The sequence below is a fragment of the Equus asinus genome, chromosome 21, assembly GCF_041296235.1.
Source record: "Equus asinus isolate D_3611 breed Donkey chromosome 21, EquAss-T2T_v2, whole genome shotgun sequence".
NCBI classification, from domain to species: domain Eukaryota; kingdom Metazoa; phylum Chordata; class Mammalia; order Perissodactyla; family Equidae; genus Equus; species Equus asinus.
This window is the reverse complement of record NC_091810.1, coordinates 87,535,705-87,607,793: the sequence shown is the minus strand read 5'-3', so window position 1 is coordinate 87,607,793 and position 72,089 is coordinate 87,535,705. Positions and strand designations below refer to the sequence as shown.

The 72,089-nt window shown below is 44.1% G+C and overlaps 1 protein-coding gene across 1 annotated transcript; it reads right to left on the bottom strand.

The window, feature by feature from the left end:
* Window positions 1-34,966: 34,966 nt before the first annotated feature.
* On the bottom strand, window positions 34,967-65,702 carry GRK7 (G protein-coupled receptor kinase 7). The gene is made up of 4 exons (XM_014852074.3): window positions 65,091-65,702; window positions 63,400-63,837; window positions 43,069-43,343; window positions 34,967-35,725 (listed from the first exon to the last, which is right to left on the bottom strand). Exons 1-4 carry the CDS (start codon window positions 65,700-65,702, stop codon window positions 35,389-35,391), a joined length of 1,662 nt encoding a protein of 553 aa, XP_014707560.1. The 3' UTR covers window positions 34,967-35,388.
* Between the last annotated feature and the right edge of the window lie 6,387 nt (window positions 65,703-72,089).

The window sequence follows — 72,089 nt, the reverse complement described above, 5'->3', positions numbered from 1 at the left end:
TCAAAGAAAAGTGGCTTATACAGCAAGAACATATTGTTCTCCTGTAGGAGTTCCCAGAGTTAGTTCAGCGCTCAACAACATCGTAGAGAATCGGAGCTCTTGCAGTTTCATTCTCAGTGGGTCAGCCATGTGTTCCCTCAGGGTTGCAAGATGGCTGCAGGAGATCCACAGGGTCATGTCCCCAAAAAGGGAGGGAGGAGGAGCGTCTCCTCACCATCCCTCTCTTTTTATTAGAGAAGAAAACCTTTTCCCAAGGCATATACCCTACTCTCCCTCTTCTTTCATCTCATTGACCCAAACCTGGTCATACAGTATCTTTAGCTGAAAAGTGATCATCTGCTGTTGGTGAGCTTTCTACCTTTTACTAAGCCATTGGGACATTTTGTAACTGAAAGTTCGGTCTCTGAACCCGATGCCAATCCAAATAACAAGAACAGAGTCTTGAGTGGAAGAGGAAAGGTTTTTACTATGCCAGGCACAGGGAGCAAAGCAAGGGCTCATGCCTCAAAAACTGCTAGCTCCCCAATGAGGAATGGGTAGGGACTTTTATTTGGGGTTTTGGGTAGGGGAGGGGGCGCATGTAGCTGTGCAGGCTAGCGTTTTCCCACCAGCCTGCGTTTGGCCTTGAGAGGCTGCTTGCAGCAAGGCGTGGGGGATGGTGAGATAGGAGGATGGCAGGTGGGCTTCCTCCGCGCCGTTGTCTCGTCTTGTTGTTTGAGGCGGGTTCATGCGCAGGGAGTCGAGGAGTTGAGGTCTGGGAAGCCTCCGCTCCTTGATACTCTTGAGACAGCGGCTTTCCTGGCAAACTCAAGGACACATGATTAGCTAAACTTTAGTGTGCCTCCAACTCCAGGCCACCTGGGCTTTTAACAATTTGTAACTCCCATTTAGTTGTAAAGCTCAAAGAGTCCAAGTTTCAAGAAACAGGTATTTACATATGAGTGGAGCTGGAGAAGCAGGAAAGGGGGTGGTGGGTTTTAGTTTTAACCCCATATACGCTGCGTTCAATGTGGGGAACTGATATCAGGGCTGATGTTAAGAGCCTGTAACAATTTCATACTTATGGAGTCTATCTCCTCCTTGAAGTCTTGGTAGTACTCAACCTTATAGGCCATGTGGACTTGTTTTCTTTTTTTGTTTTTCCTCTTCTTCTCCCTAAAGCCCCCCAGTACATAGTTGTATATTCTAGTTGTGGGTCCTTCTATCCCTGCTATGTAGGACGTTGCCTCAGCATGGCTTGACGAGCGGTGCCATGTCTGCACCCAGGATCCAAACCAGCAAACCCTGGGCTGCCAAAGCAAAGCATGAACTTAACCACTCAGCCAAGGGGTTGGTCCCTTGATTTCTTTTTTGAAGGCAGATTTTTGCACTTGTTTCTTGTGTTATAATTGGTAAGTTCAGGCTTTCTATTTCTTGAGTCAATTTTGGTAATTTATATTTTTCTAGAAAGTCATTCCCCATGGTCTGGATTTTTAAAGTAATTGAAATAAAGTTGTACATAGCATTAAAATTTTTTTAAATCTGTACATCCTGTTTTCATTCCTAATCTTATTGTGTCTTTTTGCTTTCTTTCTTTTCTGGATTGTACTTGCCAAAGAGTTTCTATGTTTTGATCTTGTCAAAACATAGAATTTAAGTCTATTGTTTTTGGTTTTCTATTTCACATTATCTATTTTATCTTTATTAATTCCTTCCTTCTACCTTCTTTGGTTTATTTGTTATTTCTTTTCTAGTTTCTGGAGTTGAAAGCCAAGTTCATTTATTTTCAACCTTTCTTGCTGTCTAACATCTGGATTTAACATTATAATTTGCTCCCTGAGAAACAGTTTTGTTATGACTCAGAGTTTGAGATGCTTTGTTCTCATTGTCACTGGTTTCTAAATAATTCTACTGCTTCACTCTGTGGGAGAATTATACTTCCTTACTCCATTGATGCTAGACTTGGCATTGCTACTTGCTTTAGCCAATAAAATATGAATGGAAATGAAGCCCACATTTTAAGAGTCACAGTGTGATTCCATCATCTTTCTTTTCTTTTTGCAACAAGACCAGCAATGTCCTAGACAGGGCTTCTCCTTCAGCCTGCATACCAGACTGAAGATGACAAGGAGTGTGGCAGCTGACCTGGGATGGTGATGTAGTGTGAGTGAGAAATAAATCTTTGTCGTTCTAAACTCCTGATACAGTCTTAAATGCTTCAGTATGCATTTCTAAAGAATATCTTCCTATATAGCCAAAAATGACTTTTCACATCTAACAAAATTAATTATGATTTCTTTTTTTAAGATTTTATTTTTCCTTTTTCTCCCCAAAGCCCCCCAGTACATAGTTGTGTGTGTACATATATATATGTATATATATATATATATTTTTTTTTTTTGAGGAAGTTTAGCCCTGAGCTAACATCTGCTGCCAATCCTTCTCTTGTTGCTGAGGAAGACTGGCCCTGAGCTCACATCTGTGCCCATCTTCCTCCACTTTATATGTGGGATGCCTACCACAGCATGGCTTGCCAAGCGGTGCCATGTCTGCACCCAGGATCCAAACCAGCGAAACCCAGGCCGCTGAAGTGGAATGTGCGCACTTAACTGCTGCACCACTTGGCTGGCCCTCCTAGTTGTGTATTTTTTAGTTGTGGGACCTTCTAGTTGTGGCATATGGGACGCCCCCTCAGCATGGCTTGATGAGCGGTGCCACGTCCATGGCCAAGATCCAAACCAGCGAAACCCTGGCTGCCGAAGCAGAGCGTGTGCGCACCTTAACCACTCAGCCACGGGGCCAGCCCCTATGATTGCTTAATATTATCTAATACTTAATATATATTCAAATTTCTTCTTTGGCCCCAAAATGTCCTTTATGGTTGGTTTGTACAAACCATGAACCAATCTAGAACCACACATTCCATTTAATTGTTATGTCTTTTAACCTGAAACAGTCCCTTTTCTTATTACACTGATTTGTTGAAGAGCCCAAGCCACTTGTCCTCAAGAATGTGCCACCTTTAAGATTTGCTTGCTTCCCCATATTGTTGTTCAGCTTGTCCCTATGTCCCCTATATTTCACGTAAATGAGTTAGAGATAAACATCTCGTTAGATTCAAGTTAAACATTTTTGGCTAGAATACAACATACACAATGTTGTCTACTTCACATTGCATCACATCAGAAGACACATCACAGCTGCTTATCTCACCATTAGCACTGCTAGTGGGATAGATGACCACTGGGTTCAGGCAGGAACAGCCTGATGTCTCCATTATGTAGCTCTATTTTTATCTCTTGTGACCAGCAAGTAACCTGCTTGGTGCCATATGAATAACCACTTCCCATCCACAGAGGTTTCAACAACAATTGCTAATCCTTGCCTGAGTCAATAATTTCGTTAAGGATTATAAAATGACTCTTTTGTAAAGTAGGCCTTTCCCTTCTCAACTGGAGCCATTTGGTTTCTGCAGGGGAGTTGCCACTGGAAAGGCAGGATAAATGCTTAATTCTTTCCTTATAGTAATCCATTTCCAAAGACTTGGTTCAAATGGTGATAAGTGAGTTTTTCCCTGTATTTCTCTTGTCATTATGAACGTCTGGATTTTCTGAGATTGGATGTGTTTTAATCAACTATTGTATTACTCTTCTTCATGTTCAAATTGTTTCTAATGCAATCCCTAATGAAATTATTAACTATAGTAGAATCCCTCACACGGGGAAACAAAGGCAAAGAAACCGAAGTCACTGGACTCAGTAAGTCAATGGAATGGTCAGAAAGCGGAAAAACACAGGACAGATAGCCAGGACAACAGCCACACGTCTCCATTTTCCTGAGAGAGATGCACGGTGCGTCCCTGTGAACAGGAGGAATCTCATTCGTCGCTTCGTGTAACAACCCAAAGAATGGAAAGCCGCCGTCACCATTAGCTCTCGGAAAGAGTCACCTTGATGGAACTGAGACTCGCCATGTTTACGGATATACCAGAATGGCCAAACTGTTTCCACAGGCTCCTGCTCCTGAGCCCAGGCAATGGGTTTCTCTCTGGAGTGCAAACAGCAAACACCAAAGGGAAAATCCATCAATTAGTCAACACATCTCCTTCAGACACACACATTGTATCGGTGAAATAAAGAACTGGTTACACGCCTCCAATGATTTACAATCCAATTGGGAAGACTCATTCAGTTAACAAATACTTATTGACAAGATAAGGTGATGGTAGCTATCAAACCGTCAGTGCTACCCAGATTCCCAAGAGGGAGGAATCTCTCCCAGCTGCAGAGCTCAGGGGAGTTTCACTGACAGAAATGGGGCTGGAATGGGGCCCTGAAGTAGCTCACGTGGGAAGCTGTGGGTCGGAGGGCAGGGAGCACAAGCTGGAGAGAGCAGACAGTTTTATACAGGATTCCAGGGAAATAAGCTTTGAATGGTGGGTTAGGGCCAGGCTACGTAGGCCTGTGAATTCCTGGCTAAAAGTTTAGATGGGATTTGGTAAGTAATAGGGAACTAATATGAGGTTTTCAGAATGACGAGGAGGAATTGATGGCCAGGTTCTTGAATTTAAGTGTTTAATGATCAGGCTCAGAAATATACCCCCCACACACACTTTATAAATTACTAATAACTAATATGCAGGGATTATCGAGAGCATAGTAAGTGGAAAAAAAAAAACCCGTGCAGAGCAGTTTTCTTCAATTTGCATCAGAAATGCAACAGCTAAGATTTTACATGTCAAGAATATGTCGGAGGATCCAGGAGCCACTGGGGGCTGCGGCTGCCGCTTAGTAGAGAAAGTGGGCGCTGGGTACTCTGAATCACTGGTTACAGTGATTCTGTAATAAAATTAGCTAGATGAGGAAGCAGCGCTTAATTTCAGTTTGGTTTAGTTTAGTTTTTAATCACAAGAGGGTGGGCATCGTGTGAGAACACAGGACGAGATATCAGAGGGCCAGTGTGATCCAGCCTCTGCTCCTTTTTTAACATCGTGTGACCTTAGGAAAGACACAATCACTCCAGGATTCAGCTCCTTCATCTGGGAAATAAGGACAAGAACACCTTCCTTACAGGGGTTTGATGATAACTTACATGAAGCACCATGTAAACGAAAATTTTGAAAAATTAGTAAGTCAAAAATGTTTCGTGTGCTCGGGGGCTGGCCCAGTGGTGCAGCGGGTAAGTTCGCACGTTCTGCTTCAACGGCCTGGGGTTCGCCGGTTGGGATCCTGGCTGCAGACATGGCACCACTTGGCAAACCATGCTGTGGTAGGTGTCCCACATAGAAAGTAGAGGAAGATGGGCACGGATGTGAGCTCAGGGCCAGTCTTCCTCAGCAAAAAGAGGAGGATTGGCAGCAGTTAGCTCAGGGCTAATCTTCCTCAAAAAAAAAAGTTTCATGTTCTGGAAATGCCTGGAACTTTTAGATTCAGTTCTGATGATTTTTAAGATTGAGACTTGCCTGTGGCTTCCTGGTGCAGACCGGTGAGGGTGGACGGGGCAGGCTGGGCAGACCTACCCACTGCTCATGGGCAGAGCCTTGGCATCCCAGACTAGGTGGAAGGAAACTCACAAAACCATCACAAAGGGTCAGATTCCCTCTCTTCCAGACCGAGCAACTGATAAGAGATTTCTAAAAAAACTATGCACAGGATGAAGCTTTCTAACCAATAGGCTGGGTTTTGCTGTTCTTAACAAGCCACAGGGGACGGAAGAATCCCTCACTTTTCCTCGCCTGCACCTTTGACCAGCTGCTGTCCCCTTTCAGCACAGTCACCTTTCACAGGAAGGTCTCCAGAACTCCTTAATTTCTGCCGTTAGGTCTGAGGAGTGATGTGTGGGATGTCCTCTCTGGAAAGCAAAGTGTAATACAGAGCACTGATTTAATTCTGATGCCAGAGGGTCTACCCAGACATCTGCTTATAGACAACGCTAATGGAGGCCATTGATTCCCTGGCCCCGCTTGGGAAATGGTACAAAAACTGGAGCCTGGGAAGGACTGCCCAACGTCCTTTTTCATTTTGCAATTTATATCCAAGTCCATATTAGGCAATAGGAAAAAAGTCTGTGCAATGTCATCAACTGTGATCTGGAAAGGGGGCACACCCTCCTCCCAGGACTTCCCTCTTCACACACAAAGCTTTTCCCTTTTGAATATGAGATTTTTATTCTATTTATAGAAGAAATGTGTGCTCTTTTCTCAAACTGTAGTCTAAGACTAAGTCAATTTCAGATCACGTCAAAGCTGACCCTTCCATACGTTTGCATGGAACTGGTGATTTTTGCTAGTGAATCATGTCCCAGAACAAAGGCAAAACAGACTGCTTTCATTTATCTGAGGGCAAGGTTGGATGAAGGGCACACAGAGAAGAGTAAAAACGAAGGGAGAAGACGTGAACTAAGGAGGAACAATGTCCTTTTAGTGCAATGTTAGGAAATTATTTTATACAGGACTTTCTACCTGATAAATACTTTATGGGTGGGGGGGGCAGCTCCGTGGCCGAGTGGTTAAGTTCGTGCGCTCCACTGCGGTGGCCCAGGGTTCGGATCCTGGGCGCGGACATGGCACCACTTGTCAGGCCACGTTGAGGCGGCGTCCCACATCCCACAACTGGAATGACGTGCAACTAAGATATACAACTGTGTACGGGGGGCGCTTTGGGGAGATAAAGCAGAGAAAAAAAAAAAAAAGATTGGCAACAGTTGTTAGCCCAGGTGCCAATCTTAAAAAAAAAAAAAAAAAAAAACTTTATGGGCATTTCAGTAGTTAATACAGCAACCCTATGAGATAAGTACAATTGTCATCCGGATTTTAAGATAAGGAAACCTCACACAGAATGCTTAAACAACTCGCCAAAGGTCCCACACTGAACCTTAGTCTCTGGTAAAGATACTGCTTCCCAGAAACCCTTTCGGGAGGAGCTTTTTTTTTTTTTAATCTCCCCTGCACACCTTGGAGCGCTGGGCCCGGCGTGGGTAGGTGTCCTCATTTCTCCTGATTGCTGTTTCAAGATGCTTGCCACTTTCTCTTCCACAGCTCATGGCTTTGACGCACGTGTTATCAGACTCTATTTCTAAATATTCCTCTTTGCTGAATCAACTGTAGACCCTGGGGGTCTTGAAGATTTTTGTTCCCTGTCACTCTTTCTAAATTCATGGTAATTTCCAAACCCATTTGGACCCTCTTGCCCACACCTTGCCTGCCAGCATCTCCACCTCGGCTCATCAGTGATCTTGTCCTTCCGCACTCCCTGCGCAGGAGGCCGGCTGCTTGCTCACCAAGTCTATTTCCCGGCCCAATTTGCAGTTGGGTGTGGCATCGGGACTGGGAGCCAAAGGACTATGGAAACCGCCCTGCAGGCCTCCGCTTGCTCGCTCTTTCTCATTATCTGCCAGCAAGATGGAGAGGATCCAGCGGAGGGTTCCGAGGCCTTAGAACGGCACCGACCAGCAGGAATGTAATGAGGGTCACGTACGTGATTTTAAATTTTCTAATAGCTGCACTAAAAAATGGAAAAAGAAACAGGTGAAATTCATTTTGATAATACATCTTATTTAACACAATATATTAAAAAATGAACATTTCAACATGCAATCAGTATAAAAATTACTCATGAGGCGTTTTATATTCTTCTTTCATCTTTATCTTTGAAATCTGGTGTGTAATTTATACTTTTAGCACTTATGAACAGGTGCTAAATTATCATAAAAAATACTTGATCTGTATTTAATTTCACAAAGTAAGTGGACACACCCAAATCATTCCATTCTTTCAAATATTTAAATTAATTTAAATAAAACGAATAAAATTTAAAATTCAGTTCTTTAGTTGCGCAAGCCACATTTCAAATGCTCAGTATCAGAAAACATGGCCCTGGAGCATGGGATGAATACTACAGAATGTAGTTTTTTTGGAAGGGAGCCTGACGTTTCATTTATCATTACGTCTGTGGGATTCACTCATTGCAAGTACAATAGTTCATTCTTTTTCGTTGCTGTGCAATATTCCATTGTAGGAGTGTACAACAATCTATTTACCTATTTTATTGATTGTGACAGACTTAAGATGGCCTCAAATTCTTCCCACTGAGAGTGGGTTCTGTGTCTTCTTGAATTGGGCTGGCCTGTGACTGCTTTGATCAACAGAATATGGTGGAAGTGAGCCTATGCTAATTCCAGGCCTAGCTTTCAAGAGGTTGGGCAGTTTCTGCTTCCTTCTTCTTGGAGCCTGGAAGTACTATTTAAGAAGACTTGCTACCCTGAAAGCAACATGCTACAAGGAAGCCCAAGCTAGCCACACAAAGAGGCTGAAGGTAGGAAAAGAGAGATGTCCTGCCAGGATTGAATGAATGAATGATTTGAAAGTTGCCCTTTTTGTAACTGTGATAGTGTTATATTACTAGCATATATCTTTTTGGTGTTTTTTGCTAGCCTATATCTTGATTAAAAGGGTGGTTTCAATCAAGACACTCTTTAGAGGATTTTTGGTCTTCAAGACCTCTCATAGCTTGGTTGATGGCCATTGTCCATCTGCAGGGTGTTTTTGCTTTAGATCAGAAATATAGGGACCAGAATATTTAAACTGGACATTATTAACTCTCATATTCTATTTTCTCATATGTAAAAGGAATGTAACTTGGAAGTTTCCATCAGTCTTGCCAAATTATCAACCTAAGACGTTGAATCTCATTTGGATACTGCCCATCAGGCAGGTGTATGCGTGTGTGTGTGTGTTTGTGTGTGCGTGTGTGTGTGTGTGTTTGGAGGGGAGAGAACCACTTGGGGTTCAATATCAAATATTTCACTCTATGGTTTGGCATAATCAATCAACCTCTTATAATTAAACGAAATCAGGAGGAAGCTCAAAGAAAGAAGAAAACCTAAAGGTCAACCAGCTGTTTCATTAAAAAGTCTGCTTTCCTTAAAAGTGGAGACCATCCAGCCTTTACAGTGAGAAGCGTATTCCTTTGTAGCCCAGAGAAGACGGAAGCTTACCAGGCTGTCATTTAGCTAGCATGGTAGCTTGCGTGTGAGTGGAAGAAATTGAGCTCTCACATCCTCTAAGGAGACCTGAGATCCTCTTAGTGAGATATTCAATATAACACAAAGATAGAAAGAATAATACAACAAATGCCCAGATACCTACCATCCCTTATTAATGCAAGTAAAATCCCTTGTGCCCCACCCCCAGTGAACAAATCATAGAATAGAACTTTCTTCCAGCGATCAGTGAGCATGGCTAATTGAAACCAAATTAACAGGGAAAAGATTCAATGCACCGTATATCCAGAAATATTAACTGGATGAGAAAGAACATCAGCTCCTTGCAGGGTATTTAGAACAGAAGATCAAGGTGAGTCATGATGGGGGGTGCAGATATCTGGAGTGCCCTTATGTGGACGAGTGAGTGCATTTCTGTATCATTCCAGAATGTCTAGCCCAGCTCTTCACAGGGCTGGATGTTGGATGCAGTCCAACACCAGCATGCTTGCCCTAACACACAGGCAACTTCTGAACTGGGTTTTTATTTCTTCATCCCCCAGTTCACTGGATTCCTTTTCTACTTAGAGCCTGGAAGCTGGCTCTCAAACCTGACCCTTGGCCCAGCCTCTGGCCTAGCAACGTTTTCCTTCGTTACGATTACATTTCTCCTCAGAATGCTGCCTCCAGCTCTCTGGGTAAATATCCTGCGGTGTTGGCCAAGACTCACCAACAGGACCTGGACTCAGAAGAGAAACTGGGTCCAGGAATTCCAGTTGCAGGTGGGGAGGTCTCAGCTCCATGACGTGAAAGAGGCTCCTTTGGAAAGCTGAGACCCTATCATTGAGCATGTGCAAGAAGTAGCTGGAGGGCCACCTCTCTGAACAGAGTGTAGGGAACTTCTGTACCGTGAAGGGGTTGAAGGTCATCACCCCAAAAGTCTCTTCCACATCTAATTTCCCAAGGGCCCCAGAACTGACGCTACAAAGTGGTCTAGGACCAGCCACGGATATAACTCTAAGTGGATGTCCATTTTGTGTTCCAGAAAACAGTGATGTTGTTCCAGATTTAACCATCTGGAGTCTGTTTCTTCAGCTCAAAAAATCAGGAAAATAAAAATACTCTACCACAGGGGTTATTGTGAGAATTAATAAACTTTCTGTTGTGTGAATTATAAAACTCTTGAAAATGTAAATAGGTTTGGGAGGAAATAAACCAAATTATTGACAATGGTTACCTCTAATGAGTGGCCTTGAATAAAGGCCTTTGAATTTTTTCAATGGGCATATATTACTTTTGCAACCAAAAAAATAAAGATTTAAAGATATTACATATAGTACATACTGATTCTGTAATTACATGTGAACCCACAGCTGTATTTCTATGAAGATATATACCCTTTCAGCCTTTTCCCTCTTTGGGTTGATACTGTGAACTATCCTTTTATAATATGAGTTAACATCATTCCATGCTCTTAAGCATTCTTTGATAACCTCTCTGTAAGGATGTACAGAGATTTACTTCATTGGTTCCTTATTGCACTGTCTGGGTTGTCTCCAGTTTTTCTTTTCATTTTATTTTATTTAATTAATTAATTTTTTTTTTTTTTTGAGGAAGTTTAGCCCTGAGCTAACATCTGCGCCAATCCTCCTCTTTTTGCCGAGGAAGACTGGCCCTGAGCTAACATCCGTGCCCATCTTCCTCCACTTTATATGTGATACACCTGCCACAGCATGGCTTGCCAAGCAGCGCCATGTCCGCAACTGGGATCCGAACTGGTGAACCCTGGGCTGCGGAAGTGGAACATGCAAACTTAACTGCTGTGCCACCGGGCCGGCTCCTCCAGTTTTTCCATAGTATAAACAATACTTAATAAATATTTTTGGGTCGATTGTCTGATTATGCTCTTAGCATGGCCTCCTAGAAGTAGAATTCCTGGGTCAAAGGCAAAGCACATTTTCCAGACTTCTGATTAGTAATGCCAAATAACCTCCAGAAAGATGGTACTGGGGGATCAGAATTTGCCACCTAAAATGTGTCTCTTTGGCTTGAATATTTTTAAGGACAAAAGACTTCAAAAGAAACTTTGACTTTTCCCCTCACTGCCTAAGAGAATTTAAGATAAAAGGCCTGTACATCGATAACTCTAGGTATGATAGACTGGGAGGATCCTTGCTAAGCCCATTTTCATCAAGGTTCTCTCTCCTACATTGTCTGTAGATAGCCCAGCAAACATTTATTTATCAAATATTTGCTTTTCCATCTCCATGTGGATTGTCTTCCTCCTCTTTGATGTCCCAAACCACTACCCCCAACATCTTCCTTTGTCTTTAGCTGAAGATGGTGTTTAAGGTGGTACCTCCAGCCACTTTGGTGAGTTACTCAGTTTTCCTGGGTTTCTCCCATGTAGATATGCTATTAAACTTTGTTTGATTTTCTCCTGTTATTCTGTCTCATGTCAATTTAATTCTTAGACTAGCCAGAAGGACCTGGAGGGTAGAGGAATAGTTCTACCTCCCCTACAATACCAATTATGCTTCTGCCAGCAGTGTATTGTCAGAAAAATGTAAGTCCAACACACTGAAACAATGGAAATCCAAAATAAACCACGGCAGCTGGATGGCTTCTCTATCCGATGACTCAGGAAACTTTGAGTTGAGGGGGGAGATTCATGGGCTGGTTCGGGCCCTGTAGGGAAATCTCACTCCACTGAAGCCATGAAATCTGTAGACTACTTCAAATCCTCTGCATTTTATCTCTCCCAGTGAGAAGCCCATCAGGTCAGATACACTCTCCTCTGGCAAAGTTCACTCGGGCACCTCTTGCCATAAGCAGGAAGGGTGACCCTCCCTCCAGCTCACCCAGGCCCACTTTCTCTGAGCCAAGTAGATAGATCGATGGCCCAGCAGAGCCCCACCTGCTTCTTGCACGGCCTGCAGCTAAAATGAGCACCTCACTGTCCTTTCCCCCCAATTATCTGAGAGTTGTCTGTGGATCGAGCCCTGCATAGGAACAGAAGCCCAGACAGCAGGGGGTGCTGCCAGCCACTTTGCCTTTCCTCTCCTCTTGTGCAGAAGTGGAACCCCTTCCGTGCCTGAGGTTTTTAAGAACCTGGGCCCAGCCTTACCAGCAATTCCAATAAGCTCAGTACTTTCTCCTCTATTTCCCCCGAAGACCTGGAGGAAATGAATAAGAATTCTTTTCGTGCTTTTAAGTACTCTTTGTTGTTGTTACTATTGTTATCAGAAGTCAAATCTGAAGCAGAAAGGAAGAGAAGCCTCTGGAAAGTCTTTGACCTCCTATTTCTTCAATAGCTTTTGGTTCTCAGCTTGTACTGTAATGTTTTGACATTTCCAAGCTAAACAGCAGATGAAGTGGTAGGGATGGGGAAGTGTGTTTTGGGGAGAAAGTATCATTTTTGGACAGTAAAGAGATAGAAAACACCTGTGGATTAGTGAAAAAAGACCATTGGACTCCATATACTGGGAGTCTCCAAAATACTGTTATTCATCATAGTTCCAAACTGGAAGGATCCTTATATCTAGTCACAGTAGAATGGATAAATAAATTGTGGTATAGGCACACAATAGAATACTATACAGCAATGAAAAAGAATAAGCTACACTCACACATAACATGGGTGGCTCTCACAAATATAACGTTGGGTGAGAAAAATCTGACCCAGAAGAATATATATGGTCTAACCCCGTTTATATGAAGTTCACTAATGGGTGAGAATGTAACTATAGTGTTTAGGGATGCTTATTAGGCAGTGCACTATAAAGAAAAGTAGAGAAGTGGTTTCTGTAAAAGTCAGGGTAGTTGTCACCTCTGGTAGAAGAGACGTGGAGGTCGTGATGGGGAAGCAGCACAAGGGGGCTTCTGAGTGCTGGTGATGAGTTGTTTCTTGACCTGGGAGGTAGTTACATGAGATTTTACTTTATGACAGTCTGTTGAGCTTGCCTTCTTCTGTTTTGTCCATTTTTAGGTATGCATGTTTGTTGTTTTTCACAGTTTAAAAACTGTGTCTGTGTCTGCTTAGAAAGATTAAGGGTGGTCCGTATGTTCTGGAGTCAGTTACTGGTTGACACAAACATTCTCTCTGTGTGATGTGTGTCTGTGATGTATATCAAGGACACCCTGAGCCTACACCCCGTTAGGACACTCTGGAGGAGGACAATCAGGACTGTGTGACAGGGCAGAGAAAGGAGACCGACCCAACTACAGAGTCACCAAGTGTTTACATCCTTACCTCTTTAACCTTCTCAAAGACAAGGGCAGCAGGAATCACAAAAGAGTCGTTCCAGTTTAAAAAGTGGAGGATAATCTACTAGAAAGAAGTTGGTTAGGGTCAGATAGCCTGAGTCAAAACTTGTCCAAGCCTGAGTGAGCTATAAAAACAAGTGGAATGACTGTCCTTCTAGGGCTTCGGGGAGGAATAAATGAGCCAATTTGTAAAGTCCCTGACACACATAGATAATAAATAGTAGAAATGTTATCCTCATTTTACTCAAGAAGACACAGAGCCCGGGTGGGGCTGGGACTTACCCAAGGTCACCCAACTAGCAAGGGAAGGACTAGAGATTGAAATCTGGGTGTTCCCCTCTGGGAGCCCACGACACCCCCTCCCCCGCTCCCCTCTGCAGCGTGTTGTAACAGAAGTTTACTGAGGCACCTCGGGGCAGGGAGCGGCTGCCTGGGTTGAACAGGAAGGCATGTCACAGAAGATGTGACTTTGAGCTAACCTTGAAGAACAGGAGAGGCATGCTAGGCAGAAAAGTGAGCACACACCAGCCTAGGAGATGTGAAAATTCTTAGAATCATGGGGGAATGGTGGGGATGGTTGAGTCTCTGAACTTCTCTAAGCATCAGGTTCTCACACATGGGAATGAGGTGTGAATAGCTGCCTTGCTTATTTCAAAGGGTTATTCCAAGGATCAAAGGAGAGTATATTTGAAAGTTCTTCATAAATTGTTCGGTATTATACAAGTGTAAGTTTGTGTGCGTGTGTATGTACCACAGGGAAAATTTTAAACTTGATTGATGTCTTGGGGTAAAAGAGGAAATCATGACCTTACCTTTTGACCTATAGAAAGACCACTCCCAAGCATAGGGCTCAGGAGAATAAAGAGAAATTCCTGGGAATACTAACCTGGAAGTTACTTAATACATCCAATTAAGCCTAGAGGCTATCTGTAATGTTAAGCCAAACTTTGGTAATTAGAGATTATTGTTAATCAGTATAGAATTGTTAACACAAACTCTAGGATGTCCAGGATCTCCTGGCAGCAAATATAAATTTAAGGAGGCAAGGATGAGCCCATCTTCTCGAAAAACTCAGTGTTCAAAGGACTGACTTTCATTAGCAAAATCATTCACATCTTCTTGGCATCTTGCGATCCGCTGAAAACATTAACAGCTAACACTTCCTCTGTGCTTACCTACTGTGTGTGAGACACTTGTATAAGCCCTTTATATGATTTCTCACTATTAAATTAATAATTATAAAACATTGCTAACTGTCACAATAACGCTATGAGATATGCCACTTCACTTATCTCCATTTTACAGGTGGGGAGAGCTCAGCTGTGTGGTCAACGTCACACAGCTGGTAGGTGGGATTTGAACTCAGGCAGGTCTGATTCTGGAGTCCACAGGCTTACCCATTTCCCTCTACTGTCTTTCAGCCTACTTAATTTATTAATGACAGTGACCATTTATAAGAAGAGACTCTCATTGATGAGGATTATTCCAGGCTGGTTAATTTTAAAACTGCAGATGAGAAGCAGGCTCCGAGGAGTGGAGTTTGCTTGCCCTTTGAGAGACATTTGCATTTGTGAAAGGAGGGAGACGACCTTGTCTCTAGAAACTCTTAATGGGGAAGGCAAGAACTTAAGTTGGTTACTGTCTGGCAATCTCATGTAACTGATTTAGGGTGGTGGCTTCTGACCTTTACTTAATCCGATTTGATTCTTATCTAAAAGTCATGAGATCACCCAATAACCAGACCCCACCTGCACTGATACCATTTTAACTTTTTTTCATATTCTTTCCTTTGTCTTGTCAAGAGATAACTCACATACCTATGCCTTAAAATTAGCCCTACACTCAGCTCATGTTTGCAGCAGAAGCGGCAGCAGCAACATGCCAGCAGCAGCTCTGCCTGCCCATGGGTCCTGTCCCCATGCCAGTGGTGGCAGCAGTAGTGGGGGTAGCAGTAGCGGCTCCTCCTGCCCGTGGGTCCTGTCCCCACGCAGCAGCCTGACTGCCCATGGGTCCTGTCTCCATGCCAGCAGCAGAAGCTCGGACTGCCCATGGGTCCTGTCCCCATGCTATTCCACACTATTCTCTAAATAAAAGAGCACTACTGCCAGATCTTGAGAGTCCAAGAAATCTTTCTTTTGACTCCTGGGCTCACCGACACCGCATCATCATTATTTACTTTATCTTTGAAATTCAGCCTAGAATCTCTATACTTCTTAGAGTCTAACTTCGGTCACGTACTTTGAATCCAATGCAATGTATGGAATGTTTGTGAGGGTCACCTGTACCTCTAGAGATGTTTCTGAATGTTTATTTACTTGTCCAAAGTTTTGAGAGTTTCAAAAAGTATAAAAATGGCTGACACAGGTTCAAGAACTTCGAGAAATTCTAATGAAACCACGGAGAAGAGAGAAAATGGGCAGGGACTGAAATGAAGCTGTGTGGTGACAGTGAAGACTGAGAGAAAAGAGTGAAGAAATAGCCTGGGAAGGATTCGGAGTCTGAGACCCATGGGCTTCACCTGACAGAAGACTCAACAAGTCCCTGTAATGCGGGATGCTGAAGGCGACATTGTGCACACTGACAGAAATAACAATTTTTAATTCATAGCCACTAAGATCTGCCAGAACAGCCCACCAGGACACACAGATAAGTAAAGACAATTTAGCTGGTTTATCCATGATACTCTCTATCCTGCTTGCTTAACATCCTTTCTTAAATTGCCTTCTGAGCTCACAACAGCCCCGTGGCGAGTGAGCTGTGGCTGGCTCTGCTGCTGACCTGCCGGAAGTCAAGGGTCTCCAGGCTCTCTGTCCCCAGCTCACCACCCCAGGTGTCACAGAACCTGTCAACCTCCGTGCCTTTCTGCTACAGATGATTAAGACATACCCACCTCAGGTGGGCTGTGCTATTGTCCGGCTTTGAGACACAAAGACAGCGGATTCACTTGAAGTGAGATTTTTCCTCAAGCAGAAAAAAAACTGGCAATCGATAGAACTAAGGAAACAAGCTGAGAAAAAGCCAAACGGAGAACAGTGGTTGGATGATTCATGAGGTGGGGTGCTCCTTTCTGGCAAAAAAATAATATTATTCTAAGATTGTAATCTGCTGGCGGCTGTCTTGTTCTGTAACGACCACGTTCTCTTTCAGAATTCTAAATGCAGGCTAGTGCCGGGAAGGGGGCAAAAGGTTGAAACGGAGGACTTTTGTTATAAGCAGGTCCATTGCTTTGCCTTCCCTTCCTGCCGGGGCTGCAGACATGACTGCATTGGCAGCCCTCCCCCGGGAACGCTGCTCATGATGCTTCGCCACATTGGAAGACGCGAGGAGGCAAGAGCTTTTAACATTCTGCCTTAGTTTGCTCCAAAAAGACCTGGGGATTATTTGCTAGTTACATTATCTCTGGGCCCAGTAATTTTTCCTCATCGCTATTGTGAGTGCTTTCATTGTTTTAAGCAAATAATAGCCTAGGAGCAGCCAGGACTCTTTTCTTCTGACAGGAAGACCCCAGGAAGAGCTGTCAATTAGCAACTGTTCACAGCATACAGTTGGTGGGTGTCTGTTGTTTCCAGTGCTTCTGAAGAGCTAAAAGTTCGGACATCCAACTCTGAGCAGATCCAGGAGAGGGAAATCGCAAACAGTGTCCCCTCAGGCTACACCCGGAAGGTTTGCTTCAAGAATAGTAGTTTCATCAATCAGAAAAGAAGTTTAAAAAACATGAAGTTAGATAAAAATCCTTCTATTAGGAGGAGGTGAGGAGTGACAGGCGTGGGGGTAGGTGGGGGTGTAGGATAGCAGGGCCAAGAGTCCAGTCACGAATGTGCTCCTGGAGAACTGAGGAGGGACCAGCCTGGCCTGGAGGGAACAGTAGATTGCAGTTCCCTTCCACCATTAAAAATAAGGGATGCGCTGATGATCTGTGGTTAAATTTGGGTTTTGGACATTGCCTGTCTGGATTTGAACCTGGGATCTTCAAAGTATTTGTTGTGTGTCCTTTATCTAGTTACTTAACCTCTTTGTGCTCCCTGAGCCTACATGTAAAATGGGGATATAATGATACCAACACCGTGGGGCTGCAGAGGGATCAGGTGATCAATTCCTGGCGAGCGTGGAGTAGGTGCTCAGCAGACGTTAGTATTACCGTCACTGGGCTACGGCATCACAATAGCCCTTCTGTAGCACAGAAATTCCAGAAAGTTTTTAATTAGCTGTGTGATCTTGGGGCTGAATTTTCTCATCTTTAAAATGAGGGAGTTGGATCAGATAAGGTCTAAATAGACCTTAAAAGCCTAGAATTACACTCCTTGCGTTTTCCTAATGGAAATACTTGGGTATACAAGTAGCACCTGTTCTGGACATGTGGCAGCCCAATGACCATCAGGCGAGGAGGTAACTGGCCACCAATCCCTAGGTGCCACTGGTTTTCTATTATCTTATCAGAAGATCACAGCCCAGGGCTCACGGGAGTGCAACCTGCCGCAACCTTGCTGGAGGTCGATGCGGCAATATTTATCAAAAGCCTTAAAATTAGGTTTCTAGGAGTTTCTAGACAATTCTATTTCTAGCAGTTTATCCTAGGAGGATGATAAATAATAATTAAGGATGTTGCAAGAAAACTACAAGGATGTTCATTATAGAATTATTCGTAATAAGAAAAACGAAAAATATTGATAATCAAAACAGAGGACTGGTTGAATTATAGTGCATCTGTGAAATGAAATGCAGTAGTAAAAAATGATTAACAAGGAATTTTTTTGACATGGTAAGATGCTTACGGTACATTGTTAAATGAAAACACAAATTATCAGACAATATATATCCTATCATCCCAGAGTGGTTAAAAACCAATATATACATCTCCACCAAATAATCCACCAAACCCCTCAAATAAATAACTAGTCCACTAAATACATCCACCCAAAACCACCAAAATACAAACAGCGCTTCTCTCAGGAAAATGGTAGGTATTTTCTTTTTTGTATTTAGTTTTTTTACTAATTTTGTCCAATGAACATGTTGTGCTTTTTTCTGAAACATAAAAAAGAGGAAAAATTGTGATAGCCCCCCCACCCCCACTGTGTACCCATCACTAAATATTAGCAATTATTAACTCATGGCAAACCTTGCTTCATCTTGTATTACTTTCTTTTTTTGGTGAGGAAGATTGGCCCTGAGCTAACATCTGTTGCCAATCTTCCTCTGTTTGCTTGAGAAAGATTGTCACTGAGCTAACATCTGTGCCAATCTTCTTCAATTTTGTATGTGGGGCACAACCACAGCATGGCTTGATGAGCAGTGTGTAGGTCTATGTCCAGGATTCGAACCTGCAAACCCTGGGCCACCAAAGCAGAGCTTGTGAACTTAACTACTACACCACCCGGCCAGACCCAATCTTGTATTACTTTTTAAAAGGAAAAAAAAAACTACTTAAAAAAATTTTCAAGACTCTAACATTAAAGGAATTATTGTTCATTTCACTCCAACTATAGGACAAATAATAAAGAAATTAGTTCAAGATTCACAGTGTTCTAGAGCATCACATTTTTAATCATATCAGGAGCAAGTTAGAGCTGTTCCGCACAGACCCAGGCCAGGTCTTCATCAGGCAAACTTCCGGTCAAGGTTAGCTTCTGGTACAAGTCACTGAGACCCACCTTTAACAGTGAATGTGGGAAGCAGTTGGCTCTTGCGATCCCACGGGAGGGCAGGCAGAGGTGAGGGTAGCTGATGGATGCAGAGGGTGCCCCGGGCCTCAAACCTACTTCTTCTCTCACGCCTCAAACCGGAGGCCCAGGAATGTCAGCTCCCTGCTCTCAGCAAAGGAGAGAGGGAGTCCCACTGCTCTCAGACACACAACTTGGAGAGGCCTCTGTCTGGTCTGTCTTGGGTCAAGTCCCTTCCCTGTCGCCAGGGGGGAGAGAGCCAGGACCACCTTGAGATGTTTAGAGGTTCTAACAATGGTAATAACAGCAACAACTTATAAATATATAGCACCTACTCTGTGCCAGGCACTGTCTGGCTACTCTGTGCCTTACAACAACCCTAAAAGGTAGGCGCTATTATTGGCATCATTATCCTATTTTAGAGATGGGGCAACTGAGACTAAAAAAAAATAAGGAGCTTGCCCAAGGTCACACAACTAGTAAGTGACAGATCCAGGATTCAAACCTAAGCCGGCTGACCCCAGGGTTGGTGCAATTAACCACTGTGATTCCATTGCTTGAGATTCTGAGCACTAAAAATATTGTGCCTCTTATCATATGTAAGCCAAATCCGAATGACACTACATTCCTAATTAGCGTAAGGGAGTTTAAAAAATTTTTCAATTTTCCCTATGAGTGCTTTGATATTTGCTATTGCATGCTTTTCTCACAGTTTGGGGGCTGGTGCCCTGGGTAACACTTTGTCTGCCACTTGGATTATTGGCCCCAGGGATTTGTGGTGAGCAGGCTGCGCACAGACATAGTTCTACCATCAAAGGTGTGTTGGATGGCCTTGTCCCGCAGGGACGCCTCCAGCCCCACTTTGGGGACTCTCACTTTGGGGACCCTGGAAGCAACTGTAGACCTGAGAGCCCACTCCTCTTTTTTTAAAGATTTCGTTTTTCCTTTTACTCCCCAAAGCCCTCTGGTACATAGTTGTGTATTTTCAGTTGTGGGTCCCTCTAGTTGTGGCATGTGGGACACCGCCTCAGCAGGGCTTGATGAGCGGTGCTATGTCCGTGCCCAGGATCCGAACTGGTGAAACCCTGGGCCGCCAAAGCGGAGCACGAAAACGTAACCACTCGGCCACTGGCCGGCGCCGAGAGCCCACTTCTGTAGGGGCTGATGTGCATCCCTCTGGCTTCCCTTCTTCCTTCTTTCCTTCCCCTTTAATTCTGTAAACTTGTTTGATAATCAGAAACCCTACTCTCAGTGCAAATCTAGACCTTTAAGAGGCCAATTATCTTCTTAGTAGCCTGAGGGTAGGAGGGTAGGTTTGACAGCTCAAATCCTCTGGTCTCAAGATGGCCGCCCCAGGACAAGGCATCACTGTCCTCTTATAACATAACTTAAACATTAGAAAAAGGAGGCAAGGGGCTGGACCAGTGGCGCAGCAGTTAAGTTCACACTTTCCACTTCTTGGCGGCCCAGAGTTCGCCGGTTTGGATCCCGGGTGCAAACATAGCACCGCTTGGCAAAAGCCATGCTGTGGCAGGCGTCCCACGTATAAAGTAGAGGAAGATGGGCATGGATGTTAGCTCAGGGCCAGTCTTCCTCAGCAAAAAGAAGAGGATTGGCAGCAGTTAGCTCAGGGCTAATCTTCCTCAAAAAAATAAAAATAAAATAAAAAAGAAAGAAAAGAAAACACACAAGCATGAATTAAAAAAAAAAAAAAAAAAGGAGGCAAAAGGACTTTGTTTCATGTAGTTCTCTCTTACATAGGCCAAAAAGTCCATCCTAACAGGCGTCTGTTTATTTCGCATTGGCCAGAGTGAGGTCACATGACCATGCCTAGACCAATCATTGGCAAAGGGGATGTTGGGCTTAGACCAATCACGATCCATCCCCTAGGCAAGGCCATGGGGCTTCCCTGAACACTATTTGCCATCTATGTGCAAGAAAGAAGGAGAGATGGGTATTATGGCAGCCTATAGGGTAGGCTGCTATATAACCCCTTTTTTCTTCCTCATGTCCTTCTTCCCAAAAGGTCTAAAAAGTAGAAAGCCTGGGGCAGGGGCAGGTCATGGTCCGGAAACGGGGGACATGGTTTGCTCATTAGTGAACTTCATAGTTATTCCTTTGCAGAATAAATGATCTCTGCGTTTTCCTAACTCTCTGAAGTCCTCAGAAAATTCTTTAATACCAAGGCAGGAAAAAATATGCTGTACCCTGTACCGGTTCCCTATGGCTGCTGTAACAAATTGCCACAAGTTTAGTGACTTAACACAAATTTATTTTCTTATAACTTTGGAGGCCAGAAATCCAAAATCAGTTTCACTGAGCTAAAAGTCAAGGTGTTGGCTGGGCTGGTTCCTTCTTGAGGAACTGTAGAGAATTCATTTCCTTGCTTTATTCAGTTTCTAGTGGCTTCCTCTATTCCTCAACTTGCGGCCCCTTTCTCCATCTTCAATGTGTAATTCCACCAATGGCATCTGCTTCCCTGTATCCCACAGCCTTCTCTTCTGACTCCTGAATCCCTCTTGGAAGGAGGGTTGTGATTATTAATGCAGGATTATCTCCGTATCTCAAGATCCTTAAACTAATCACACCCACAAAGTCCCCTTTGCCACATGGGGTAACACTTATAGGGACTTTGAACATGAATATGTTTGGGAGCCATTATTCAACCCTCTACACATGCCAATACCTGATCCTGCAATCTCAAAGGTCTAGGGGGGGTCTTACAGGGCACGAGGGTGTTCTAACGTCTTCTCAGTGATGCTCAGCAGCCCTGAAGCTCTTAGCTGTGGCTTTGGGGTCTATGGCTTAGGTTTGTGGCCGGTGCTTGGGGTGGTGTTTGTGTCTGAAGGACAGAATTCCCATCAGAAGGAAGTCTTTCTCGGGAGCCTGTGGGGGGCACTCATAACTCTCTCTGTGTGTTTTGTATTTTTGCAGATTAATGAATCACATTTGCTTTAAGTCAGTGCACATGGAAGAGGTGGCAGATCCCATTAATATGAAGTGACTTCCTTGAAATCATGTGCTGACACTAGCTTCATCACATTGTTAATGAACCCCCACTGTGAAGCAATGATTCAATCTCTCAGAATACTATGTAGAATTTTGGTAGTGAGCTTACAGACCCCTCAGCCCTTTTCCTCTGTCTGCTTCCTTTCCTTTTGTTCGGGTTCCGGTGCTTGCCCCTGGCTTTCATGTTCTCGGACTCTCATCTTTCATCCAGCTTTCCTGACATTCCTCAGCCTTTCTGCCCGGTGAGCATCTCCCATGAGGAATGGCTTGTGAATCCTTGGTTGGTTTCTCCCCTGCAGCCTTGCCCACCCCTGCAAACGGGATCAAAGCCTCGGGCAGACCCTGCAGGGTCCTGGCAGAGTCACAATTGACCAACCAGAGTATATTTCAGGGACAAGTCAGTAACGTGCTGGTAAACGCTCAACAACCCACTCTCCAGAGCAAACAAGCCCTAATCTGTAGGATTTGCTGCTCTTCCTGATGATACAGTGCAGATACACCCACTGTGGCCTAATTCAAGTACCATGGTGAGGTCACCCTGAACGTGGAGCTGGAGCTGGGAAGAGGTGTGCACAGTTGGCTCCAGCACAGCACGGAGCCAAGTGCAGGCACGTCCTCATGACACAATAGTTCCATAGCCCACTCCTTCTGAGACCGGGAAGAGCTAGTCAAGCACATTCTCTCTGGAATTTTTTCCAAAGGAAACCTTCCACACACTCTCATTCTCCCCAAGTTAGTCTTTGGCCGGGGGTGTGATTAGAAGTAAGCTGTGATTGGGAATTGTATTTCGCTCTTAGTCTTTCCTGCTTTCCTCCTTCTTACTGGTGCGAGGTAATGCTGGCTTATAGTCATTTTACTGGCAAAATGGTCACCATGCAGGGGAAATAAGTGAAAGGGCTAAATATAGGCGATCTGGCTCCTTCTGTGTGTCTCAAGTGCTACATGCAAGAAAATTCTCAACTTCACATAGCATCTGAGGCTAATTAGCTGAGTTATCTACAGCAATAATAAAAAAAAAAGGAGCTGGTTCCAAAATCAGACTGATTTATTTCTCTTCCTTTCTGCATTCCTACACACAGTGGGGGAGGGCACAGCGAGTGACAAAATGACCAAAAATGGACTGTGGGAGAGAGAGGCAAGGTGACCAGGTAGTCTACAGACTGCCTGTCAGACCTAAGTGACTTGGAATTGATCCCACACTGAACCATGGCGGGAACTGTTGCTGATGAAGACATGCACAGTAGGAACAATGGTGTAAGCTCACATGTCTGGGCAGAGCTGTGCCCTGCGGTATATGCTGGTTTATGGGCCTCGCCCGGAACACCACCCAGCAGAGGCGAGCCCCGGAGGGCACACCGCTCCCCGGGAAGCCAGGCACAGACAAGGGCATCCCAATGTTTGTTTGACTGAGCTGTTATTTCACCATTGTCTGCCTTGTTACCAGTTATGACATGTGCCAGGGAGGCCTTCGCCCCTTCATTCCACTGGCATTTGTTAAAACAACATTCACCAGCATCTAGGGTGGATGTGTCTTTCAGTCTTCCTGTAACTTTCCACTTTAAGGAAGATGTGATAAGGAGTTTACAAGTCCTAATTCCACAGCTTTTTTTTTAAAGGGTTGCTTTTTTTTTTTTAAGATTTTATTTTTCCTTTTTCTCTCCAAAGCCCCCTGTAACATCGTTGTGTATTTTTAGTTGTGGGTCCTTCTAGTTGTGGCACGTGGGATGCCACCTCAGCATGGCCTGATCAGCGGTGCCATGTCTGCGCCCAGGATTTGAACTGGCAAAACTTTGGGCCGCCGAAGCGAAGCATGTGAACTTAACCACTTGGCCATGGGGCTGGTCCCCTAATTTCACAGCTTTTTAAGAACAAGGATTTTAAAGCATAAACCTGGGAGAAATTCTTTTAAAGAAGAGAGGAAGAGGGGAAGCTGAATTTTGGCTCCTAAATCCGCCCAGGCATTGTGCTTCCTGGTCCTTGGCATCCACTAAAAGATGACAAGAGGAGCGGGACAAATTATTGATCCATATTGTCTAATAGAGATATGCAGCCAAGGGAGAAATCTTCAAGATGGGCAAGGTCTGTCCTGGACTCTATTCCCATCTCCTACAACAGGGCCTAGCATACGGCCAACCCTGAATTAGCATTTGTTGAATGAATGAATGTAGATGATTCTTCCTGAGGATGCAAAAAAAATAAAGGAATATAGTTTCAAAAGGACTTTTCTAAGTTTCTACACCTGAGCAGTCTAGTCCACAGGACCACTTCTAGGGTGTGTGAAATGAAAGGCCTAAGGTGCAAAACTGAAGGAGCCAATCGCTTTCAGTTTCATACAAGTTTCGATGCTGCACTTGCATGACCTTGAGAGTGAGCGTCCCCTTAACTATTGTGCCCTAGGCGTTTTGCCTCACTCTACTCACCCCCCTGCCTCCCTCCCCCCCGCCCCCGCCCTCCCGGCTAGTTCATTTAGGGCCTACATGATATCTCTTTAAAAATTATTTCTTCCCGGGGCTTGGTCCATTAATCCTATTCCCGTAGGAGACATTTTAGGGAAAAGGGACAGAGGCAGTTCCTAGCTCGGGAAACCATGAGCTCGTAGTCAAGAGTTGTCAGGTAGAGCTGGGTTTCCTCAGCACTTACTGCGTTCTTGGACGAATCAGTTAACCTCTGGAGCTTTCTTTTCTTCATCGATAAAGTGCAGTTAATAATACCCACTTCACAGGATGGCTGTGAGCACTGGGAGTAATATACAAAAGGTGATAAGCACAGTGCCGGGTACATGGTAGGTGCTCAAGAAATGGAAGCTTTTATTGCCTCATTATTATTGGTAGCAATAGGGCTGATGCTGGCAACATCACCTGGCCAACTTTTTGGGTGGGAGAGAACATAGACAGACTTGCCAAAAAACATAGACAAAAGCTGTACCAGAGGACAGGTCGGACAGATCTGGGCAACCAGGCAGAGCTCAGACTGTGTGCCAGGTGCTGGGCTCAGAGTTTTCCTGCGTTTTCTTTAATCCTGACCAAAGACTATTCTTAGTTGATTATCTGTACTCCTGGACAAGGGATAATGTTAAAAGTATGGCTCATGCAAAATTTGGGACATACTTATACTAGAAAAAATTAATTTGTTGGTTTCTGCAATCCAAATTTAACTGGACGTCCTGCATTTGAACTGGCGAACCTCAGAGAAGAGTGGCTAGTGCAGGGACTCCAAAATGGTGCCCACCTCTGGGTGTGCCTCTGGAATGCACGTTTGCACTGATGGCCTTGCTCTCAGCACGCTCTGCACCATGCACAGGTGGACTTCTGAAGCCGTCCTTGGTTCTTCTGGCTCCTGGCTTTCTCCTGCCTGCCTCTCCTTCCCCGACAGCTTCTCCTGCTGCACTCAGGAACTGTGAGCATGGCAGGAATGTATGAGACAGCTGGCAGCGCAGATGGGAAAGGCAGGGCGAGGAGAATTGGTTTAAAAATAAATATAATAGTCAGCTGGTCCCATGCACCTCAACCAAACTCCCGGGGAAATGCGAGCCATTTTCTGGGCTCGCCACCACTCCCACCAGCCCTGTTTATGGGCTCTTCTTTCTGCTGTGTGTTTCATATGAGAACAAAAAGAGAAAGCTCTTGCTGAAAACTTTTGCTTATGGAAACAGAATTTCAAAAATATGCCTCAAGTTCCTTGATGGCATTGTGATATTCCAGGTTGTGTTACTGGATAACCCTCAAAAAAAAAAAAAAAAAAAACGGGTAAAGTCATGACTGTCATACAGAAATAAAAATGAACACAGTATAAAGATTTTATTTAACTCATCAATGAAGGAACTGCACTACAGCCAGTTCAGAGAAGTAACAAAAACTACAAATTTATGTGGAGTAAAGGAATGAGCAAATGGACATAAAACTGGCTCTGGGACTGTTATGGGCTGAAATGTGTCTCCCAAAGTTTATATGTTAAAGTCCTACCCCCAGGTGCCTCAGAATGTGACTGTATTTGGAGATCAGGTCTGTAAAGAGGTAATTAAGTTCAAATGAGATCCTGAGGATGGGTCCTAACCCAATATGACTGGTGTCCCTATGAGCAGAAGATATTAGGACACAGACACACAGAAGGGAGACCATGGGCAGACAGAAGAAGACGGTCATCTAGAACTCAAGGAGAGAGGCCACAAAAGAAACCAACTCCGCGGACACCTTGATGTGGAACTTCCAGCCTCCAGAACTGTGAGATAATACATTTCTGTTGTTTAAGTCACTCAGCTGGTGGTACTTTGTTATCATAGCCCTAACAAACTCCTACAATGGGGGAAGGGTCATTTGCATGTCTAGACAAGAATTATTTTGCATTCGCATTAGTTACCCACAATTTCTAGAGTTGTAAAATAGCTCTGTTAGAATCAGATAGCCCAGTCAGTTTAATAAGACTTGATTTATGACTAGGACCCATAAACTACTGCTTGTAGGCCAAATCCAGCCCCGCCATCTGTTTTTGTAAATAAAGCTTTATTGGCACACAGCCACACCCCATCCTTTACACATTGTCTCTGGCTGTTTTCCCACTACAAAGGCAGAGTTAAGTACCTGTCGTCTGCAAAGTCTAAAATATTTACTATCTGGTCTTTGGCAGAAAAATTTTGCAGATTCTCCTCTGGACAATGCATCATTTTCCACTGAAGCACAAATGTTTCCCTAAAATTGGGATGCCATTCAAGGTCAGCCAGGCCAGGGGTTCCCAGAATTTGAGATCTCATGGGTCAGTGAAATTAAGAAAAAATTGAGAGATGGTCATGGGGGCTCCAATTTTTACTTTTGTCAAATACCAGCTACTTCATAAAAGAAGACATTTTAACTACTTCTAAAAAGGATATTTAAAATAATTATTAGCCTATATATACATATAAATATATATAAAATATAAAAGATTTGCCTTGAGCTAACATCTGTTACCACTCTTCCTTTCTTTTGTTTTCCTCCCCAAAGCCCCAGTACATAGTTGTGTATTCTAGTCTTCTATATGAGCCACTGCCACAGCATGGCTACTGACAGATGAGTGGTGTGGTTCTGTGCCTGGGAACCAAACCTAGGTTGCTGAAGTGGAGTGCACTGAACTTTAACCGCTAGGCCATCAGGGCTGGCTCAAAAGAAGATATTTTAAAGTGAATAGCACATGAAACACTTGCTGCATTGTCCCTCTTTCTTTCATTTCTCTGAGGTTTGGTAGATACTTAACCCCTGACCAGCCACAGTTCTTGGTCTGCATTGTGGAACCACTAATCTGGCCCAACCTTAGGCACCAGCTGCTGGCTCTCTCCAGGGAGATTCCGCTGGCTGGGACCAGGAGTCCTGGCCTTACTTGCAGTTCCCAGGCTGATGCCCTTGGCCTGAGAGGAGAGTCCTCGGGGGCAGGTTACTGCCAGAGCCAGCACAGGCATGCGCCACAAACCCAGGTTCAATTATGATGCTTCTTGCCCTGCTTTAAATAATATACTTTTTTTCTGATCTTTGAAAGAAAGATGTGTTCAATGCAGAAAACTTGGGGGAAAAAATGGGAAGAATAAAATTCATCTCCACTGAGAGAAAGATAAAGATTTACTGATCCACAGGGGAATAAAAGCACTTTCCAATCTGAAAATCCTAAACGGATAAAACCCAGGTATCACCCACAACCAAAATGGAGCCTGGCACAGGGCAGGCACCAATATTCATTGAAAGAACAACTAAATCTAAGTAGCTGCAATGATTTTTCCTAGATCATCCAAGAAATTTCAAGAAATCTTTTCTTTTTTTTTTTTTTATTAAGGTTATGAAAGTTAACATCCTTGTGAAATTACAGTTGTACATCATTATTAGTCATGTTGTAGGTACACCACTTCACCCCTAGTGCCCTCCCCCCACCCCCCTTTCCCCTGGTAACCACCGATCAGTTCTCTTTGTCCATACGTTAACTACCACCTATGAGTGGAGTCATCCAGAGTTCGTCTTTCTCTGTCTGGCTTATTTCACTCAACATAATACCCTCAAGGTCTATCCATGTTGTTGTGAATGGGACGACTTTGTCCTTTTTTATGGCTGAGTAGTATTCCATTGTATATATATACCACATCTTCTTTATCCAATCATCAGTTGCAGGGCTCTTAGGTTGGTTCCATGACTTGGCTATTGTGAATAATGCTGCGATGAACATAGGGGTGCATGGAACTTTTGGAATTGCTAATTTCAGGCTCTTTGGATAGATACCCAGTAGTGGGATGGCTGGGTCATAAGGTATTTCTATTCTTAACTTTTTGAGGAATCTCCATACTGTTTTCCATGGTGGCTGCACCAGTTTGCATTCCCACCAACAGTGTATGAGGGTTCCCTTTTCACCACAGCCTCTCCAACATTTGTCACTGTTGGTTTTGGATATTTTTGCCATTCTAACAGGTGTAAGGTGATATCTTAGTGTAGTTTTGATTTGCATTTCCCTAATGATTAGTGATGATGAGCATCTTTTCATGTGTCTATTGGCCATCCATATATCTTCTTTGGAAAAATGTCTGTTCATGTCCCCTGCCCATTTTGTAATTGGGTTGTTTGATTTTTTATTGTTGAGTTGTGTGAGTTCTTTGTATATTATGGAGATTAACCCTTTGTCAGATAAATAACTTGTGAATATTTTTTCCCAATTAGTGGGCTGTTTTTTTGTTTCAATCCTGTTTTCCCTTGCCTTGAAGAAGTTCTTTAGTCTGATGAAGTCTCATTTGTTTATTCTTTCTATTGTTTCCCTCATGTGAGGGGTTATGGTGTCCGAAAAGATTCTTTTGAAGCTGATGTCAGAGTGTACTGCCTATATTCTCTTCTAGAAGACTTATTGTTTCAGGCCTAATCTTTAGGTCTTTGATCCATTTTGAGTTTATTTTAGTGAACAGTGAAAAAGAATGGTCAATTTTCATTCTTTTACATGTGGCTGTCCAGTTTTCCCAGCACCATTTGTTGAAGAGACTTTCTTTTCTCCATTGTAGGCCCTCAGCTCCTTTGTTGAAGATTAGCTGTCCATAGATGTGTGGTTTTATTTCTGGGCTTTCAATTCTGTTCCATTGATCTGTGCATCTGTTTTTGTACCAGTACCATGTTGTTTTGATTACTGTAGCTTTGTAGTATGTTTTGAAGTCAGGGATTGTGATGCCTCCAGCTTTGTTCTTCTTTCTCAGGATTGCTTTAGCAATTCAGGGTCTTTTGTTGCCCCATATGAATTTTAGGATTCTTTGTTCTATTTCTGTAAAGAATGACATTGGAATTCTGATTGGGATAGCATTGAATCTGTAGATTGCTTTAGGTAGTATGGACATTTTAACTATGTTTATTCTTCCGATCCATGTGCATGGAATGTCTTTCCATCTCTTTATGTCGTCATCGATTTCTTTCAAGAAGGTCTTGTAGTTTTCGTTGTATAGATCTTTCACTTCCTTGGTTAAATTTATCCCAAGGTATTTTATTCTTTTCGTTGCGATCGTGAATGGGATTGAGTTCTTGAGATCTTTTTCTGTTAGTTCATTGTTAGCATATAGAAATGCTACTGATTTATGTATGTTGATTTTATACTCTGCAACTTTGCTGTAGTTGTTGATTGTTTCTAATAGTTTTTCTATGGATTCTTTGGGGTTTTCTCTATATAAGATCATGTCGTCTGCAAACAGCGAGAGTTTTACTTCTTTGTTGCTATTTGGATTCCTTTTCTTTCTTTTTCCTGCCGAATTGCTCTGGCCAAAACCTCCAGTACTATGTTGAATAAGAGTGGTGAAAGTGGGCACCCTTGTCTTGTTCCTGTTCTGAGAGGGATGGGTTTCAGTTTTTGTCCGTTGAGTATGATGTTGGCTGTGGGTTTGTCATATATGGCCTTTATTATGTTGAGGTACTTTCCTTCTATACCTATTTTATTGAGGGTTTTTTATCATAAATGGATGTTGGATCTTGTCAAATGCTTTCTCTGCATCTATTGAGATGATCATGTGGTTTTTGTTTCTCGTTTTGTTAATGTAGTGAATCACGTTGATTGACTTGCGGATGTTGAACCATCCCTGTGTCCCTGGTATAAATCCCACTTGATCATGGTGTATAATCTTTTTGATGTATTGCTGTAATCGGTTTGCCAAAATTTTGTTGAGGATTTTCGCATCTATGTTCATCAGTGATATTGGCCTGTAGTTTTCCTTCTTTGTGTTGTCCTTGTCAGGTTTGGGGATCAGAGTGATGTTGGCTTCATAGAATGTATTAGGGAGTGCTCCCTCTTCCTCTATTTTCTGGAATAGTTTGAGAAGGATAGGTATTAAATCTTCTTTGAATGTTTGGTAGAATTCTCCAGAGAAGCTGTCTGGCCCTGGACTCTTATTTTTGGGGAGGTTTTTGATTACTGTTTCTATTTCTTTACTTGTGATTGGCCTATTCAGATTCTCTAACTCTTCCTGATTCAGTTTGGGTAGGTTGTATGAGTCTAGGAATTTATCCATTTCTTCTAGGTTGTTCAATTTGTTGGCATATAGTTTTTCATAGTATTCTCTTATGATCCTTTGTATTTCTTCGGTATCTGTTGTGATTTCTCCTCTCTCATTTCTAATTTTATTTATTTGAGACTTCTCTCTTTTTTTTGTAGTGAGTCTGGCTAAGGGTTTGTCGATTTTGTTAATTTTTTTGAAGAAACAACTCTTTGTTTCATTGATTCTTTCTACTGTCTTTTTTGTTTCAATATCATTTATTTCTGCTCTAATTTTTATTATTTCCCTCCTTCTACTAACTTTCGGCTTTGTTTGTTCTTCTTTTTCTAATTCTGTTAGGTGTTGTTTGAGGTTGTTTATGTAAGATTTTTCTTGCTTATTGAGGTGAGCCTGTATTGCAATGAATTTCCCTCTTAGGACTGCCTTTGCTGCGTCCCAAATCATTTGGTACGGTGTGTTTTCATTTTCATTTGTCTCCAGATAATATTTGATTTCTTCTTTAATTTCTTCAGTAATCCATTGTTTGTTCAGTAGCATGTTGTTTAGTCTCCACATTTTTGGCCCTTTTCCAGCTTTATTCTTGTAGTTGATTTCTGGTTTCATAGCATTATGATCAGAAAAGATGCTTGATATTATTTCAACCCTCTTGAACTTATTGATGCTTGCTTTGTTTCCCAAGATATGGTCTATCCTTGAGAATGTTCCATGCATGCTTGAGAAGAATGTGTAACCTGCTGTTTTTGGATGAAGTGTCCTATATATATCTATTAGGTCCATCTAATCTAATTTTTCATTTAATTCTATAATTTCCTTGTTGATTTTCTGTCTGGATGATCTTTTCTTTTTAACGTTTCGATAATCAAAATGGCTAATATGGTGAAGTCTTCCAGGCAAAAAAATATTTCATGCATCTATTTTTTTCCTTGTATCATTTTTTTTCTTTTTTGAGGCTTATAACTGCCAAGAACAACCATTTAAGAAGCAAGAGTTATGTATCTTCATTAATTGGTTTTCATCATCTTTTATTGTCCAAACAATTTAAGTAAGTTGTCTTATTAATAAACTGCCCTAATGATACATACAATATAATGATCTTTAAAAGTTGATTTGGTAGATTCTTATGATATGAAATGCCATTCTTTTTTTTTTAAAGATTGGCACCTGAGCTAACATCTGTTGCCAATCTTCTTTTTTTTTTTTTTCTTTTTCCTTGTTCTCCCCAAAGCCCCCTGGTATATAGTTGTATATTTTAGTTGTGAGAGCCTCTGGCTGTACTATGTGGGACACTGCCTCAACGTGGCTTGATGAGTGGTGCCATGTCTGCACCTAGGATCCGAACCAGCAAAACGCCGGGCTGAGGAAGTGGAGCGTGCAAACTCAACCACTGGGCCACGGGGCCAGTCCCTGAAACGCCATTCTTAAGAAGCAAAGTTTAAATTATTGAATTATTTCACATTCATGCCTGGTCACCTCAATGAGAAACATCTTAAATTTGATATTCAAAATAAACGAGAATATTTTTTAACTCTGTGTGGCTGGCAATCTTAAAATCAGTAATTCACTATTTCCTATGAAAACACCATCCATACCTTCTGCTTTGCAGTTCTAAATCCCTTCAAGCAGTGTATCAAATCCATCTCCTTTAGGAAACAAACATTTCAAATAATCCCTGACAAATAGGAAGAATAAAAATGACTTCTCCCTGGCCCGGCCGGTGGTGCAGCGGTTAAGTGCACACGTTCCACTTTGGCGGCCCGGAGTTCACAGGTTCGAATCCTGGGTGCAGACATGGCACCACTTGGCCAAGCCATGCTGTGGTAGGTGTCCCACATGGAAAGTAGAGGAAGATGGGCATGGATGTGAGCTCAGGGCCAGTCTTCCTCAGCAAAAAGAGGAGGATTGGCAGTAGTTAGCTCGGGGCTAATCTTCCTCATGACTTTTCCTGAGTTCTTCCTTGTCTGAATATTTCACTCATAGATGTTTTTGTTTCTCCTGATGTCTCATTACGTTTTTAGAATTTTCCTATAAAAACATAAGCTCATTTTAACTTTTTAAAAATAAGTCAGCATCATCCCTTTTCAAAACACACTTTCTTCTTTTGATGAGACATCTGGTTGCATCTTATTTAAGTCTTTCCTTGAATCCCATCTACAACCATTTGCATTTGCTTATTTCTCGCCAACCTTTAACCTCCCCAATCAGCTCTGTCCCTCACTGTGCCCTGCCCTTATCCAGATGAGCGTCCCTCACTCTGACTTGGCCCAGGTGGGTCTCCCACCTGGCATATGAGGAGGATGAAGCCTAGGATGCATCCCAACAACTCCACTTATTCTAATCAGATTTTTCTTTCATTGTGCATGAAAACCTTCCTTCTCAGCCACTCCCTGGGACTAGCCCTCTTCCTTCTCTCACCTCCTCTGGAACTTTTAATTAACATGGCTGGGATCAGCCCTTAATAGTTTTGTGCCCTGACTTAGAATTGATGGACTTGCTGCTACTTACTGACCACGGTCTTGAATTTATTATGCCCCTACATGTCACGTACTAGATGCTTCATACACGTTATTTCTAGTCTTCACAACAACCCTGCAAAGCTTTCTGAACTTGGACAGGCTCCAAAACCTCTATGAGCCTCAGTTTCCTCATTTAAAATGTGGATAATAACAACAGGAGTCTGCCTTCTGCACACACCACACCACACGGCTTTTCTTAGGTGGTTTGTCTTATTTCTCTACGGCGTCCCCGATACTTCCCAATATGGGCTCAGGGTATCGTTAGAGCTCAGCACATGCTTACTTGATGATTGTGTGAACATACGTATCTCATTCAGTTATTTTCCTGACTTAGTTCTAAGAAATGAAAACACAGATTTGTATTTCAAGCTATTGAAAGCAGTAGATACTCACATGAAGGAACCAAGTTAATAAGATATTACTTTTAAACGTCTAATGTGTGTAAAGCTAAATTCTGAGACCTCTACTCTTGGAATGCTCTGGCTAATTGGATTTCTGTTAACTGTTAGTTTTTTGTTAAAGTAGACTTGTCATAAATTTAACAAATTTTAATCCACTTTCTTGCCTTAGGAAAAAACAATCTGCTGGACACACCTGTCTCCTGCCTCGGTGACTCAGGACTCGGCAGTGTCTCCAGGGTGGGATGCGGAGCTTCAGGGAGCTCGCTGAGGATGGAGGAGCAGGAGGGTGAGTGGAATGTGCAGCCCCCAAGACTCAGCTCCAAGAGGATTTCTTCCTACTCAGTCCAGATACGGTTAACGCCGTCTTGTAGTTGAGGATTACTATTAGCTAGATTCAGTAAACCAAAATATTTTTGCTTACTATTTTTACAACTCTTGGATCCCTTGCTCAAGGGACAAAACTTTTAAAACAACTTCAGTCAGGATTCTCACCACTGGGACAAGTGAGATTTCCTTATGCATACATACATACATATATATATATTATTTTAATATAATCACCCCAGGTTTATATTTGTGTCCAAAATATCTTTTATAGCCTTAGAATTCTCACTTCGGCTGTGCTTTTGAGATGTGCTAATTCTACAATAAAGTGCTGGCTGGGCACCCACTTTAAATGAGGTCACCGTTTGTTCAAATTAGTTTCTAACCCCGTATTTCTCCCTCAGGTCTTGAAACAGCCCAGAGATCTACCTCTCAAGATATATATGAGGAACTAAAGTGTGCAAAGGCAAGAAAATGTACAAGATGAATACAGATTATCTTCAGTTTCATTTACACTGACATTGCCAAAATTACATGTTTTTTGGGTATATGAAAAGTTGCTGTCAAAATGTATAATTGGAGCCATAGGCAATCACCTTTAAATCTACGTGGCTGTGGTTCCCAAATTTTTCTGAACACGAGAATCACCCGAGAGCTCTTGAAATTCGAGATGCCCAGGCTGTGCACAAGACCAATTAAATCTGGGAGTGGGAGGGGGCTGGCCGGCCCTGAGGCCCAGTGGTTAAGTTCGCGGGCTCCGCTTTGGTGGCCCAGGGTTTTGCCGGTTTGGATCCCGGGCGTGGACATGGCACTCCTCATCAGGCCGTGCTGAGGCGACATCCCACATGCCACAACTAGAAAGACCCACAACTAAAAAAAATACACAACTATGTACCGGGGGGCTTTGGGGAGAAAAAGGAAAAAAGAAAATAAAATCTTTAAAAAAAATCTGGGGGTGGGAGTCACACATTAGTATTTTTTTAAAGATCCTTAGGTGATTTCAACGTCCAGCAAAGTTTAGGAACTGATGGCATAGGGAATTGCTGGTGTAAGAAACTTGTAACATATTACTTAAAGGACTGAACTTATGGAATACTCTAATTTGCAGACCTCATGTATATTTACATTTAAAACGCTTTCACGTTATAATGTAAATTATTTCAAAAAAATGAAAAACAGACTTTCATTACATTAAAAATTATTCTGTTATCTGAAATATTGCCAAAATATTACAATTCACTCCTTTTTAGGGGGAGGATATCAGGAACATTTATCTCCAGCTTCAAAATTCTTTTTATAAGTACAGAAGCAGAAGAAATAATGAAAGATGAAGGGAAGAAAGGATATAAACAAAGAAAAACTAACACGATTATTTACTAAGAATTGCAAATGGTCATTTTCTGAGTACACCACAAAGTTCCATTCTCTGTTCCTAGGACTTTGCGTAATTTTCAGAGACATGATGGTGGAGGCCTCATGCTTTTAGTTTATCAAAACAACCCTGAGTGTTCCTTTCCCCAGCCCTCAGTGAAACTGAGACTTTAGTCAGAAAGAAAGAGAAAAAGAAAGAAAGAGGGAAGGAAGGAAGGAAGAAAAAGAAAGAAAGAAAAGAAAGAGGGAGGAAGGGAGAGAAAGCATTTCCCAGTGAGCTCGCCTGTCCTTTGAACTGCTCCAGGTTGAAATGCCCCTCCTGATTGATCAGTCCTCACTCAACAGATTTTCATGTCTTAGGAACAGTCAAAGACTATGTCAGCTGAGACTCCTGTTGCCCATCTGATAGAGAGAACAATTTATAATAACAAACACACACCAGACTTGGATGAATTGCCCTCCTGACAACATGCGGGCCTGTTGGGGTCGTTCAATTCTTCAAACAGTCCCGTTTCTATAATCTCCTCCTGCCATGCTATGGGGACAGCACCTGTTGCAAATCTTTGGAAGAATGTCTTATCTTTGTCATCAAATTCGACCCCCCGAACCTCAGAGAAATCATCAATTTCATCGATGTCTTTGGCATAAACCACTGAAGGGTCTGGCACAAATGGGGGTTCAACTAGGCCGGCTTCCAGGCGAGGAAAGTTGATGGTTTTGAAGAAAGGGTGTTTCCTAGGATCATCGGACTTTTCTCTGTGAAGAAAGCAGATGGTCAGCCTGAGACACAATAACAAACCCAAATAGGAAATGTTCTAACCATACAAAGTGTGTAGCGTCCTTTTCCTATAATACATTTCATTTAATTGCAAAGACAATATAACATAAAGAATAATTTTGAAAAATAATAACTTTAAAAATTCCCCACAATTCCACCATACACAGACAGTAGCATTTCACTGTTTGTCGACAGCCTTCACAGGCAGATGTAATTTTCAAAGAGTCAAGTGATTGACATGACTTTTATTCTTGGTGTTTCATGGAAACATCTGGAAAATTCAGTGGGGCCAGAATCTGCTTGCCTGCACCTTCCAGTCATTGACTCTTGCTCTGTCCTTCAGGGTCACACAGAACAAGTGAAGCATGTCTCTTCCCACATGACCACCATTCACATTTTAAAAGCTAGCACTCATATCTCCTCACTCTTCATATGACATGGTTTTTAGGAGTCCCAACCCCCTCCTCCGATTGCCACAATAGTCTCTTTTTTTTTGGGTGAGGAAGATTGGCCCTGAGCTGACATCTGTTGCCAATCTTCCTCTTTTTGCTTGAAGAAGATTGTCACTGAGCTAACATCTGTGCCAATCTTCCTCTATTTTGTTTGTGGGATGCCACCATAGCATAGCTTGATGAGCAGTCTGTAGGTCCGCACCTGGGAGTCAAACCTGCAAACCCTGGGCTGCTGAAGCAGAGCGTGTGAACTTAACCACTATGCCACCAGGCTGGCCCCCACCATAGTCTTTAAAGACTTAAAAAAAAAAATCCATTAGTAATTTTTAGAGGCATCAATAAGCACACATTCAGTGCTCAAGACTATAGTTATTTGTTCTCAAGCCCTCCTTCCTTATGCTAGAAATTATTCTGATATTTACCTTAGAATAAGGGGAAAAGTGTATGTTCCCAACTTTGTAACCTCTTATATAAGTTATCTATTGCTATGTAACAAATTGCCCTAACATTTAGTGGCTAAAACAACAAACATTTATTATCTCACAGTTTCTGTGGATCAGGAATCTAGACACGCTTTACTGGGTGCCTCTGGCTCAAGGTATCTCATGAGGTTGCTGTAAAGCTGTTGGCCAGAGCTGTGATCTCCGCTGAAGCTTTGTGTTGAGGGGGAGGGAATCTTCTTCCAAGCTCACTTGTGGTTACTGCAAGCCTCCATCCCTCACCACGTGAGCCTCTCCACAGGGCTGCCTTGTTGCACCTGGCTTTCCCCAGAGCAAATGACGAGAGAGAGGGAGAGGAAGAGAGCCCAAGATGGAAGGCACAGTCTTTTTATTACGTAACACTGGAAATGACATCTCACTGCTTCTGCCGTATTCTATTTGTTAGAAGCAAGTCAACAAGTCCAGCTCATCCTTAAGACAAAGGGATTACACGAGGGTGTGGATGCCAAGAGGTGAGGATCTTTGGGGACCATAGCAGGGGTGGCCACCATGCACTTCTCTTGCTTCCTCTTAAGCCCAGGTTTTAAAGAAATAAAAAGGGGGCTGTTTTGTGGCACCAGATTCAAATGATTTTTTTCTTTTTCTTTTACATGAATAGATATGCTGGTCTGACTATGAAATGTCTTCCTTTTGGAAGGAGTCAGTTTCTGTCATAAATCAACCTTAATAAAAATTAATCACATTCATGGTCTTTCCTTTCACATTTTCCATTCCAGTTACCAAAAAGCTTTCTGAAAAGGACTGAAGACTTCCCTGATACATCTCCTTCAGAGAGTCCCCGCCATGTAAGATGATAACCACAGCAGACTCTGCCCAACAAGGTGACCAGACTCCAAACACAACAATGACATTCCGAATAAGAACAATGAGAAGAACTAACATTTATTCAGAGCTTACTCTCAGCTAACACAACATTAATCTCTTCATTTATGTTATCACATTTAACCATCACAACAGCCCTGTCTTTTAATTGTATTTTAAACTTCTTTTTAACCTCTTTACTTGCTTCTGCATTTATAAATGGCTGTGCAACTGAGAAAGCCAGAAAATACAGGTGAAGTTTTCAAAGGAAAAATTATAATTAAGTGTTATTATGGAAAAAAATTCACTTGGAGGCATCTGACATTCGGCTAATTCCCTGGTGGTGTTCTGTGATTTATTTATTTATTTATTTATTTATTTTTTGAGGAAGATTAGCCCTGAGCTAACTGCTGCCAATCCTCCTCTTTTTGCTGAGGAAGAGTGGCCCCGAGCTAACATCCATGCCCATCTTCCTCTACTTTCTATGTGGGACACCTACCACAGCATGGCTTTTGCCAAGCGGTGCCATGTCCGCACCCGGGATCCGACTCGGCGAACCCCAGGCCGCCGAAGCAGAACGTGCGAACTTAACTGCTGCGCCACCGGGCCGGCCCTGTTCTGTGATTTAGATCTACCCCCATGCAGAAAGACCCATCCAGGACTCCTTGGACCTTTCCCATTACGACCCAACTGAAAAGACAGGTATGGAGAGAGTTGCATCGTGAGATACTACAAAGTGTCTCTTTTCTTCCAAAAGCCACCAGATCTCCATCAGTAAAGGCAAAATGCAAGGCTGCCATCTATTAGAACCTGCTGACCAATGTCTGTGTTGTTTATGTTACGCAGAGTAAGAGCCTTGAGGGAGGGTTACTGAGATAAATTGAAGCTTCATGGATGGATTTTTGAAGTTTGGTTTATTGAGGTGTTATTTACCCAGCAACATTCATCATTTTCAAGGTATCAGATAGATTTTAAACATGGCAGAACAAGGATAGAGCTAGAATTCCAACCAAGCAGAATCAAGAATAAACCCTGGGCCTATGTATCTCAAAGAGAACAAACAAGCTGGAATGGGACCAGGTGCCACAAGGAAGGAGCTTGAACCAGCTGGATAGCTGCAGGCAGGCATGCACACTCTGTCCCAGAGGTCAAGAGGGCACCTTCAATTCAGTCTGAGTAGCTGTAACAAGGGAGAGTGCCCAGGGGCTTGGGAACCTCGGGAAACTTGCCAGGCCAGTCTTTACTTCAGCAGGAACGTCTCAAGCAACATCTCAAGCAACCAGGCCCGAATGGCCTTGGCTTGTCCATCAGAGATGGCCGACTACAGCCCTTTTGCAACTAGTTACAAAGGACAAGGGAACCATGGGCCACCCTGAGGTTTTCTTTGTGTTCCCAATACCGCCAACGAGAAGTTCCTGGAGGGCAGGACCCATGCCTTACGCCCTTTTCCAATAAATGTCTGCGGCTGCTGATGCTAACAACAAAAGACTAGGCTTTCCAAACTCCATTCCTTTTACTCTTGTGTCCGGGCCACCGCAAAGCTGATCACTTAGATCTTTTACGCTAATGACTCTCACCTCAGCTCTGTAATTAGAAATAGCACGAAGAGTATTTTACTCTCGAATCTCTCCCTAGCAGGGCTCTTTGGGCCATAATCATGCAGTGCACTTTGGACAAATGGCTATCGACGGAGGCAGCCTCTTTTGTAAGAGCCAAATAGGCAGCTGCAGGAAGTTTTCTCCTGCTTGGAGTGGAATGCATTTCCGAGCATTAACAGAGGCTCTTGTGTCACTGAATCCTACACAGAGGTTATAATGGCATTTCTTATAACACTTCATGAAGAAAAGATACCACCTACCCATTCATGAAGACCACAATGTGGCATTTGGTTGGCCAAGAATAGTGGGTATTGGCTTGAAATTGCGTGTCAGAGAAGCACTTAAGTCAGAGACATTTATGGTTCATTTGCTTTTGTTCTGCTGTGTTGACTGATCAGAATAAAACCGGCAAAAACACTTAAGTGGTCTTCATCTTTTATTTTATTAGAAAACACCATAGTTGACCCTATCTGGAGCCCCTGTGAGATGCTCAGAAAAGCTTTTGGCTGCTCCGCAAAATTAACTCACAGACCCACAAGGGCAAAGGAGGAAATCCTCTTCAGTGAGGTCAAAAGAAGGAGAAGGGTTTTAACTTATTTCAAATGCTTGTAAATGCAAGGGGCGGGGTGGGGAGCTGTGGGGGGGGCGGTGGTGGGGGGGGGGTGGTGGCAGTTGACCTCTGCTGTGTAAAGTCCTGTTTAGTTATTTGTTCGGCTTTGGAGGACACCCGATACATTAATCAAACGTTATCTTATTTGAATGAAGTTTTTAAAAATACAAAGAGCTGAAATGAAAACCTTGGAAGGTTTTCTCTTTCACTGAACAGCTGTTTTTTATATGCCTTTTCTTTAATGTTGTAAACAGTTTTATTCAAAACAGTCACAACAACAGATGCTTTATAAAAAGGTTCTGCTTGATGGAGCGGCTTCAAGCAATGATCCAGTGCCTTAAGGTGGCATTTTCCTGAAGAAGTTCGTCAGTATTTCATTTGACAGACCCAAAGTGTGCTTACAAAGTATTGAAATAGATTTTCAATCAAACGCACCAAGTGGGTGGTGTCCCCTTCAGGGAAGTTATCTAAGGAGGCTGTTCACTTCCCCCACTGCCTCTGTCACTGTTGGTTTTCTCTCTGATGCTCCCTGCCCTTGATAACCAGGTCGGTAAGATGGTCAGTGGTACCAGAGCTGGTTCTCCTCTCCTTCCTGGGCACACAGAGGATGTCACCAGCCAGCCCCCTCAACCCTGGGCAGGGCCGAAGGACTCATTCTGGACAACAGAAGTGTGTGTGGAGTGATGTGGGAAGTGGGTCACTTCCTGGCTGAGGTAATACAGAGCTCCCTAGTTCTCTGAGCTCTCTCTTCTCTTGCCACAGCAGCTGGAAGCCAATGGAGCCGTAAGAGGGAAGCAGCCCAGATCTCTGAGTCACTGCTCAGAAGAGAGAGAACTTGGAGAGCCGCTGGAGCCATAACGGATTTTGTGTGAATGAGATATAATCCTTTTGTTTTAAGCCAATGAGACTTTGGGATTTGCTTGTTATCATAACATGACCTATTCTGACCATACTAACACAACAACGTTGGAATCTACACAGGAAAATCAGTTTCACATTTTACTTCACATAATGTAGAGTTCCAGCTAATTTCAAAATACTCATTGTTAGTTTGGTTATCTGTCATGCTTGGAAAGTTATTACAAGTGGACTTTGATTCACTATTTTAAAAAATCAGGTCAAAACTTAAAAGCTTGCTTCCATACTCGAACATTTTGAGCTAAGGTAGCCCTGTTCTAGATCCTTCACTGGCAACTGCTTGGAAGATTCAGAGTCATTTGGTGGCTCAGTTCTAGTGTCATATTGAAAACCAGTCATCTTACTCTCTGGTTGTAGCTTTCATGTTTGTATAGATTTTTAGATTCTGAAAATTCAATTCAAGTAATTCAAGACATTCAAGCTCATAGTTTAGTCAAAATATTATCTATCTCCCTTAAAACAAAGTAATAATATTTGCTATCATTTATTCAATGATTCCTAACACACATTATATCTAACCTTACATACGTTACATCTAAACCTCAAAATATCCCACTGAATTAGTCAGGGCTCCCTGGAGAAACAGGACCACAGGATGTTGAAGGGCTCCAGGCTGTACCACGGTGGCATAAATATTATTTTGAGCTGAAGGCATTTGAGCATCAACAGACGAAGGTTTTGAACTCCCCTTATCTGCCTAAAAGCAGAGCTTCCCCGAAGAACTCAATTCATAAATCCTCCCCCTGGGAGTTTCACCGAGTTGAGAGGTTTGGAACCAGGGAAGACTGACTCTTATCACCAGTGACAGAAATCAGCACCACGCCCAAATAGACATTGTGACAAAACTATCATATTTTCCCATCTACTCTCCTGAGGGCCCATTTATCTTTCCTAAAAGTCATTTGTTCTCCTGTGAGGGCCCTTCCCTGCACCATTTCTGAGAAGTCATTTGTTTTCCTGTAAGTGCCCTCCCCCCGCTCCCCTATTAAAGTGGTATATAAGCCCCCAATTCTAACCACCTCCTGGTCACATTTTTCTGTGAACTCCTGTGTATGTATATGAATTAAAAATCTGTCTTTTTTTTCTTGCTAATGTGTCTTTTGTCACTTCAATTTGCAGGCCTCCATCCCTAAACATAAGGAGGTAGAAGGAAAATTTCTCCTCCCTGACAATATCTGTGTACGTATATGAGAGAGAGAGAGAGGGGGAGAGGGAGAGAGAGGGAGAGAGAGGGAGAGGTTTATTTTAAGGAATTGGCTCATGCGATTCTGGAGGCTTGGCATGTCCAAATCTGCAAGGTAGGCTGTAAGGCTGGAGACCCAGGGAAGAGTTGCAGTTCAAGTCCAAAGGCGGTTTGCTGGAGAATTCCCTCTTCACCCAGGGTGGCCAGTCTTTTTCTACCAAGGCCTTCAACTGACTGGATGAAGCCCATCCACATTATGAAGAATAACCTGCTTTACTCAAAGCCTACTCATTTATACGTTAATCTCACCTAAAAAGCACCAGTACAGAAACATCTAGAATGTTTGATCAAATATCTGAGTACTGTGGCCTAGTCAAGTTGACACATAAAATTAACCATCACCCCTTCCTGCCCCCCCATTTTATATATGAGGATATTGAGACTCAGAAAAAGTAATTCAGTTGCTTGAGGTAAAATGACCAGTACATAGCAGAGCTGGGATGTGATTCTAATCTGTGACTCTAAAACCCTTGGTTTTCTTCCGTGACACAGTCACCCACAGCCAAAGATCTTTTCACAGGTCATCTTTCACTTATTTTTTTCTTCTAAAATATCTTGATCTTATTAATCCATTGTAAGCAATAAAACTTGACTTTCCTCAAAACGAATTTCAACCATACTTAACATAGCTGACAGCACCATATGTACTTTCTAAATATCTGCTGACTGATATTTTACAGAGACGTTTAAAAGAGGCAGAATTTTCCAGAGCTATGACTATCAGTACTGATGGTTTTTATTTTAAGTTTTAATTTTATTCATTGTCGAGTACGTAATTTATTCAACATGTTCAAAATTCAAAAGATACTAAGGTTCTCTAGTGAAAATCCTCCTTTGCATTCCTGTCACTAGCTCCCAATTTCCCTTTATTAGAGGCAGCTAATCCTATATACGCCTTGTATACTCTGCTGGAAATATTCTATGCAACTATTTGAATTGTATCTTCTTTTTCTTCTTTTTTATGAATGCTGTTTTGCGCCTCAGTATTTCGTTTTAAAATGTATCCTGGAGGATTTTCCGTATCAAGTGCTCATAGTGTTTGAAAGCACTGGAAATACCAAACCATATAATATGCAAATAATAATAGGAAAATAATACTACTACTCAATCCCAAGGCTTTGTCACTGACTCAAAGTGTTTTCCCAATCCCTGTGGACAATGCTAACATCACCAATCACCTCCGTTATCCAGAAGCTTACCTGCTTCCTAAGCGTTGCTCTGGTTTCTTAGCCAAGAAGAGTCGGCAGATATCTTTTGCTTCCTCTGTGAAGTTATCATGTTGGAATGCGACCTCCTCTTTCAGGGTTCTTTGCTTTAAATCCTCTTTACTGACTTTTTCCTTGTAATCTTTGAACGGTGTTCGTCCAGCAACCATTTCATAAATACTGCATCCCATTGCAAACCAGTCCACAGGATAGGAATAGCTTACTTTTTCCATCAGGATTTCAGGAGCCATATAGCCATTGGTTCCAGCCTGTAACACCCCAAACAAAAACCAAAAGAGATCAAAAACATGAATGGGAGGGTAACAGATGCTGCTGATTGCCTACTCAATACCCATTCTCCTTTTCTTACTTTGTTAAGGGAATATGAATTTATTTGGGGTGGCAATGTATCTAACTTAGTCTATTCCCTGCTTTCCCAGCAGCCTCTGGTGCAGTCAGGGCAGGCCATGTGATCCATTCTGGCCAATGAGACAGAAAGAGGATTTGGCTGGAGGGCATTATAAAAGGGACAGATGTGGCTGCTCTCGAAGTGGGAAAATCACACAGCCTCTCTTAGTTTCAGCACCTCATCTTTAAGGTGAAAAGTGCAAGTGGCTGTCTCTAAGATTCCCTAAGCTCTGCCTATTTCATTCACAGATTAATTAGATGCACGATTTTTTAAAGGTTGAGCACTTTATTGCTAATATTGATGTTCACATAATATTATCTAGTCTATGATGTTGCTTACTCTATTTGCTATGTAATGATATTACTATCACACATCTCTGCCTGCAAAAATGCACACTGTCATTTTAATCTAGAAAGTCTCCACATGAAACTTCATTTAACACGCATGACTACATATTGCAGCCCCTCTTCTACTGACAATATATGCCAAATGACCACTGGGTTAAAATATATATATATATATATATATATATGTAAAATACATATATAACATAAAATTTGCCATCGTAATCATTTTTAAGTGTACAGTTTAATTAAGTGCATTCACATTGTTGTGCAACCAATCTCCAGAATTCTTTTCATCCTGTAAGACTGAAACTCTGTTCCCATTAAACAACAACTCCCCATTGCCCCCGCTCCCCAGCCCTGGCAACCACCATTCTACTTTTTGTCTCTATGAATTTGACTACTCTAGGAACCTCATATAAGTGGAATCATGCAGTATTTGTCTTTTTTGACTGTGTGTGATTTTAATACACTCATTCATTTAACAACTATTTAATGAATACCTACAACATACCAAGTATAAACTTACATCATAATATGTTTTCACAAAAATTAAGCTGCTTTTGGTTAAAGTATAATGTATACCCTCTGCAGCAATTAAAAATACAAACAAAGAGAACAGCCTAGAGTGACAATAAGCTTCTATTAGTACATAAAAATGATAATGATAATATAAATTATTGGTAGAGTTGTGAGAAACGGTTGTGCTCTGTAAACTGCCTCAGACTTCCAGGAGAGCAGTAAGACGTGGAGCAACAGAAAATAAGGACCAGTTACTTAACTTTGGAGTATATACCTCAAAGAAAGGATTCCAAAGAAAGAAAAAGGACTCTATATCGAGATGGTCATAGCTCCATTATTCACAATGGTCATAAGCTGGAAACATCCAGATGCCCATAAGTAAAGACAATAGACCAGAGTTTATTGTTAATACTACAAATTTATATATGTAATGGGTTTCACACATTGCTTACAAATATGCATTTCAGTACAGCAAAAATGGTTGGAAAGAGTTTTTAGCTGTTAATTAGGTGATCTTTTTCTGTCTAATTGCTTAAGTATATGTTTTTTATGTGCACAGTGTGTGTAATGCCTTAGGAATATTAAATTTCATGGATAATTTTTACATGGATAACAACAACGAAGAAAATAAATGACTCAAGACCCAACGAAGAGTAATTGGCCTGTGCAAGAAGATTCTGGAAGTGACCGGGGTCTGACAGGCTGGGCATGAGTCAGTGTGGCATTGCTGTTTTCATAGAACCTGGTATATAATTTGGATGACCATATGTTCCGGTTTGCCTGGGACAGTCCCGGTTTACATCTGTTGTCCTGATGTCTTGTCCGGTTTTGCATCTGCCCAGACAAAAGGGTTCTGTAGGCTCCTCGGAAGCCCAGGATATAGACTTACTCATCTTCGTTTGCAAACCAGGTACTGACCACAGGGCCTCACTTAGTGCATGCCCAACAAAACAACAGTAAAGATGGTAACGAGATGTTTTCTGTTCACTATCCAACAAATATTTATTGAGCTGCGTCCTGCAGTGAGTTCTAGGGACACCAAAACATGTAAGGCCCGGACCCTGCTCTTGAGGATTTATAGGCTGGTGGAGACAGACAGGTCAAAAGGTTGATTCAGTAAAGTAGGATAAATGCCAGAATGGGAGTGCTAAACAAGCACAGGGAGGCCAGAGTGGGGGGTGTGTGTGTGTTCACTGAAGAGCGAAGGCTGAGCTGAGACATGTGGGAAGAATCTGTCTCATAGAGAAGACTATCCAGGTAATGAGCATGTGCAAGAGATGGAGTCAGAAAAAATGTGGGGCGTTCGGGAACTTTAAAGAATTTGGTATTTCTGGAATTTAAGATCTGTGGGATGCAATAGTGGGAGGGGAGACTGGTGGGGCAGACAGGGATGAGACTGAGAAACGCTGTATGCCAAGGTAGAAAAGTCCATCCCCAGACTCCCTTTTCCCTTGTATCCCTCTACTACGGAGGCCAAAGGCTGAGTACTCCACCTCCAGCCTCCTGTGCACCCAGGTGGCCACACGATGTGAGTTTTATTTGAGAGGTGTGCAAGGCAAAGGTGCTGAGGGTGGGCAAAAAGGGAAGTGAGCTTACCTGGAAATACACAAAAGATATAAGACAGATTAATGGGTCAATAGAGGGATGAATAGAGGAGCAGACACCCAATAAAGCGAATCTACTAAAACGTTAATAATATACAATGGAAGAGTGTTTGGCCATAAAAAGGAATGAAGTGCTGATACACGCCACAACATAGATGACCCCTGAAAACATGATGCTGAGTGAAAGAAGCCAGTCACAAAAGACTACTTATTGTATGATTCCGTTTATATGCAATGCCCAAAATAGGCAATTCCACAGAGCCAGAAAGCAGATTTGAGGTTGCTTAGGGCTGGGAGAGGCAGAATGGAAGTGACCGCTAAAGGGTATGCGGTTTCTTTTGCGAGTGAATAAAATATTCTAAAATTGTGATAATGTTTGCATGTCTCTGTGAATATAGTGAAAACTACTGAATTGTACACTTTAAATGGGTCAATTTTCTGGTATTTAAATTATATCTCAATAAAACTGATTAAAATGTCAATGTCAACTCTAGGTAGTGGATATACAGGTGCCCACTGTGAAATTCTTTCAACTTTCCTGTATATTTGAAAGTTTCGGTATAGAATGTTGAGGGAAAAAGGAGTGAGGGAAGTGGGGGTGATGCCAGGCACAAGAGACTCTTCAGGAAGGGTCACAAGGAGGAACCAGAGGAGAGAGCAGCTGGGGCGAATCTAGCTGCCTAGCTGCCTCCCATCTCCCATTTCCATTAGTCAAGATTACCCCAAAGCTAACTTGTCTATATTTCCAGATACGGCATCCAGACCCTCAGCAGCTCCTGGAAACCAGGTCCCGCATCCCACAGTGTGATATTTCAACCAATTCTGAAAGTGCGGGAGCAAGCCAGCCTAGAAGTGGTGCCCACAGGGCGCCGTCCGAGAGAGAAGGAGGCAGTGGAGGACTATAAGAATGTGTGTGAGGGCTCAGGTCTGCGGCCCAGGAAAGCAACCTTATGAAATCTCTCCAGGAGGGACTTTGCGTGGGGCTCTTTCTTCCACAGTGCTGGCTACTTACTGGCCTCTCAATCCAGAAACCAGCAGCTATCGGCACTGGGAAATTTTCTCATTTCTTTGATCATTTTCTCCCTTCCGTTTTCTTTCCTCTCTGTTTTTGAGAATCCTGAATTTATCCTTTACATTTCTTATCTTGTGCTCCTATTTTCCATCTCTTTGTCTTTTATCATTCTTTTTCTGAGAGACTTCCTGTATTTTTCCTTCCAACTCTTTTATTTTTTTTTTAAAAGTGTTTTATTATGGGAAATTTCAAACATATAAAAAAGAAGAGAGACTAGAATAGTAAACCCAGGGAACGCTACACGCAGCTTCAACAATCATCAACACACGCCAGCCTTGTTTCATCCGTGTCCCCAGCGCCGCCCATTGCCCCACACTATCCTTAGACATCGTATCATTTGCATTTCACTACAAATCTCTAAAAGATAAAGTCACTTAAAACCAGCAAACAAAATCAAAACATTACCATTATCTCACTTTAAAAATAACAACAATTCTTTAATATTATCAAATATCTGCACGCGTTTACACTTTTTCAATTGTCCTATAAACCTTTCCTCTAGACAGTTTGTTTAAATTTGGATCCACACAGGCTTCATGCCATGTGATTGACTGACATGTCTCTTAAATCTCTGTGAATATGTAAGTTCCTCCTCTGCAAGCTTTTATTTTTTGGAAAAAATTGGCTAAACTGTAGAGTTTCCCACAGTCAAAGTTTGTTGACTGCATCCCTGTGGTGTCATTTTATTTATTTATTTATTTATTAGGAAGATTAGCCCTGAGCTAACTGCTGCCAATCCTCCTCTTCTTGCTGAGGAAGACTGGCTCTGAGCTAACATTGTGCCCATCTTCCTCTACTTTATATGTGGAACGCCTACCACAGCACGGCTTGACAAGCGGTGCCATGTCCGCACCCTGGATCCGAACCGGTGAACCCCCGGCCGCTGAAGCAGAACATGCGCACTTTACCACTGTGCCACCGGGCCGGCCCCTCTGTGGTGTCATTTTATATGTTCCTCTGTTCTTTGTGTTTCCTGTAAATTGATGGCTAAACCTACAGGCTTAACCCTTCTTTTGAACATCTCCTTTCTGCAAATGTTTTTTTACTAACATACAATTAACATAGAATAATGTGCACAGATCTTAGATATTTAGTTCAATAAATTTTAACAATTGAATATACTCATGTAAATACCACCCAAACAAGAAATAGAACATTTCCATCCACCCAGCAAGTTCCCTTGTGCCCTTTTCTAGTCTATTCTCCTCCTCGCTTCCCAGGCAAGCACTTTCTGATTTCTGTCACCGCAGATCACTTCTGTCTGCTCTTGGATTTCATGTAAATCGAATTGTATGGTAGATATTCTTTTGTGTGTGACTCTTTTTTTTTAACATAATGTTTTTGAGACTTATCCATGTTGTTCTGCAAACATATTTATGTATCTTTTATTTCCAAATGTCCTTGGTCTTCTCAGAATGTTCTTTATTTCATAGCAGCTGTTCTTGTTTCATGGATGTAATACCTTCTCTTAAATCTCAAAAGATATTAACTATAGGTTTTAAAAAATATTCTTGGGCCAGCCTTGGTGGCCTAGTGGTTAAGTTCGGTGCGCTCTGCTTTGGCAGCCTGAGTTCAGTTCCGGGGCAAGGACCTACACCACTCGTCTGTCAGTGGCCATGCTATGGTGGAAAAAGAGAAAGATTGGCAATGGATGTTAGCACAGGGTGAATCTTCCTCAGCAAAAAAAAAAAAGAAAAAAGAGAAAAGTTCTCTTCTACACCTTGCAATGTTCCTGTTTTCTACAAGTTTCTTTCTTTTGTTTGTTTTGGCATTGTCTGTCATTTTGGAGGGTTTTTTTTCAAGTGACACATGGTCTTTGACTATTTGTTCATGTTTAAGAATGTAACACCAAAAGTGAAAGAAGCTTGTCAACTGAGGGGCTTCACTGGAGGACGATCCTGCACAGCCATTTCCCTGGGGCCCCTACCTGTGAGTATCTGTAGACTTTTTCTGTTAGGCTGCTCAGCTTCCCCAGAGAGATCCTCCAATACCCCACCTGAGAGGTGTTGGCTGCTGGCCCTCATTCTGGAAGCCGAGGCGGGAAGGGGCTGAGGTCTCCCTGTATGTAGTGTTTCACTCTCCGCCACTCTCACTTGGCTCTGTGTTCCGGGGTCCCACACTCCCTGGTTCCATCTCTTCTGCCGGGTGGGACAGGCAGGAAGAAAGACTACAAATAGCCTCCAGCTGCAGTTCAGACGGTGAGGATCGGGAAGTTCCGCTCGGCAGCGTTTACTAGGAGTTTGCTCCGTGTGTGGCACCCTTCCAATGAGCAGATTTCAGAGGTGAGTGACTGTGAGGATTAAAATTGCTAACCAGGACCCTGGATAAACCTCAGACCCTCAGTAGAAGGTGCAGGATGAAAGTAGAGAACATGCCTGTCTGGGACAAAGGACTGTGAGATGCTTGCTGGGAGAAAAATTGGAAATAACAATGGACAATACTCACTGAGTGCTTATTACATGCTAAACATTTTCTTAAGTGCTTTCCCTGAATTTCTCATTTAATCTTTATGATAACCCTATAAGATAGAGACCACTTTACCCCCCATTTTGCAGATTAAAAAACTCAACTGCAGAGAGGTTAAATCTTGCCCAAGGTCACCCATCCAAGATCCACACACCGGCCTGCACTTGGCACCACTAGTGGCCTCATACTATCTGTGCAAGTAGGGGAGGGGGGGCTTTCTTACTCCCCCAAGATCCCTTCAGGCTTTCTTTTCTCCTTAGCGTCCCCTCCTTCCCTCTCCACGGCTGTCAAGTACTAAGTCCTCATCCTGGTCCATTCCTGCTTCAGCTGCTTCCCTTCCCCTTTCCCAACAAATTCTCCATTTTTTGCTCATCAGGCTGCCTGGGCTGCTCCACACCACACAGGTGGCTGGGAGGTGGGGACCAGACCTTCAGCTATGCCCTGGGGCCACCCTGCTCCCTCCCCAAGGAAATAAATGAAGAATTGGCCTGCTGTCTTTATGCTCTATAGCTCTCTGGTGTAGTGGAAAGAGCACGAGACAGCATGCAGGGTAGCCATAAATTCATTCCAAATAATTCTCAGGACTAAATTTACCTTTTGGTCCTAAAGACAGAAAATGTCAGTGATGGAATTTAGAAGGGCACCTCCTCCTTGACGAGTGGAGGTATTTCACAGAGGAGAAGAATGGAATTAGAGGCGCACGCCAGAGTCTAAGCACCCAAATTCCATTGCAGCCTCCAGCTGAAAAAATTAATTGCCTGGCCTTTATGCCATTTGTCTTCCGCATGTGAAATGCCTCCTCAGAGCGGGGTGGGAGGAGAGACCAGACCAAGCAGCATGGGGCAGGGTCCAACCACGCAGACCTCTTGCGGCTGGGTTTAACGCCTGCAGTTACAAAGGGCCCCCGCACACCAGTCTCTGTGTCATCAAAACAGTCACTTTCTGTCCGTGTGACCGGCACTGCCACTGCCAGGGCTGTGGGGATCACCCGAGTGTCAGCAGCAATGGAGCTCTCGCTGGAGGTTTTTGTGCGTGGTTTACCTTTTTTAAAAAAATTTTTTTCTTCATTTTGTTTTGCTTTTGGTTTTATAGTGCCCTTTGGCGGCCCACACAGTCAACACCTGGTCAGGCAGAGTACACCCAGCATGGCAGGTGTCAAGCATCAGACAGCACAGCATTTAGGGAGCCAGGGAGGCCCCCCCCGCAACCCACTGCCCCCGGGAGGCAGCAAGAGGTCCATCTACCACAGTCATCACATGTGGCTTACTTGGTCCCATCAGGGCCACCTGTCCCCTACAGGTACCAGACCTTGAGGAAGGTGGACACCCTAATGTGGGATCAGGATCAGAGCCAGCTTGTGGGGACCTGCGCAGACACCCCCTCCATCGCTCCTGCTGTTGATGCTGGCTTCTGCTGGCCCTGTCATTGTTGTCACTCTCACCCCTGGGTCCATAAGAGCTGAGTAGCAGGGCCCGGGGCCGGGGGGAGGATTCTGGACTCTGAGTAGTTCCAGTGTGGCTCTGGACAGAAGGGGACTGTGGCCTTGGCAGTGATGAGAACAGCGAGGGGCCTGCCAGTGGGGCTGAGAAGGCACGGTTCACATCTTAATAGTTTCACATGTCCATGAAGAAGTGTACGTGTGTGTATGCATGTGCATGCGTGCGTGTGCACATGCAGGTCCTTCAAGGTCAAGGTCATGAGTAAACCTCCAGCTCCCACTGCATCTGAAAAGCTGGCAACCTTCAATTCCATCATTAGAAGAAACGCTGGTGTCTTGTCTCTGGTGTGGCCAGGCCCGGCTGGATTTGATGACCCGAGCAGGAGAAAGAGGAAGAAAAGGAAGCTCTCTGCACTTCCTGGAGGCGACGGCCCAGCAAACCGGCCCTAGGAGCAAGCAAGACACTGCCCGCGGGTGCCTCTTCCCCCCAGCTCATCACAAACCAGATCCACTCGACAGCACAATCCAAACAGAAGAAGGAATCAGAATGTACATCTTTTGTTTGCCGTGGCAGGAGAACTGTTGAGCAGAGGAAAAAAACAAGCTGAGCTTAGCGCTATCAGCTCTTTCCTGGGGCTCGCTCCTTCCTTCCTCCGAGGGGGGCCTGGCCGCTTTGTTCTCGTTCCCAGCTGCTCCTCTGCGCCTTTAAGCGGTGGCCTTTGCAGACCTCAGAGGAATGTGCCCGAGACCCCGGGAGACTTAGCTCCGAGGCTCCGCCTGCCCGCATGCTCGGCCCCAGGCTGCAGCCTCCACCAGGGCCTGCTTTTGCTCCTCTGCCAGCCACTTCCTGGGCGGGGAGCACAGCCTCACCCGAGGTGGTGTCCTGCTTTCTCTGACACTCCCGGGAGGACACCCGTTTCAGAGAGGATCCAAACGGGGATCCAAAACGGGGGTCCCTGCAATAATGCTTTCTGCAGCTCTACAGTCTGGCATCAGTCTGCTGTGGTTCGCTTTTCAGCTCTACCAATTATTAGCTGGTCACCCTCGTCCAGTAACTCAACCTCTCTGAGCTTCACAGCTCTTGCCTCACAGGATGGTGATGAAGATTAAAGCGAATACCTCACACATAGCAGGCCCTTGGTAGGTGTGAGCAACCATGATGAGCAAGCCTGGTTCTGGGTCTCAGGCAGGGCAGCCACACAAGAAGAAAAACCTAGAAGCCTCTTAGGCTCTATCAGATTGAAGATGGGCCTGGCACATTGTCAGAGATCGACAGTTGTGATTCTTCCACTGGGGAGCGTTGGTTGGTGGTTTCATGTTCTGTGAATCTATCAGCAGTGGGCTGAGGCGTATTTTCCACGGTGTCTCTAAGATGCTCAGGATAAAACCACAAGCGAAGCTCCACGCGCCTCTTGGCTCAGCCCAGAGGTGAGCTGCGCCCTTGCCCACTCGGCTGCAGCCTTGGGGTCCTCTGGTCCCTGTGCCTCTCAGAGAACAAAGCACAGCTGCGAAGGTCATTTGAGTAGATACAGTGCCTGTCAGGTGAAGTGGAAACAATGCAACAGTGGGCATTGTCATTGAAGGTCTTGCGCTTGGCTTCTTGTCGAATAATGATAGCAATCATTTCTTGAGGGCTTACCAAGTGGCTGACCCCCTGTTAGGCATTTATCTACCTTGTTTCTTAATCCTCTCATCAAGCCTAAGAGGCAGGCCGTATTAACCAGGCTCAGAGAAGAGGCATGACTTGCCTGGGGTCAAGTGCAATTAGAAAATGCTATTCACATGGCTGGGTACATATAACACAGGCTGACTCTCAGTCCTCACTGTCCCCATGGCTAGGCGTCCCAAATGAGGGGTCAGCCTGCACTTCTGAACAGAGCAGCCACAGTAAGTGGCAGAACCAGGGTCGGCACACTCACACTCCTTCCATCTCGTTGATCCTGAGGACCACATTTCATCACCTGCACTTGATCTGAATGGATGCTCTGAGCTTCCAACGTGTGTCTGTAACAAATTAGATGTTGCAGCAAACTTTTGGTCCCTGGATTGCGTCATCTTGCATGCTGTGCCCTGCAGACCTCCTGGCTCTCTCTCCCTACTCCCACATCTCACTAGACCATACGCCGTCCACCCAGTTCCCAGACCCTCTGCCTCACTCCCCTCCTTTCTACCCTCACCCAACCCCCTCATCCTGCTTGTCCTTCCAAGGCTGATCTTGTCACTTCCCTGCCTGAAAGCATTCAATGGCTCCCTAGCGCTCCTGGCATCAGGTTCAAATGGCCTTGTCCCCTCCAGCCCCCAGAGTCTGACAACTCTCTACACTCTCCAGTCGTACCTTTGTCACCCCTCCCACCCTGTGACTCCACACTCCAGGCAGCTGCAGAGCCACTCCACTCTGTGACCGAACCCCACGCCCCTCGATCCAGGCTTTTCCGGGGCCAGGGTTTTTCAACCACGGCACTACGGATGTCGTGGGCCAGATCATTCTTGCGGCGGGGGCCTGCGCTGTGCATTGTAAGATGTTAGCAGTATCCCTGGCCACTACCCGCTACATGCCAGCAGCATTTCCCCAGTGAAGACAGCCAAAAATGTCTCCAGACATTGCCAAAAGTCCCCTGGGGGCCCAAATTGTCCTCAGTTGAGGAGCCCTGACCTCTGATGGTGCCTGTGCCTGGCCCACTGTGCTCCCTCCTCAGCTGCCTGGCTTCTGTTTACCTTGTCAGTCTCCTCTTGGTTATCATTTCCTCCTGGAAGCCCTTCCTGACCCCATGACCCCATATTGGGCCAGGTGTCCTTCCTATGCCCCCAACTCGGACAGCCCTCGCCACACTGTATTGTCACTGCTCTTTCCTTGTTGGTCTCTTCTCCGTCCGGGGGCTTCCTGAAGGCAGGTTCCCTACTGTACTCAGGGCCCAAGTCTGTTCCTGCCACACAACCTCTCCTAATAAATCACCCTTGACAGCCCCTCTCCCTTACGCATATCAAATCGTCACTGAGGCCTATTCATTCTGAAATCTCTCCCGTTTGCCCATGGTGTTCCGGCTCCACCTCCTACTCTGTGGGCTGAGCTGCCACCATCTCTCACCTGGATTACAAATGGCCACAGTCCACCTGAATCCCCTCTGATCTGGTCTCACTTCAGACGGAGGAAGTTTTTCAAAACAGAATTCTAAGCACGTTGCCCCCTTGGTTAAATCCTTTCAAAGGCTTTTTTTTCTTAAGCAAAAAGCCGAAGTCCTTACCACAGCCTGTAATGCAGGTGTGGTCTGGCCCTGCCACCCCTCTGGCTTCATTTGAACCACTTTTCCTCTTGCTTTGTGCTTTTCATCTCCCCTAAAGCAGCAGCTACTGTGCACTGGCTGCTCCCATTGCCTGACCTGCTGTGCCCCTCCTGGAGTGGCAGCCGGGGTACTCTGCCCAGATCCCCTCTTCAGGGTCGCAGCCTCCACTCCTCACCTGCTGGGACCAGGGTCGGCCTCCAGTGCGGTGGAACAGGGCCCTGTGCTCAGAAGCAGCCCTGTGCTGGGGTTTCATGCTGTGTGGAGGCTGTCTTGACAAATTTTTGCATTTGTATTTCATAAGTTAAGTCCAGTGAGACGATATTGCCTGTGCCCAGGTCTTGGAGCCTCGGCTCACACACAGTCCTGTCTCCCGTTACCTTCCTGCCTCCCAGCAATGGGTCCTTGGCTGTCTGCTCCCCTGTCTCTGCTCAGCAACTGTTGCTATCTGGTGTCCCGCTGGGAGCCTGGACTGGGATGCAGGGAGGGTTGGGGTCAGACACGTGCTTTCTCAGGTCCAGTTGTGGGGTGGGGCCCCGGGTGTCTCTGAGGGTCTCCATTCACCCCTCCTGTGTCCCCGAGCCTGAGGGAGTGGGATATTAAACAGCAATTAAAAAAACACCAGGACTTGTTGAAAGATTGAGCATGGAAGAAAAGAGACACTTTTTCCTGATATTTGAATAAGGGGTCCTGCATTCTCACTTTGCAATGAGCCCTGAAGATTATGTAGCCAGGCCAGGCTGGGACTGTTGACTGCTGGTAGCTCACAGCTGCCCCCATCCCCAAGCACCGCCCTGTGCAACAGGGAGCCGCCTCGCCCGAGCTACCCCTTCTGGCAGCTAGCCAAGGCTACTGACTGGCTCCTGGAGGGGCACAAAAGCCCAGACCCCACCTCGATTTGGGCCATCCCAACTCCAGAGCTAGCTGAAGGATTAACTGAGGTCTTAGCTCTGCCTCACCATGGGTCAGCTCCTCCCTCCGCCCAACCCTGCCTTCCTCAGGCACGTATCTCGCGAGAGTGCTCCCTAATGAATCTCCCGCACGCACGTCTGTCTCCGAGTCTTTTTCTAGGGAAACCAACCTACGCCCCTACCCCAGCTACTTTGTTGAGTGAACTCCCATCTGTCCTTCTGATATCAAGTGAGTTGTATTTCCTCTGTGCTTAACTCTCGGATCCTCACACATTAAGTCAGATCCTCTTTGGAGAGCCCCATGGACCACATCTTCACAGCATTTATCATAATTGAAATTTTACATTCATCTGAGTGATTGTGAAGTGCTACTTCCCCCACTAGACTATCAGCTCCATGAAGGCAGGAAATCATGTCCATTTTTGCTCATTGTTCTATCCTTCATGTTGAGCACAGTTCTGGCACCTGGGAAATGCTCAAATGAATCTACGTGGAATGAATGATGAGTGAATAAATGAATGACTGTCTTTTGAATGAAGGAATGTTAAAAATAATTCCAAGACTGTCATGAATATTTTTGAATTCCCTTCATAGTGGTAAATACTTTGAAGACGGATTTCAAGTTTTAGTAGTGGTCCAAAGTTACTAGGAACTAAATTTAGTTAATGATGGTGGTTATAATTTTGGTGAGACCAGTGTGTGACCATGAAGTAACCAGGATGCCTCTACTGTGTGGCTCTGAAACTGGTTCTCAGAAGTAAATTCTCAAAGAGAAAAAATTCTGGAGCAGGGTCATAGTGGTTGTGCCGTATATAGGTATTAACATCCAGTGAAAGACATTCAGAGATCTTTTTTTTTTTTTGAGGAAGATTAGCCCTGAGCTAACATTCGCTGCCAATCCTCCTCTTTTTGCTGAGGAAGACTGGCCCTAAGCTAACATCCATGCCCATCCTCCTCCACTTTATATGCAGGACGCCTCCCACAGAATGGCTTGCCAAGCGGTGCCATGTCTGCATTCAGGATCCGAACCAGCGAACCCAGGGCCGCCAAAGCAGAACGTGCATATGCACTTAACCGCTGTGCCACCGGGCCGGCCCCCAGAGACCTTTTAAAAATTACTTATTCAGTGTGTCTCTAGCGTTACAATAGAGGCTTCAAAACAAATATAATGCCCAAACTCTGTCACCCATTATCCCTCTGAATGTGAGGACTTGGTCAGAAGCTTCAGGACAGGACAAGGTAGCTATGTTACAAGCTTTTGGGATGCGGTTCTAATTTCATTCCCATTCCTGACAAAACAGCAAGTTTTAAGGACTCATGTTCCATAAAATCGGAAGGTCACTGTTCTCCACATAGAATGCTGGAACTGAGAAATCCCAGCATGAGCCCCACTGCCCAATTTTCCTATGACGTGTTTCTGGAGTCTCTAAGAAGTGATATGAGCTAGTTTTATTGTGCACACATAGACGTCAGCTGAGACCAGGCAGGAGGGCTTATCTCACGCTTTAAAGGTGGATGCAGACAGTGGCTGGACCACATTTAATTATACGGTGCCCAGCGTGGGAGGCTGGCTCTGAGACGTTAGTCACCTCGCTCCTTTTGCGTAGGCTGGAATGCTCCTTTTCTGAACTCTTGGCTCTGTCAGAGGTTCAGCTAGACTTGTGGTTGGTGTCCATATCAGACCAGACTGAGGAAGATACGCTAATGTTATCACATGCTGTTATTCCGTCTGAGTTGTACTGGGTGGGGAGCCTTTTAAAGCATTAAAAACCATAGGCCATATTCTATCCTATTTGTGACCTTCACAAGGTGGAGTCAAAACAGTAAGTGCTCTTGAATCTGACGTACCTGGGTTCACAGCACATACTGGCAATGTGACTTTGTGTGGGTAACTTACCCTCTCTGATTCTCAATTTCTCCATCTGTAAAATGGGGCTAATAACAGTCCCGACATCGTAGAATCTTTTTGAAGAGGATCTAGATCTCATCACCCCTTGATTAAGGGGTCAGAACGCTTCCAAACTTTTCAAACCATTGAGGTAACAGCAGTTATTAGGAGCAGCCACTGTTTTCGCCTGTCTGACATCCATTTCCTCTTCTTTTCCATCCTGATTTTCCTTTGGAGAACACATTTCTCTCCTTTCAGTCCATGATATTTAGATGGGACCGACGGTCTCCCTGGCTCCTGGGAGCAGCTGTGATCCAGTCCTGCCCAGCAGAGTTGGCCGTGGTCGGGCACGTGACCAGAGTTGTCCATTGAGAGTCTTCCCTGGGATTGTGAAGGAACTACCTGTCAGGAAGTGCTTTCTCTCCATGGGGTGCTCAGTTGGTAGGATACGTGAGGAGCTGCTGGTGGCCTCTATGTGGGGAGCCCCTGCCTGAGAGTGAGGCCAACACCAGAGAGCAGAGCTGGGAACGGAGGAAGAGACTCCCAGGGACACTGCTCAGACACCTGCCGCAGGCCAAGCCTCGGGGCTTCTTAGTTATGTGAACCAGCAATTTGATTGTCTTAAGCACCTTTGTTTGGTCCTGTAGGAACCCTGCATGATAGTCCAGTAAACCACAGTAACTTATTCCATGTTTAATCTTTAGAGTTTACAAGTCTTTTCCTCCAAATAATCCAAAGACTATCTCACAGACTCCTAAGATCTTGGAGATTAGAGATGTCCCATGGTCTGCCTGTGATGGCAGACACGATGAATGAGGGATAAGCCTGGGACAGGGACCTAGGTTTTCTGCCTCCCAGCCCCGTGCTCATTAGCATCCCTGCCTCGCCTTGCGGGGCCACCACAGTCTGTCTCAAACCTGGGCAGAGCCACCTGTGCCTTTAGGGGCCTCCCTCAGTCACCACATTCTAGGAGTGGTTCTGTGCCCTCCCTGCCACTCCACTGAGGACGGCCACCTTTAAAAAGAAGTAAGTACAGATGTGGGTCTTGATGGAGCCTCAGTGAGAGGCCAGGGGGCTGAGCTCCGGACGTGGGACTGCGGCACCCAGGGCCCTACCTCAACCCCCTTGCCTTCCGTGTGGATCATGACTGTAGCTCTCTGCAGATTCCCCTTTCTCCCAACCTCAGTCTCTTTCTCCTTCAACTCATCTTACATAGTGTCAGAGTCATCTTCCTAAGAATCACTCTGGTCCTTGCACTTTCCTGCCGAAAAACCCTCAATGACTCCCTACTGCCTGCAGAGCAATGGCCCAAGTACCTCACCTAGTGTCCCCCCAGTTGCCTGAAAGGGCCTGTGTCCCTCCAGGAGGCCAGCTCCTACCTAGGCAAGAGCTACCCACTTGGAAGAATTTCAAATTCTGTTACAGCCTCAAGTTCTATGATAACAGATGGCAGGCATGGGCGCTCTGAGCCCTGTTGGAAAGTAAGGTACTGTCCCTCTAACAATGTCCAGCACCTTGCAATCTTCTCCATTAATTCTGATGCTATCATACAAAAAATCTTTCCTCTGGCTGCCTTCCTTTGCTAACAATTTGTAGGAGTTTTCTATTGCCGTGTAACAAATTACCACAGACTTAGTAGCATAAAACAACACCTGTTTATTAGCTCGCAGTTCCGTAGGTCAGAAGTTTGGGCACAGTGGAGCAGGCTCCTTTGGTCAGGTCTCAGAAGGCCAAAGTCAAGATGTCTGCTGGGCTGCATTCTCATCTGGAGCTCAGGATCCTCTTCCAAGTTCACACGGTCATGGGAGAATTCAGTTTGTTGTGGTTGTAGGACTGAGGTCTTTGTTCCCTTGCTGTCTGTTGCCAGGGGCAGCTCTCAGCTCCTAGAGACCACCACATTCCTTGCCACATGCTCCCTCCATCCTCAAAGCCAGCAATGGAGTCTTGAAGCCCTCTCATGCTTTAACTTTCTGACTTCTGCTGCCTCTACTTCTATTCCCATATTTAAAGGACGCAAGTGCTTAGGTCAGGCCCATCTGGATAATTTCTCTTTTGATTAACTCAAAGTCAACTGAGTAGTGATCTTAATTATATCTTCAAAAATCTATTTTGCCCTGTAATGCAAATATAGTCCTTGGAATGATATCTCTTCATATTCACAGGTCCAAGAGGAGGAGATCATACAAGGGCAAGGGTCATTGGCCGTCATCTTAAATGCTGCCTCCCACACCACTGTAACAATTATTCTCTTGTTTTAATGGCTGTGTGAGTTAAGAAGCTGAGTCAGAGTTCCTAATCCTTATTAATAAGATGTTTTTTTTTTCCTGGGGGCTGATGTGACAGATGCTCCCAGCTCACCCAACACCTATTCTCACTCCCCCTCTCCCCTACTATGCCTTAAAATAGAGGCTAGAATGGGAAAAAGTCTATTTTTCAGGCTCCCTTGCAGCTAGTGGTGAACACATGGCCTGGTCCTGGCCAACAGGATATAAGCAGAAGTCTGCTGCCATTGCTCCTCTCTCCCTCTTTCTTCTGTCCTGGAATGTGGACTTGATGTTTGGAGTTGTAAAAATCATCTTGTGACAAGAAGCAAAAGGGCAGGAGGGTTTTACAGAGAACTTGGCCCTGGAATTGTCGAGAATCTGGCATTCTGTTATATGTAGCAGGAAGCACTCCTAACTCGCACAAGACTGCCTGAGTAGTTGAACGAGCAGTTCCCAAAGCCACGATGCCTGAACATTTCTGGAACGACTGCACAGAGTCAATGCAGACAGCAGCCTTTAGAATCAGGCTGATTTTTCCTTCTCACCTTATTCATAGTGTTCACAGGAATTCTTTATACAGTATCTTGACATCAAAACAATGTTAGTGGTCACAGACGCCCTGTAAACATGTCATTTTTCATTTCTTGTGTGAAACGTCGTAAGTGTAATGACCTTAAAATCCACTTGGGGGCCCCGTTACACGTGTGGGAGCTGCAGCAAATAGGAGACCGAGGGGCTTTGCCTCATGTGTCGAGGGGTAAACTGTGACGGAGGGAGGCTTTCCTTTCTTCTGTTTTTTTTGTCTTCCAATCTTGCTCTCTGACTCTTTCGCCCCCATTCCTCCCAACGGTCCCCTGGGCTTCAGCAGCAGGCACGGGAACTGGGGCATAAAACTTCTTGGATGGGGCAAGTGGTCTCAACCTTGAAGTTTGATCTCATGGGGCAGAGAGGGACTCATGAAAGGCCAAAGAGCCAGAGGCCTCTAGGCAGTAAGCTTCTCCACCAAATGCATTTGTACAGCGGACATGATTCCTGCAGGTTCCAAAAGAGCCAGAGACCTGGATGCAGGAGCCCCTGAAGGAACCGTCCTTAAAATTCTCTTGGAGCCAGCCCTGATGGTCTAGTGGTTAAAGTTTAAGGTACGCCTTGCTTCGGTGGCCCGGGTTGAGTTCCTAGGTGCAGAACCATGCCATCCATCTGTTAGTAGCCATGCTGTGGCAGCAGCTCACATAGAAGAACCAGAACAACTTACAAGTATACACAACTATGTACTGGGGCTTTGCAGGGTTGGGAGGAGGAAGCAAAAAAAAAAAAAGGGAAGAAGATTGGCAACAGATGTTAGTTTAGGGTGAATCTTCCCCTGCAAAAAAGAAAAAGTCCAAAAAGAGCTAAAATCTTTTTTTAAAAACCTCTCTTGGCCCATGAACAGAGCTGGAGGAAGACTGAGAAGGGATTTAAAAGAGAGAGACAAAGCTACGTGTCTCTTAAGCCCCCAGCAAGGTGCAGCTATGTCACCCACTAGCATGACGCACAATAGGGGACACTCAGAAGGAGCATTTCTGCTCTGCATAACCGACAATACAAATTCAAAACCCTGAAGTAATGCTTTTCAGGGTTTTTTCGTGTACAGACAGCATGAATTCACTCCATTCCTGTTTCCACAGCAAGGTCCCAAGGAGACAGCCACTGCCTCCTCCTTCTCGTCCCTCCTCCCTGCCCATCAGTAGACAGTGTGACAGAAGTCCTCCATGCCGCCTGCCTCTCCCTTGGTTTCTCCACCATCATTCAGCCTCTTTCCTTCCTATAGAACCAGCACTTTCTCTCCTGGTTCTTATCTCAGCATCTAAGTCTGCTCCACTCTCCCCACCTTAAGACTCCACCCTCCTCACTGTGTCCCCCTTCCAGCAACCGGCCTCCCTCCTTCCTTAGTCTCACTCCTGACTTCCAGGTCAATCCAACCTTCACAGTCTCAGTTTAGACCTTGGAAATTGCGCTCACTGAGGACACTGGTCTCCAAACTGCCACATTGCACAGCCTGCAAGACCTCTCTGCAGCATTCAACAGTGCCGACATTCTCCTCCCCAAAACCTCCCTCCTCTGGCTCCTGTGGCAGAGGTCACCAGTTACCTGCTCTATGTGCAGCATTTCTTCTTCCTTACTAACTAGAATTTCCTTCTCCCCCTCCAAAAAACACACCACAAATGTCATTTATCAATTTCCCCGACAGATAGGGGTGGCCAGATAATAGCTCTAGCTAATAAGATTTAAATGGAAGCTGTCAGATGGGACTTCCAGGAAAGCTCCTTAAAGAGAGGCACACTCAGCTGCAACCCCATTTACTCCTGACTCTTCCTCCTTTCTCCTGCCTGGAACATGGACCTGATGGCTGGGGCTAGAGCAGCCATCTTGCAACACATGGAAAAGGCTAAAATCACAGAGACATTGATCCCATCATCCTACAGCTGCTCAACTAATGCCAACCACTGCTTATCTCCACACTACTTGTTACATAAGAAAAATAAACCCCTCTTATTTAATCCACTGTTATTAGGGTTTTCTATGATAAGCTGCTGAAATCAACCGTTAACTGATACAGCTCCCGTGACTATGCCACTCCTTCTCTACTCCTACTTCTTTAACCTTCTCAAGGCCCCTCTTCTTCCACGTCCCCTACATGTGGATGATGCTCAGCTTCCATCCCTGGTCCTCTTCCCTCACTGTCTCCCAAATGACTCAGTGGTGTCTGGTTCTTCCCAAGCCATGGTGAATCCAAATCCGGATATCTAGCCCAGATCTTTCCCCACAGCACCAGACCTATCCGTACAAATGTCCAGTGGACATCTCTACCTGCCCTTTGCCCAGGAGCCCCATGCACAATACGATCACAGTCGAACACGCCAGCTTTCCCAGAATTCCGCTCCTCCTCTGGTCACTGGAGGTAGAGACCCTCCCCGTCCCTCACCCTCATACCCAGCTGGTCCTGAAGTCTTATCAAGTGTCTTTCCAATAGCTTCAATTGACTCCCACTTCTTCAATCCTGCCATCTTATACAGCACCTGGGCCACTGCATTAGCCCCCTAACTAGCTCCTCTGCCTCTCATCTACCTTCCAAATTGGCCATTAAAAATGCAAATCTAATCATGTCATTCCTCTTCTTAAAACCCTTCAGTGGCTCCTTGTCCCCACAAGAAAGCGTTCCAATGCCTTTGCACGATCTGAGCCCTGCACATCTTGGCAGCACCCCTTCCATTACAGCCCCATAAAACCACCTAAACTTTCCCAAACATGCCAAGATCTTTTTCACCTCCTTGCAGGACTGTTCTCTCTGCTTTGCAAGCTGGAATCTGTGCAAAAATAAACTTTTAAGTGAATATTTAGGAACCTGACTTGGGCCCTTGTCTTCCTGGGGAATCTCCCAGACACACAGTGGTAAAGATCTATCAGAATGCCAGAGATAATGTACTGTTCACTTAACATAACTGCTTAAGTACAATTCCATTTTTGATCAAAAAATTCTCTGCAAGTCACTTTGTACCAAATTGGTCAAAATCAACATAAGTTGCCTTTGTTCTCTTCTATATATTTTCATTTAAAATTTCACCTTTCTCCAATGTAAAACATTCTCCCATCCCACACTCAACAGGAAAGGAGATATTTACTTTAATGTGCTAAGTGTTAGGGTGTTCTTCTTTTTCTTTTTCTTACCTTATTAAAATTTACCTCCTAGGATTCTGAAATTTCAGGGCGCAACCCCTAAAATTTTCCAGAAGAGGAAATTAAGGCTCTATTGACTCAGGAACATGGCACCAGGGGGGTGGTTATTGGTGGAACATAGCTAGACCCTAACTATGGATTCAGCTCTTGCCATCTCACCATGAAAGCACAGACCATCTCCAGCCTACAAAGATCACTCCCCTCTGACTCCAATGAGAGGAGAGCAAAGTAGCCCCAAACAGCCAGCTAAGCTAATCCTCTTACACCGCTCTACTCAAGACAAGAGGACAACATAAAGGCTTTGGGAAAAAGGAAACTAGAAGAATTACATCCAAGGCTCTGTAGTCTTAAACAGCCCTCTCCCCTCCTCTCCGACTCTGTGCCCCATCCTTGGCGCAGATGGAGAGCCACTCACCCTCTGGGTGATGGGCTTGTCATCCTGGATCTGCACGGCCAGCCCCAGGTCAGACAGCCTGCAGTTGCCGAGGTCGTCCAGAAGCACGTTCTCAGGCTTCATGTCCCGATAGACGATGCCGAGGGAGTGGAGGTGCAGCACGCCACAGGTGATCTGGGCCGAGTAGAAGACCACTCTGCTCATGGCCAACCCCCGCGTGCCCACGCTGTAGATGTGGAACTTGAGGTCGCCCCCATTCATCAGGCTCATGACCAGGCAGAGATGGGACTTGCTCTCGAAGGCATAGGCCAGAGAGACGATGAAAGGGCTGCTGATCCTCTCCAAGATTTCCTTTTCCGAGAGAGCCATTTTCTCGCCATTTTTCTTCTTCAGCCGCTTCTTGTCCAGTTTCTTACAGGCATACATCTTACCGGTGTTTCTCACCTGAACAGCACATACCTTAAGGAGAGAAAGAGAGGGAGAGGAAGAGGCAGAAGTAAACGGCACTGGAGGGAACAAGGAGAGGATAATGCGAGGGGTGGAGGGGTGGAAATCAGCCAAGGTGAAAAGATGGCAGGCTTGTGAGAAAAGAGAAGCTGTAAGTAAGAAGTGTTCTTTAAGAAAGAGCTGGGACCCCAAGGAGGTTCCACTTCACTCCCATGAGGTGGGCCATAATAAAAGAAAAAGGGAAAATAAGTGTTGGTGAGGATGTGGAGAAACTGGAACCCTCGTGCACTGCTGGTGGGAATGCAAATGTGGAAGAGCATATACGCAAGAGAAATGAAACTAGGTATTCAAACAAACACTTGTACATGAATGTGCATAGCAGCCCTATTCACAACAGCCAAAAGGCAAAACAACTCAAGTGTCCATCGACAGACGAATGGATAACGAAATGTAGTATACCCATACCACAGAATACTATCCAGCCATAAAAAGGAAGGAAGTACCGATACCCGTTACAATGACTGAACCTCCAACACATCATGCTGAGAGAAAGCAGCCAGACACAAAAAGTCACGTATTGTCTGATTCCATTTATAGGAAACATCGGAATAGGCAAACCCATAGACAGAAAGCAGACGAGTGGTCACCAGGGGCTGGGGGCGGGAGTCTTGGCAGGGGGAGTAACCGTTAATGGGTATAGCAGTGATGAAAATGTCTTAGAACTGGATATGGGGGATTGTTACACAACACTGTACTGTACTAAATGCCCCTGAATTGTACACTTTAATGGTTAATTGTTAATTTTATGTGAATTTTAAATTAAAGATTTTTTTCTACTTAAAAAAGGAAAGAGCTGAGCACAGCAGTGGTGCAAAATGAATTCTCAGCTTTACTTCAAGATGAGTGTTTTCTTAGATATTTGAAGTTTTTCTCAAATTACCTCTGTTACCACAATTACAGGGGAAGGGAGCTCTCCCACGTATGTTGCTACACTTTCCAAAGTGTCCAGGGCATCTGAATGTGTTCCTGGTGTGTGCCTCATGAGAAAGATTCTTGGCCAGTTCCACATTTTGTCTTTCCTGTGCCACTCTCATTTTATTTCACATGGTGAACAGAAAGAAGAGGTGACAGCCAGCTAAGAATGCTCTGCACGTGGCTCTGAAATCAGTTCTAAGGTCCCTTGAGACAAAAAAAAAAAAAAGTGAAACAAAACCCTTTGGTGCCGTATCCTTCACCTTCCAGCCTGGTTATGCAGAGACACTTACCTCCCCAAAGCCACCTTTCCCCAGCACCCGGAACTCAGTGAAGTAGTTGTCTGATACGGGTTGCATCTCAAAGACTTTCCACTGCAGAAACTTGTCATAGAAGGGGCTGGCCAGGAAATCCCGGAAGGGCTGGTCCTGCAAGAAGGCCATGGCCTCGGCCTTGGCCAGCGCCACTAGGCCCACTCGCTCTTCATTGGTGGTGGCTGCTTCGCACTTGGTGACCAGAGCTGGGCTGAGGAAGGGGTGCGGGTGCCCTGGGGCCGGGGCCGCCGCACAGGTGGCCACCAGCCCCTGCAGCATGCTGTTCTTGTCGGGGCCCTCCTCAGCCAGCTCCCAGCTCTGCGCCTCTTCCAGGAAGGCCCCGGCCTCTTGGTACGGGGGCACCGTGGCTAGAAAGTCCCGGAAGAGGCGGCGGCCGATGGGCTGCTGCTCGCACAGGCTGTCGAAGTCCTGGGGCAGCGCCTGGCGGATCTCGGCGCAGCACTGCGGCCCGGGCAGCATCAGGCTCCGGCGCCGCCGCTGCAGCTCCTTGCAGTCTCCCTCCGAGGTCTTCCGGGCCTGCAGGTAGGCCGTGTTGGCGATCAGGTTGTCTAGGCCCCCCATGTCGACCATGGCTGAGCACGGAGCGCGTTCCCCAGGAAAGCAAAGCAAGGACGAGGGCTGCCGCGGAGACTCGGCACGTCTGGGGCCCAGCTGGCCGGTTCCTGTTCTAACTTCCAGGGGATTTGCAGCGATTGCCCCGGTCTGCGCGTGGGACTGGCGGAGGGTGCAGGAGGGTTCTCTTGTAAGAAGCTTTGCTGGCTATGTATAGCCGACCGGGGAAGGGCACAGCGCATGGTAAGCCCCCCGCCCACCGAGGCGAAAGCAGCCTGAAGCACACGCAGGGGCTACTTGCTCATCATGGGGGCCTCTCTCCATCTACACCTGCTCCCTGAACACACAGCTACCATTTCCCAAGGAAGGGAGTCCTAATAAGGTGGCGTTATTTGTTGCTGACAGCAGTAACCTATTTCTAATGTTACATGTTTCAGGCGGGCTCAGGCTCTGTAAACTCCCAGGAATAACAAATAGGCCAGGAGGACGACTGTGAGGAGCTGGAGAGGTTCTCTTCCTTGGGTCTTGCAGCCTGACGCAGAGCAGGTTACAGAAGGGAATGCTGCGACCTTGAGTCCTGAAGCGTGTTCCCAGAGGCCCTTGGGGACTCAAGTCGTGGCCCTCAGCGTGCGCGGTGACCCTCCACAGCCTGCTGCATCCTGAACAACCTGCAGAGGTCCTCCAGCTACGGCTTTCTAGTTCTGAGGGGTCTAAGACCTAAAGTCCCTGGGTTACAAAATTGGGGGGGGTGGGGTGGGGGGTGGGGGGTCACCTTGACCCAAAACATCCCATGAAGTGACATAAGCAGGAAAGGTGTTCCGCTTCACGGCACGTGGTCCAGACCATTCCAAGGGCACAGTCTAACCAGTGGAATCTGTGTGCAAAGGAGCCTTATGTCGAGACCCAGAGCAGAGACCTCTCAGACATGGCCCCTGGACATCTTTGCCCAGGCTCCCTCAGGAGGCCAGGAAGCTCCCCTCCACCAACATCACTCAGAGCCGTCCCAGACCGCGACCTCACAAAGAACAGAAATTGGTTTAGACAGAGATCAGGCTAAGAACCTCTCCTCCAAAAATAACACTTGTGTTCTACAGGGAAAGAATACTCAGGCTTTTTCTTCACAAAGCAAGGCTAAGGCAGCTTAAAAACAAAGCCATTCACTATTATACCAGAGTGTTTAAAAGGGAAAAAAAGAGAGAGAGAGAGAGGAGGGAGGAGGGGAAAAAAGCTGGCCAGTCTTTTTCCAAACAAACAACCTCCAGCACATACTCTGTCCAAACATCGTCACGACCGGGTCGGTCTGCCTGTCAGAGCCTGCCCACCGTTCCCCAGAGCAGATAGCGCTTGGCCTCAGCTACCAGGAATTATGTAATGAACTCGTGGGCGCCCTTTGGCTTTGCACCGCTGTGCTGTAACGCTCACCGGTATGGCCGAGATGGGCGATCTGCACCAGTGGCCACTGCTCAGCATCACGCGAGCTGCTTTGAGTCCCACACAAGAAATGTTGGTACTTTTTTTGTTCTCAATGTGTCATCCCAGCTCCACATTTCTGAGTAGTGAAAAATCAGTCTGAGAATCTCTCCTGACAAGGAAATGCCTTTTCTCGTGGTTCTTATGAATATAGTGGCAATATAAGAGGGCAGAACTTTGAGAATATGGTAGGATTGTCATCACATAGATATTTAACCTTATCACCGAAAAAGCACTAATGAATATATATGCTATGAACTGCTTGCTTCCACTTGCCCCTATACTTTCATTATTCCTGAGTAATCACTTAACCCAGCACTGGCCAAGAGAAATATGCAAAGCTGCAGATGGAATTTAAGATTGTCTAGCAGCCACATTAAAAAGGTAAAAAGAAACAGGTGAAATTAACTTTAATAATATGTTTTATTTAGCCCAGTATAGCCAAAATATCATTTCAACATGTAATTGATATAAAAGTTGCTAATTGGATATTTTGCATCCTTTTTTGTGCCCTGAATTTTCAGAATCTGCTTTTTATTTTATGCTTAACACCCATCTCAGTTCAAACCGGCCACATTTCAAATGCTCAGTAGCCACATGTGGCCAGTGGCTGCCTTATTGGACAGCACAGACTTAACCCTTCTTTATGTAGCGCTGTCATTCATAAATAAGAGGAAGTTTTTCTTATTTTGGTTGTTTTCTAATCAGTAATACCATAGACCATCTGGGTAAAAAACCTCACACTCTTAGTAATTAAAAATTATCTGACTGATGAGGATAGAATTTAGAGAATATTTGAACACAAAGTTTAGACGTTATACAATGACTATAATGTTGCCTACTGGCAATTTTAAACAGAGTATCACTATTTTTTAAGTTTTACCTACCTGAAGAAAAAAAGAGAAGTCTATTTATAATGGAACACTTTATGTGATTGCTAACAGCTAGGGTCCAGGGCTTTTCCCAACTTGATGAGACAGTAATTGTAGATCCAATTAAAGAATAGCACTAAATCCTTAGCTTAGACAGAGCCAAGTGCCGGGCACATTCAGGATACCTTGCGCCAGTGGGGAAGAGTACCAGAAATCCTGGAGATGTAGCCCAACGGTTACAAGCACTAACTCCAGCACTGCTTAGGAGAGCTGAGTCCTGGCTCCAGCAGGTCCTAGCTGTGTGATCTTCAGCAAGTTACTTAACCTCTCTCAGCCTCAGTCTCATTATCTGAAAACAGAAATAATAAATGTTGATTCTTGAGTATGTTCTTGAGAGAAGTAAATGCCAAATAGTGCCTGGCACTAAGAAGTGATCAAAAAGTATTAGCTTTTAAATGATGACTATCAATGATCAAAACCTGATACAAAATTATGCTTTTCTGATATGCAGATTAGAGACAGGAGAGACCTCAGCAATGTGGAAGAAGGTGGGTGCGTGTGTCCAATGTCCCCCTAGCATAGGACAGCCAACTCGGGGTTTCGCGTGAGCTCGGAAAGCTGCAGGGTCTGGTGAAGCTGGAAGACAGGGAGATTGGACTAACTGACATGCGAGATTTCTAACAGCAAACTATTGCAACTAAATGATTATTATGTTCTGTCACATGAAAAGAGGAGATATTTTATTTTGAAAGAAAAATCAACTTTTATGATAGGAGAAAACAACAAAAGTATTTTAGTATCTTTTATGACTAATTTTGTAACCTAGAGAAAAGGAAAAAAATGCTCTTTACCCAGATCTTCCATTACATTTTGCATCATGGTGTTTAAAGCATTATTTATAATGTGTCTGTCCTTACATTTTAAAATGCTCTGATGTCACAACATTAGAAACATAAAGAACATAAAAAAGTTTAGGTTAATGAATAGTAATAAGGTATGCTTGGTTTGTTTCTCTTTCAAAGGATTTTTAATTTTGAAAATACATCCTAGGCTAAGGAACCTTGTAAAGCTAGGTTTCTGGTAAGAATGTGACTTTCCTTCACAACGCACCATTCTCTGCATGGTCCGGTAGAACGTTTATTTGAGGATCAAGAATTATGAGATAACATAACTTGATATTCTATGGTCTCAGAAACAAAAGACATTTTAGCAGTGTAAATTCTGAAGGAGACTAATATGTTAGCATTAGGATACCCACAGAATCCAGATTATTCTTCAACTTCTGATTTAAATCCTTCCATACTAAAGATGTTACTTTTTTTCTTTCAGTAGAAGCCCTCTACTGGAAGGGAAAGCAAAAGAGTCTTTATCCTTCCAACCTAGCTGACCACACTTTATATTTTAATAATTTGGAAAAATCAAGGATATTTTGTTGGTTAAAATTTGTTGACTATAAAACAAAGAAGAGGTGGAGCTAGATAGATTTTAGACTATTGTTTCAATGTGGTAATAGAATTTTTTCACAAAAATTTGGTTTTAAAGCACTTTGTCTTTTAAAAAAATTATTTTATTGAGGCCATATTGGTTTATAACACTGTGTAATTTGAGGTGTATGTAATTATATATCAGTTTCTGTATAGACTGCATCATGCTCACCACCAATAGTCTAGTTTCTATCCCTCACCATATATATGTGCCTCTTCAGCTCTTTTGCCCACCCACCCAGCCAATCCCCTTCCCTCCCCTCTGGTAACCATCAGTCTGTTCTCTTTATCCATGTATTTGTTTATCTTCTATATATGAGTGAAATTGTACAGTGTTTGTCTTTCTCTGTCTGGCTTATCTCGCTTAACATAATACCCTCAAGGTCCATCCATGTTGTTGCAAATAAGACAATTTTGTCTTTTTTTATGGCTGAGTAGTGTTCCATTGTATATATATACCACATCTTTATCCATTCATCAGTCACTGGGCACTTGGGTGCTTCCATGTCTTGGCTATTGTGAATAATGCTGCAATGAACATAGGGGTGCATAAGTCTCTCTGAGTTGTTGATTTCATGTTCTTTGGATAAATACCCAGTAGTGGGATAGCTGGGTCTATGGTATTTCTATTTTTCATTTTTTGAGAAATCTCCATACTGTTTTCCATAGTGGCTGTGCCAGTTTGCATTCCCATGAGCAATGTATGAGGGTTCCCCTTTCTCCACATCCTCTCCAACAATTATTATTTCTTGTCTTGGTAATTATAGCCATTCTGATGAGTGTAAGGTGATGTTTCATTGTGGATTTGATTTGCATTTTCCTAATAATTAGTGATGTTGAACATCTTTTCCTGTGCCTGTTGGCCATCTGTATATCTTTGGAAAAATGTCTGTTCATAGCCTCTACCCATTTTGTGATCAGGTTGTTTTTTTGCTGTTGAGTTGTATGAGTTCTTTAAATTAACCCCTTGTTGGATATATGATTTACAAATATGTTCTCCCAGTTGGTGGGTTGTCTTTTTGTTTTGTTGATGGTTTCCTTTGCCTTGCAGAAGCCCTTTAGTCGGATGTAGTCCCATTTGTTTATTTTTTCTTTTGTTTCCCTTGCCCGAGTAGACATAGTATTCGAAAAGATGCTACTATGACCCATGTCGAAGAGTGTACTGCCTATACTTTCTTCTAGGAGTTTTATGGTTTCAGGTCTTACCTTCAGGTTTTTAACCCATTTGAGTTAATTTTTGTGTATCGTGTAAGATAATGGTGTATTTTCATTCTTTTGCATGTGGCTGTCCAGTTTTCCCAGCACCATTTATTGAAGAGACTTTCCTTTCTCCATTATATGTTCTGGCTCCTTTATCAAAAATTAGCTGTCCATAAATGTGTGGTTTTATTTCTGGGCTTTCAATTCTGTTCCATTGGTCTCTGTGTCTGCTTTTTGTGCCAGTACCATGCTGTTTTGATTACTGTAGCTTTGTAGTATATTTTGAAGTCAGAGATTGTGAGCCTCCAGCTTTTTTCTTTTTTCTCATGATTGCTTTGTCTATTCAGAGTCTTTTGTTGTTTCATATAAATTTTAGAGTTCTTTGTTTGTTTCCATGAAGAATGTGATCGGGATTTGGATTCAGAGTGCATTGAATCTGTAGATTGCTTAAGGTAATATGGACATTTTAACTATGTTTGTTCTTCCAATCCATGACCATGGAATACCTTTCCATACCTTTATGTCTTCTTTGATTTCTTTCAATAATGTCTTATAGTTTACATTTTACAGGTCTCCTTGGTTAAGTTTATTCCTAGATTTTTTATTCTCTTTGTTGTGACCATAAATGGGATTGTATTCTTGACTCCTCTTTCTACTAGTTCATTATTAGTGTATAGAAATGCTGATTTTTCTAAGTTGATTTTGTATGCTGCAACTTTGCTGTAGTTGTTGATTACTTCTAACAGTTCTCTGGTAGATTCTTTAGGGTTTTCTATATATAGAATTGTGCCCACAAACAGTGAGTGTTTTACTTCGTCCTTTCCAATTTGGATACCATTTATTTCTTTTTCTTGTCTAATTGCTCTGGCCAAAACTTCCAGTACTGTGTTGAGTAGGAGTGGCGAGAGTGGGCACCCTTGTCTTGTTCTTGTTCTCAGAGAGATGGCTTTCAGTTTTCCCCCATTGAGTGTGACGTTTGATGTGGGCTTGTCATATATGGCCTTTATTATATCGAGGTACTTTCCTTCTATACTAATGTCATTGAGAGTTGTTTTGGTTTTTTGAGGTTTTTTACCATAAGCAGATGTTGGATCTCGTCAAATGCTTTCTGTGCATCTGTTGAATCATCATGTGATTTTTATTCCTCATTTTGTTAACATGTATACACATTGATTGATTTGCAGATGTTGAACCATCCCTGCAGCCCTGGTATAAATCCCACCTGATCATGGTGTATGATCCTTTTAATGTATTGCTGTATTTTATTTGCCAACATTTTGTTGAGGATTTTTGCATCTATGTTCATCAGAGATAATGGCCTGTAATTTTCCTTTTTTGTGTTGTCCTTGTCTGGTTTTGGTATCAGTGTAATGTTGGCC

Excerpts from the sequence above, each read along its gene's own strand:
- GRK7 (XM_014852074.3), bottom strand. The coding sequence starts at position 65,702 with ATGGTCGACATGGGGGGCCTAGACAACCTGATCGCCAACACGGCCTAC. Across the intron at positions 63,838-65,090 it reads GGAAAGGTGGCTTTGGGGAG|GTATGTGCTGTTCAGGTGAG; the intron begins GTAAGTGTCTCT and ends TCTCTCCTTAAG. Across the intron at positions 35,726-43,068 it reads GAGCAACGCTTAGGAAGCAG|AGAAAAGTCCGATGATCCTA; the intron begins GTAAGCTTCTGG and ends CTTTCTTCACAG.